The following is a 72089-nucleotide window of genomic DNA, read 5'->3' on the forward strand; positions in this document are numbered from 1 at the left end:
TTTGAAATTGGACTTTACTAAAGTCTAAAAATTCTATATATGGCTTCTAGACTTTTTCTATGTATGTCATGACTTTCTTCTCTCTCTTTTTTAAGAGAGCTTCTACATTCATCTTAGTAGGTTAGAGTCCTATGTAGAATACTAGACTTTGTTGAAGTAAAATCACCCCAAGCGAGATTTACGCATGGGGGGCTTTCATTCCTAACAAACATCTTCCTTCCAACTAGTTTGCATTTAGTCATTTTGTTAACTGGTTGCATAGTCTATGAGGTAGGTTTCTTCTCTCTTGCAATGGACCTAAAGCAGTAGCCAAGCTTTGATACCATTGAAACCAAAATATGGAATTCTCTTAGACATAAAATATAGGTTGAGGAATTGAAAGAAACTAAAAGCACTACAAGATGTGACACAACACCGATACAATCTCCCCCCCTCCCCCCCAGTTGAGTGGCTCATGCTTCATCATCTATAGTATTGGAGATCTTTTAATAAAGCACAAGGATCCAAAAATAACATGACCAAAATTATCCCTTCCCTCCACTAAAATAAGGGATGCTTTAACATATGCTCTTGGGGCTTAACTTATCCAAAAGTGATTTATATCCTTTCATAACCAAAATGTATTTCCCATGGCATAGAATATCAAGTACTACAAAAATTGGGCTATGGCCATATGATATGCACTCGTGCAATAGCCAAATTAGTATACATTAACTTAAGAAATATCTTGCATGTAAAATGAGTTGTAGATTAGGTGAGCATTGAGAAACCTTTTGTTACAATAGGAGCTATGCATAAAGGAGGATAGCTAAAATATTAACAGCACAAAGGAGGGTGCACAAATATTAATAGCTATGACTAGGTGAAAGGAGATCTATGTTCATAGCTATTAATATCTTCCCATGAAGAGGGAGCTATAAGTTGGGTGAGAAGAGGTAGGAGCCCATACATTAATTAAGACAACTAAAGGTAGAAGCCATATATGAAATAAGATAATTAACCTCTAGCATGACCATAATGGCCCAAATTATGAATTTCTTTGTAAATGTCAAAATAACGCTACACTTTTGGGGCTCTTAAGTAGAATCCTCCTATTTTCATGTTGGTCCATATATAGTTCCTTGAATTCATTCAATTTATACATTGGTTAATATAATAATACAAGTTTCCACAATATTCACCAAATATTTTCTATGATGTTTTTTGTTTATAAATGAGAAATGGACGACTTTGTGACCTATTGTACATGCAATATTTAATCCAATGATAAATTTCGTGATAATTTTGTATAGATGGTTTAAATTATTTAATTTGCATGTTGATTTATATAATAATGCATGATTCTTTACATACATATGATAGAATAATGCCTTTATAGTACACTTAGTAAATGTATTAATTGTTACAAATAAAGTCTAAAACACGAAGATAGTTTTTCTTCATATTTCTCTTGAGCTAACAAGAACAATTAAAAGATATAATAATGACTTGTATATGGTTTCTCTCTAACTTAAAATTTTCATAACATTTAGATTAGAACAAAGCTATGCGTAACAAGAAATGAGAATATATTAAAAGTTCACATGATAATGTAGGCAACCTTAATTTTGTAAAATGTCTAAAGCGTAGTATGCATCTCTCAATTGATAATAATTGAATGGAATCTATGCTCCTTTCCATCAAAGTTTCTTTGTTGCTTAGTTGGATATTTTCAAGACTTTTGCATTAATAGGTTCAATGTGATATACTCATCTCACCTTAAGATGTTGTTGAGAGCATGATCTTGCATTAAGCAAGCGCGTACCTTGAAATACCAACCTTGATGAGTGTGAGTCATGAAGCATGCATATACATTGACATAAAGAGCTAACAAATCGCTTAGGGTAAAGGGGTCGGTAAAAAGAGGCGGGTGCCTTTTAAAATGCCCCACCAAGTAGTCCTCATAGAAAAAGAGGATGTGTCAAGCTCTTCTTTAGTGCCTTACTATTGGCCCTTACTTGACTAAAGCATAGGCTCTCATAGTTTTCTATGTTCCACGAAATATTCGAAAAGTTTAAAAATGAAAATTAGCTCCGAATCCATGAAGGTGCATCAGCAGATGCACGCCAAACGATCCTGTTACTTTGTGCACATGAGGCTCACCTCGGGTATTGTGAAGGAAGCCTCAGGGAGTTTGAAATTGCAAGCAAAGCCGCACGCCAAGATCATCCGTTGCATCTCGAGGTGCTGCTCCTCTCTCTCACAGCTTTCTTTCATGGTTCTACATCATACAAAGCCGTGCGCTAGCAGAACGTTCTGATTCTTTCTTGGGCAGGACTGCTTTCCTCTGGTGCTTGGATCGGTTGCTTGACGACTTGCAGCATGTATTCCTTCTCTTGTGGCGCACACGAGAAAACCAGAGAGATCTTCAGTTTATAGGCTTACATGAGATCTCTGGCCTGTGTCTTCATCGGGTCTAAACGTACAAAAGATCGAGGAAATGCAGAAACAGGACAGAAGCCTTGGCGGAGGCACTGCATGTGTAATCCTCCTTATGGTTATCGTCTCCGTCCTCATTCTTCTCATCACTGTGTATTTTTCAGAGTTCCAGCCCAAGGACCTTGCGATTAACGTCGACAACGTGACAGCTGAAAGCGCGAACTCTGCCTGGAATAACACAGTAGGGCAGATGTTGCTTGGTCTCACTCTGCGTGTGAAGGTGTCAGTGCACAACCCAAACTTGGCCTCTTTCCAGTATTCATATGTGGAAACTTCAATTTGGTACAAAGGAAAAGAAATGGGCTTCGTTGCGCTCCCTGGGGGTGCTGTGGCATCGAAGTCCACTACGAAATTTACAGTTTATCTCAGCACGACTACGGACAACTTGTTATCAGATCCCACGCTCGAGTCTGGCGCTGCGATGCCACAGATCCTCCCTGTGACCACTAATATGGCGATCTCGGGCCAAGTCACAGTGCTGGGCAGCATCAGCCACCATACAGCTGCAGTAAACGCGTGCATCGTCAGCATTTCTACGATCTCACAAGCTGTAGTTGCCTATGGTTGCCAAACTACTTATGTCTGATTCAAGAGTGACGATCTCAAGTTCAAATCAAGGATGGAATTTCTTAATTAAATACAGAACCGTGAGTTATTTTTGGATCAAAGCATGTAATGATGCCAAATGCCTTGAAAAAGGTAGCCAAATTTCTTACAAAATTTGTCTCACATTTTGTGTCCTTACATGTCTACATGTTACTTATCTTTGGATTACCTTCAATGATGTCAAGTGGTAAATTTGTAAATGAATTGATTTTTTATGTAATACTTCACTTTGTCTCTAAGCTACAAAGTCGAACCTTGGGGTGTTTATATCTCGGGTATGTTCGAAAAAATGGATATGGGTTCAATTGAGCACATAAATCTATGTACATAAGGGAGTGTTGGTTCCCCAAATAAAAATTATTAACTTTAATTAGGGGAAAGGACTTTACAACTTGTTTGCCCTTTGAATGTATCTATTATGTAGGAGTTCGCTAGGTCTAGACCCTTTGAAGTTAAATGATACTAATATAAATCATCATGAGGGCCTAATGATTAAGAATGGTCATATTGGTTGTTTTTCCCCTAGTTTGTCTTGACTAGTTTGTTCAACCTAATTGAAGTTTGCTCATTGTGACTTGATAAACTATTTTGACAGTTTATGATAACATCAAGCAAGTATGTATCGGCATTGCAAAGGTAAGTAGATTAGAAAAACTTGGCAAGCAAGGTTTAATGTTGACCTGGAAAATACCAACATTGTAAGCACATAGAGGCGAGCAAGAAAACTAGAACACATTCGAGCCAAAGTAGATAGACAGACAGGACTCAAGTAGACAACCTACACAAAAGCTACTATAAGCATGACAATGCAACAATGGCAAAGAGGTGAGCAGCTTAGCATAGGAAACTACATGTGACATTCAACCTAAGTATTTGCAAGCAAGCTAATATGCAAATTACTACTAGCACACCTACACTAGTCGCTACTACTACAACCTCACAAGCAACTACAGTGGACTATATTGACCAAATAGGAATGCAAGCTCACAAGATAGACTCATGATCGTCGACCTATAGCACAAGGACCACAACTTGATGATCTACAAGGTGCAAATGCAATGCGACCCGCAACAACATAGAGAAGGTGAACACCAACATTTAGAAAATATGACCAATGACTGTACAACCACAAGCAACATGGCAATCAAGCAAGGCAACAATGCAACATGGTTGTAAAAATAACATGTGACTTCAATGTAGCAGCCAAGCACAACAAATAAAGGCAACTTTGAGCAGGCCTTGATGATGAAAAACATAGAGTACGGTGATGGCGATGTCCTTAGTAGCCACACATAAGGAAGAATATAAGAGACGTGTCATTGACATGTGGTAGATATGGCCATGGAGGAAGAGACATGGTACGACACGTGCGATGCTCACATGGTAAGCAAATAAGGCCACATCAACAGAGATGTGGTAGTGGTTGCATCATCAGCCACAAGACAGCTAGCATCATACCACCTCAATAGTCCACACAGCATAGTTCTACCTCAACAATCCACATGGCATAGTGTGACCTCAATAAACCACCTGGTATTGTGCCACCTCAGGACTAGCATGCGGCACATAACATACTTAGCACATTGCCATAGCAGTCCTATGGAATAGAGTGCCACCTTAGCACACTACCACATCTTCACACACCTCTTACTAAGCAAACTTTGCACACATCATGTGCACATGTACCATGTCACACTTGTGCTTCATAGGAAACACACTTTGCATGTGCACCTGATGACTACATCACCTCTTTTAGCCCCTCTTCTTAACCAAATTTTAGCATGCCATAGCTTTTGATCCAATTATAACTTTCAGGTGTTCCACAAAAGCTAAGCAATCAATTTCTTGAGCTCTATGCACTCATCACATCACACACAAGTTTTGACACTTTCATTGTATAGTTTAAATTGTTTCTTAATTTCATTGCTATGATGTATAGTCTATCATAGATCATTATGTGTGTGTGTGTGTGTGTGTGTGTGTGTGTGTTGGTGAAGTGTGTGTGTGTGTGTGTGGTGAGAGAGAGAGAGGTCCTGCAACCCTTGCTCCAGCCGTCCCATCAGCTCCTTAGACTCCTTGGATAAGCCCGTCTGCCTCAGCTACCTGCTGCTCCACATCAGCAACCAAAAACCAATTTTCTGGGGTCCTCAATCCTTATCGTATAGGCTCGCCATAGCTCTGGTACAGTTTCGTATAGATGTATGTACTTGTATGGCCTTTCTTGCCCTATTCTCAGGCTGTTGATGCCGGCTCATTCTATGCTCCTGGGTGGTTGTTGTACCGGATTTGCTCATGGGCTACCTCTACACGCTGGTTCTGAGGGTTTTCTCTTCCTCCTTTCTCTCCCTTTTTGGTTCCTGGGACTTGTGTCCTCTTTCCATCACCAGAACTTCTCCTTCTTCTCTGATTTCTAGTTCATTTTGGAGCTTTTTCTTGTTTTTTCTCTTTTCCTTCTCCAGAACTTGTATTTCCTTTTTAAATCACTAAATATCTTTTTCCTCTTCTTCTCCTTGAAAATACAAGTTTCTTCTCTTCTATCACTCTACAGGTACCTTCTTCTTGGGTTCCATCTTCTTCAGAAGATATGGCTGAATACTCTTATGAAAAAACTTTTCAAAAGGATCGACCGGTTCAATGGCAAAAGCAGGTTGAGGGTCAGCATGACCCCATGCATGATTTGGTTGAAGCACAACTGGTTTATGATGTCATGCACGAAGGATTTGTAGACACAAGGAAAGAGTGGAAAGACTCTATTCTATCGGTTGGTCTCATGGTTGAAGTGGATGAAATTGTGGATCCAGTTAGAGAATATGCCAAAAATGCAGTTATTTTATTTTTCCCAGGTCGGATGCCACCTGCTGCAGAGATAGGCAACTAGTTGACCTACACACTGGCTAGCTTGTTTTTTCGTAAGGTACACTATGCAGCTAGAGGCTTTTTTGAGGTCATTATGGTAGATGAGATTCACAAGCAAATGCTTTTGGAATATTCGCCACTCTTGTTTGGGCAGCAAATGGTGCACGTTTTGCCATGGTCCCCCACAAAAGATTATCAGGCTCTGATTCGACACAGATGTCCGGTCTGGGTAGAAGTTGTAGACTTCCTGCAATGCATGGCTTCACTCTTGCCAAAAATTGTAGCAACTTTAGGCAAAGTGGTTTGCCCACCGCGGCCTAATGGTAACTCTAATCGATTTTGCATTCTCTAGGATACTGATAATCCCACACCGAAATCTTATTCAGTCATGGTGAACAACGTTGACATGGGAAGTGCATTTTATAAATTGAAATGGGGACTATTTGCAGGGGCTTGCTTTGAATGTAAAAAATTTGGGCACATGGCTTCGCAGTGTCTAATGAATCAGCACAAAATGCCTCCTACTACTTTGCTTGCTCAGATGCCCAATAAGGATGTTCCTGCCTCTATTGGGAACAAAAATAAAGGTAACAGATAGTTTCTTGTGCATCAGAATAAAGGGAAAGCCCTAGTGGTTTCAAATGGGACTCCTTCTTCCCCTTTGCTTCTTGCTATTTAATCCTCAGCAAAAGGACCAAAAAGTCCAATTGATGGATGGCAAAGTCCAAGAAAAGTTATTTCTGTTCGACGACCTCCACCCCTCACACTTGGAATGGTGCATCTTCTAGTGGAAACTCTCCAGAGGTCAACTCAGGAATTGGAATCACATGGGCTGTAGTGACAGCTAGCAGAACCCTCTTCCCTAAAGAAGAGGTTGTTGTATTGCTATCCACTCCTCAGGCGAATGTTTCTTCCCAGGGAACAGGCCCTGACCGTGAGGTAGAATGTAGGGTTGACACCTTGAAGGTTGCTGCTATACATAACTATTTTTTTCCTATAAGTATTTATAAATATGCTTGCTCATATCAAATGCCTTACCTTAAATGTTCAAGTAATGTGTGACAATAGGAAATGGAAAAATAATGCTCTGCAATAGGGTGACAATACATCAGGAAATACTCATATGTTAACCTCCGAAAGGCATGCATGGTCTCAATTATTGATTCATCTTGATTTGGTTGATCTTTGGAAGGAATTGCAGCCTTTGTCACATGGATACACTTTTTAACATAATGCCCTTTCTTCTTATTAGGCACATCTAGACCGCTGGTATAGTGTAGCTCTGCAACAAAATGATGATTTTACATGCCAAATGTGGGTTGACTATGCCTATGTGCATTCTGATCATGCATCGTTATGGTTGAGGCTATCTTTTCATGATATGCCAGATGATAGACTACCTCAAATGTGACATCTGATTATGAACAATAGCTATTTGCAGCATGTTGCTTTCAAGGCAATGGTTACTGAAACCTATCATTCTCTATCTTCTCAGAGCTACTTTGATATTGATAATGCATGGGATTCTTTTGTTTCCAAAATGCAAGTTGTAATGAGAGGTTATGGCAAGTCTTACATGAAGACTCTGAGGGAAATTGTTGCTCAGGCTAAATTAACTTGCCAAGACCTCATTGAACTCAATCACTTTCATCCTTTGTCCTTGCATGAGCAAACAATACTATACCAAGCTAAACATTGTCTCCAAATCAATGATCATAGGAAACTTTCTAAGTGGGAGACCAAAGCAAGACAAAGACCTTTCATAGATAAAGGCTATTCTTCCAAACAATTTTTTAAAAGCTTGCATCAAAAGAGATTAAAAACAAACATTTGCAGGGTGCTTATGCGTGATGGTTCATGGACTACATCACAGTCACAACTTGCTTCTGTCTGTGTACATCATTTCTCTCAGCAATTTGGTTATGCAGATCCTCCCTCGCAGTAGGTTTTGTCTACAAGAAATTTACTTTTACAGCATGTTTCTCCTATTATCTCCACTACTCAAGCTTTGGAATTGGAGGAACTTTTTACTAAAAGGGAATTGTCAGATGCAATCAAATTCTATGGTAGATGGAAATCTCCAGGATGGGATGGTCTTACAGTTGAGTTTTTTTTAGAATATTGGCCTCTTTTAAAGCATACTTTGCTACATATGGTGAATTCTGCTTGGCAAAATCAGAAAATGCTAGACACATGGAAGAGAGGTCTTCTTAAACTCCTTCCAAAAAAGCAAATCTATGAATCTTTGGCTGATTGGAGATCTTGGAAATCTTGCCACGGCAAGATTGCAGCGGAACCCATCCCCATTTCTGAGTGACATGGATTGGCATGGGAATGGGCCAAGGCATATGCAATGGGAAGCAAACATCTCAAGATTGGTCGTGCAATATGAGGAACACTTTGCAGTGGACTCCCAATCCAATTGACAACTGAGGCAACATATATATCTTCAAAGGTGCCTCTATGAAGGGCTCATTACACTCATTTGTGGTGGCAGCTTGTGAATCATCATATTTTGCATTGCTAATCATCTTCTTTTGCATTACAACTTAAAAGTTGAGTCTATTTCAACTTGTTGATCGTAATCTTCTTGCTTAGCCTTTGGGCTAGAAATATGCCTAGAATATAGCTGGGGCAGGGGGTAGATACTTATGCCAATAGTTGCCTACCATGTGGCCAAGTGAGACCTGCAAGGTAGGAATGGAGCTGCCCCACCAATCAATTATATAGACCGGGGTTGTATCTAATTGGTCGACTAACTAGTTGGTTGGTTTTGAGGGCATTTAGCCATATTAAAAGGCAAGCATTATGGGCTCACTATTCAAACACATGGAAACCAAAGTGAAGCTACATATAGCCTACCTCAAGTAACTATATAAGGGCTTTGGAGGCAGCTAATTGCAGCAAAGAAAGGGCTTAGATTGTCTTCACCATTGGTTTTCTACATATGGTAGCAAGGAAGATGAGATCAAGAGCAAGCACTGCCTTACATGTGGATGTCTAGGAGGATCAACTTGAAGGTGTGTTTGTATGGCATGATGACGAGTCCCATCTCATCTCATAGGAAGCACATAGACTGAGTGTTTTGGAGGTGCCACGAAGGTAGGAGAACATCATATTTTGGTTAGTACAAGGGTCCACATTTTAGTGGGACATTGGAATTGTATTTTGTATTGTGTCCATGGAAATATATATTGTTAGTTCTACATCACTCTCATAAGCATCGTATTTTTACTTGCTTAAACATGTATGTTAAGTACACTTTAAGAAAATAAGTTTTTGATTCCACATATAGCACTACTATGTGATTTTCTAGGCTCTATCAGTCTTCCACTACATATACCCTCTATTGTGATTTCTAACAATCCTAAGTGTAGAGATTGAATATTAGTAACCCTTTTTTCCTATTCTCATACTTCCTCATACATGTCGCATGTGTTAATTCTATTGTCCATGCTTCACTGATCCAAGATGATTGATACCTATGTCCTAGACTTTGATTACCAATTGTGGTGGAGGTGCTACTTCATTGTGTATCTACAGTACTTCCTGTACTATTTCCATTTCCCCCTTATTTTTGATGTTGAAGAATTTCATCTCTAGAGAGGCAAGTCAAGCCTAAACGTCTCTAGAGAGACAACTCAAGCCTTAACCTATCTGATCTTTTACTGTAGGTAATAAACTTGTTCTTATGGGTCCAAACCCATAAGCTTGATTCAATGTCTTGGATAGTTTAGGCCATAGTAGGAGGGAGTTGGGGCAAAGGTAGTGATGGAAGCATACAAGGGTCTCTTTTTCAGTTAGGGTGGCAAGAGCAACGGCCATTTTCTTCCTTTGTTCCACAGTGGCTAAGACTACACAAATCCCTTCGCTGTACATTAACCCTTGAGTTAGTTTAAGGGGTCAGAGGGCTTGGTGAGAGTCGACGTAAGAAACAAAAAACGAAGATTCGCGGTGGCATGACCTAACCTTGTGAGACTGAGCTGAAGATCCTAGGTTGATGTGGCAAACTAGAGCAATGACATAGTGACTTGCTCACGACCTAACCTTGTGATTGAGCTGAAGATCCTGGGTTGATATGGCAAACTAGAGCAATGACATAGTGACTTGCTCATGACCTAAGTAACTACCTCTACTTGTGGTGATGAACTCTTGTGTCCACATAGCACACCAATTTGCTGATGTGTGTGTGTGTGCGCACGTGTGTGTAGAGATATAGATAGATAGATAGATAGATAGATAGATAGATAGTTAGAGAGAGAGAGAGAGAGAGAGAGAGAGAGAGAGAGAGAGAGAGAGAGAGAGAGAGAGAGAGAGAGAGAGAGACATACATACATACATATATACATACTTTTTTTTGGGTGAAATCATACATATACACACACACACACACACACATACATATATACATACATACATACACACACTTTTTTTAATATAGTGAAAGCTTTGATTGATTATATTGATTGATTATATTACAAGAATAGTCACCTTAAAAAAAGAGGCGCTACAAAATACATCAACTGAAGATCTCAGTATAAGCTGAATATACATCCTGATCTATTTGGCGAGTCTCTCTCTCTCTCTCTCTCACACACACACACATACATTTGAGAGAGAGAGGAGCAACACCTCGAGATGCAATTGAGGCTTGGCCATCTTTGTGTGTAGAGAATGAATGTTCGCAACCAAGTTGTATTTACATAGTCCATTGGGATACGAGCCCACCATGTCAAGTGCAAATGATCAAGAAGAAGCAAAAGTAGAGAAGTTCAATGTGAGCACTCTAACAATGAAAGGCCTTCAAAAGGCTCACCAGGAGTGTCAAGGCTTACCCATTGGGATGATATTTTTGGCAGATATTCTTTTCAGGGTTGCCAAATGTAATTTGGGAGATTTTTGCAGTGAAATCGAGAACTTGATGGAACTTCTAGACAAGAGAAACAATGGAGAAGCTAAGGAGAAAGCAGAAGGTGAGGAAGAAGCAGAAATTGAGGAAGCTAACGAAGAAGAAAAAGGAGAAGGTAACCACGTAATGCCAAGGGTATGTCAAATTAAAGTCAATGAATTAAAAAGTAATAGCTTCTTTTGTTTCCTCATGGAACACATCAAATTGAAGACCCTGGACACTTGCATGCCCAGGGTGTTGGTGAAAAAAGCTTTTGAAGGTGAAAATAGAAGGGCAAGTTAACTGGGAAAATATTTTCAATTTGCAAGTTCAAGACCAAGTCGATAAGTTGAAAGCAGGGAAGCAAAAAGCATGTTGAGATGTTGGGGTCTATTCTTATAGTCTTTCTTAGACTTTTTCATAATTGCTCTAGGCATCATAGCTCCAATTATAGGTTGCTGTTGTATGGAATTTTTTTCTTAACATTTAGCATAGCATGAAATTTTTGTCAGTTTTAATAGCTAAATATGTAAGATACAACCATCATCATATACATCCCGACCTTACAAGGTGTTTCATGCTTGCCATGTACTATCTTGTTCTACAAAGTGTATTTCAGCCTAGTGATTATACTCAAGAGACCTTGGAATTTTTGGAGGACCCCAAGTGCTTAGCAAGGCTGCTCAAGTATGATAGAGGTTCGAGTACTTTTTTTTGGATTCTATCCTAAGTATTTCTCAAACTTGGTAGATATCAGAGTGGGTTCTCATGGGATTCAAAGGAAGGTGAAACCAAAGGACTCATGAGTCATATGGTTTTAATTGGCTACTTATAGAGTCCCAAAAGTGCCTTTTGACCACCTTTTGGAAAAGTAACAAATTGGCTTGGAAAAATAGTTATGGCTTTGATTTGGTTTGATTCCCTGAGTCAATTGTTAATAATTATGAATGATTTTAGTGGAGTAGAGAATAATAAATGCTTAGCATTTTATCTTCAAATGATTGTGACTTATGGAGAATCAAACCCCAAGTAGAGCTAAGTGGCTAGCCCACTAGGAGGTCATCCTTCATGAAAGTGTTAGTAACAAAGATGAACAATGCATTGAAAAAAATCTAGGTGATGCTTGAAACATAACAAAAGGATATTACATTTCAAAGCTCCTAAAAAATAATCTAGCAATATTTCCTCATTTTCAAAATTTGAAAATTCTATCTCTAGAATTAAAAATTTCACTCTCATCAATGTCATCACTACCGTCTACATGCTCCACGCCATTATCTTCATCATTTTCATCTACTTCATCACAATTATTCTCATTTTCTTCTACTTCACATCCTTGTTGTTGAATGGCATCCAATCATGCTTTCTTACCTCACAACTATCCCAAGCCAATAATTGACTTCATGTAAATCTTTAGTCAAGCAATCTTGAATGGAAAATGGTAAAATATGCTCCCATGGAATTGGTAAGGAATAGCTAAGATGTAGAAATTTATGTTTCATATACTACATTTCATATACTACATGACAAACCAAAACTAGATTATGTTAGTCATGGCACTTTAAGCTAGATAATTGATCATTAGTAAACATGTTCCTAAAAGATGCTCCATATCTAGTAGGTGTCCTTATGGCTACCATTCTTTCCTTCACTAGTTGACACTCATTCTTAGATAAGATCCCCTATGTTCTTGAACAATTGCATGGGATCTAAAAGATCAACAATCTTTTAAAGATCTCCAATATGGCAAGGGTATAGAAAATGGACACATTATGTTTCATCCTATTTTCCCTTTGGATTTTCTATTCTCCTTTTTTCAAATTTGGCCCACTTTTTACATCAATATGCAAGATCTCTCCTAGATGTGCATTGCCTTATTTCTTGATTGCCATCAAAATGTTGCCTATCCCTTGAGTGAAAGGGATCGTCCATTGGTCAAAATTTCATATAATTCATAAAAACCACTTAGATCCTTACTAAGTCTAGTACCCAATTCTTCATTGCATGTTGGACATGCATGGTGATCCTTTGTTGAGAGACCTACAAAAGTATTTTTTTCAAACAACTAAACGGTATGCTTATCAATGGATCAATATATATTTGAAAAGAACCATGGTAATAATATAATATATACATGAGCATAATCCCAAACTAGGATAAATCATGAATCATCCAAGTTAGTATGCCATGTAGTGTGAAATTTTGACTAATGGAGGCTCTAGTCCAAGTTGTGCAATTGAAATGAAAGGGAGCCAATTGTGAGGGGGTTGATATCAAGCCATCTTGCTAATCTCCCTCTTATAAGAAGGTTGCTTGTTAACACTCACGAAAGCACAAAATTGATTCTTCTAAAGGAAGTAGCCTTACAAACATGCTTGCATCTTGATGCCCAGACATTATTTCTATCCAAGGGAGCCAATTGAATCCATTTGACCAAATATATTGTTATTAGGATGACTTAACCATGCCAGTTTATATGATGCTTGAAAAGTCCTTTGTCCCTGCTTGAGAAAAAATTGTATAATCTTTTTGCTTTGAATTATATTTAGTATCATTTTTCTTTGCAAAAAATAAAAACAAAAAATTAATCCGTCCCCTCACCTCCATCTCTTACCTCTTTGTAGTGGGTCTTAGCGAGGTGACTCACATGTCGTGGGGTAGTTGAAGATATGCTGACGGAGTCTCCACTCCCGGCTACTCCTTGTGGGAGCAATACAAGTGTCACTCAAGCGGCCTTCAGATTGTTGCAATGCGGTTTCACGCAAGGAAGAGGGGAGGGGAGGGGAGAGGGAGAAGGGAGCAGGAAGAAGGGAAGAAGGAGGAGGGGGTGAAGGGGGATAGAGTGACAACCACAAAGGCACTATGATGAAACAAAAGAACAGCCAAAAACACTCTCTTAGAAGACAAGAGGGAGATTGTATTCAACTTGGTGCAAACAAGAATGAAGACCAAAGTCAAACATTTGGTCTTTTATACGTGTCACCATTTGAAGGGAGGGCCAACCCTTTTCCTTTTTAGCACTCTCCCTCACATTACCGCATTACCACCAAGGGCTCTTGGGCCAACCCTTTTCCTTTTTAGCACTCTCCCTCAAAAATAGTGCTTGTGTTAACCATATTAGAGCACTTGGGAAAAACTTGGAATTAGGAGGTGGTCCTAACCGATTCCCAAATAGCGCTTGTGCTAGCCTCATGCCTCTTAGGCTCGGGTGATTTGGGGCTCAAACTCCCTGAGCGCCCTCACACCTTCACTTATTTGGGGTTCGAACCCCGTAAACTAGGCTCAAAACCTGGAATGGGGAGGCTTAACTTTTATAAGACACCCCGCAACAACCCTGCACGTTGCCTGGAAGCCTTTGTTTCAGAATATTTGGGGAACAAAATCCCTGTGTTGAGTTGTACTCCTTTCATGTCTATTATCATTGGCGTAGCTATTTCCTTGGATGTGGGGTTGAAAAGTACAAGGTGCATGCACTCCTCGTGGCCCAGAAGTAGCAATCCAGCTATGTTGATGTGAGATGAGCGAGGTACGAGCGGTACTTCCAAAAATGTGTGGCATGCATATCTCGTAAGTGCAAAGGTGATGCCCATAGAGATTGCGGATGGGAAGGTAGAGGTGGAGGTTTTGGAACTGAGTTGGACCGACGTCGGGGTTCAAGACAATCTAGTTGGTCAGATTGTGGATGCGATCGTCGATGGGGCGACTGTGGGCGGGAAGATCGCAGAGGAGTAGGAGGATGAGTCGGTTGAAATGGAGGGCGGCGACGACGACTAGATCTTGCACTAAGCCGTATGTGTTGTTGAATGACTGGAGGCGGAAACAAAAACCCTCCTATGTCATTTCTTTTGGAAAGTTGTACTTAGGAAAATTGTACAACACATTGGGGCCCTATTGCTGGAGAGCTTGAAAGGCAGCCCAAGCCCAACGTCGTTCCATGGGCATGTAGAGTGGGTGGACTCGACAATCAATGGGCGCACTGTGTTAGTAGTGCCAAAATTTCTCCAGGTTCAAAAATGGGAGCTGCCAATTTGGCTATAGACCGTCGGCATCTATTGCATCGGTCGTGGGGATGACGGCATCTAGGATGAGGCTATATCCTCCTCTCGTTCACTTGGGATATGCGCGATGCTAGTTGTCGAATGACTATGCTATGAACTGTGTGAGGGGACGCACCTCAAGAATTTCGTAGAGGTGGAGGTGGGAGCCCTCGAGTTGGCACTTCCAATGGTGCATTAATGCACTATATGGTAGCTCTTGAAAGGATTGCAAGTCCGGGCACCAATGAACATCTTCAAGGGGAGAAACTGGTGGTGATGGCAAAGCTTTGTCATCGGCAAGCGGCATGAGCTCTGGCTATGTGGGGCCTATAGGAGTCGCGACATCAGTGCTTTGTACAAAATGTGCTGCTTTGAGCAACGTGTTGAAGGCTTGATTAGGGAGGTCGACTGAAGCATTGTAGGAGATGGACTGAGAGGGTCCGTGTTGTGTGGTGGTGGTGTTGGAGGCATTAAACGAGTACTCGGGCACTATTTTCCGAGGGAGAGGAGGTTGGGCAGCTTGTTGGGTGGGTTGGGCAAGATCTAGGGGAGGCGATAATGGAAAATCTACAAGTGGTATTAAAGAGGGTGACTACATTTTTTCCCTTATCCTCGGTTATTTCCTCAAGATATGCTACATGAATTGTTTCGAAATTGCTCACCAAGGACTCAAGTGAATCTTGGAGAGCTTGTAGCACCCTATTACAGAGGATTATTATTCCAAGGGGTTGGTAGGTGGTGGGCTAGTAGGCCGCAAGGTGTCCTTGAGCTTGGACTGCTGTGAGGCTCGACCATAGGTCTGCATCCAATTTATGTCTTCATGCAAACTTTTAGGAATGCAAACCCATGGCGTGAGTTCCTCGGGCTTTGCGGGTTGCATCACTTCATCGTCCGCAGGATAATTAAGGGGACGCAATGATGATGCGGCACTAAGCTTGAAAATTAAGAAGAATAGGATATGCGAATAGGGTTTGGAGATTGGAGGGGCAGAGAAGAGATAGGGAAGTGGGCTAAAGGTTAAGAGAGAAATATGACATGGCTAAGATGGTTGGGTTGACAGTGGTCACGATTACGATGGAGAATAGTTTGGAGGGCATTAGGCAGAAGTGGAGTAGTGAGGTCTAGGTGGAAGATGAGGTTTTGTGCATGGAGTGCATCAAAGTGCATTTGTAGGGTTTGGGTGATGGTGCATGGTGCAAGTGTGTACGTGGCTAATTGTGCAGACACCTCCCTATACATCCTGAACTTCTTTTGCTCATGGTCTTCCAACCCTGACTGAGATTGGCTAGTGATGCACTGGCTTTCGATTTCTTCTTGGAGGGAAATCGTGAGATTCCTCTCTTGCACAAGGAGATCTTGTAAGGAGCAGATTTGTTGGTCGTGGGACTCCTATGAGTAGGTGTACCACTGCTCTACCTGAGCTTACTACTCCAGCATCGTGTGCAGGGCTAATTCTGCCTTGTCCACTTGGTTCATGAGCATTTGGGGACCAGGGATTCACTAGTGGCGAGGTCATCCTTGACCTTCGTAAGAGTGATCTCGAGCTCTTCCACCTTGGCCTAGTATTCTTCGGCTTGGTGTAGTGCAACATGGCCTGTTGCCTAAGCTGCGACCATTGTCAACTGGCTTTCATGCGCAGAGAGCTAGGTTTGGATGAGATTGGAGGAGAGTTGTGAGGCTTGCTCTTGCCTCCTCTGTAAGATCATGCGGATGACTTGGGCAGTTGTGCCATGGCTTCAAAGAGATTCATCTCCATCACGTCTATGCATGACAACTGCTCTGCCATCATGTGGCTATAGCCTCCCATTGCCCTATAGTGGGGAGTGTTGCAAAATTGTATGGCCTCTGCTAGGCCTACCCATGGTGTGGAAGAGGTGTCGGTGGCGAAGGATGTTGTCTCTTGAGGGCTGGTGCAGACTGAGATGAAGGGCACAGTGGGGGTTGTCGGCGTAGTTTCGGCTCCTGTACGGAGGCCAATTTCAATGGTGTCTTCACCCTAGAGGTCTCGCCCTGGAGGTCTCGCCCTAGAGATCTTCAATTATAATAGGCCCTCCTTGCACCTGTTTGCCCTTATCTTGAGGACCTACCCGCTATAGGCATAGTTGCTATTGCATGAATTCATACAACTAGCGGTCCTCATACTGGTCAAGCGGCTGACTTGTTTCTGGTTGCACTGGAGTGACCGGAATGGCACTTGGCATTGTCCTTGCTCTCTTAGGCCTTGTTTCTATGTCTTCTTCCTTGGTCTTGTTACAATAGAAACACCCCTAACCACATGATAATAGGCATTGACCACATGTTGATAGGCAATGATTTTGACCATGTGTCAACACAAGTCAGCCACATGACACGAGGAGTTGACCACACGGGTTCATCCAGGAGTGCTATGTGAGGCAACCATGCCTTGACACATGTCAACCACATGTCAACCAGGAGTATCATGCCCAAGGTGATCTCATCGAGAGCTGCGCACATGGAGAGTGAGCTTAGCACATGGAGTAGTCAGGAGTATTTACAGTTACACAGTGGTTCAGTGGTGCAGTGATCCAACTCACTTGCACATGGAGAATTTACACCATCCTGATCAAAAGAGGTTGGCAAGTCAGGAAGTCATCGTAGCCATCAAAGAGAGCTAGCAGTCCAACGGCTATCCTCAACAGCTAAGGAGATAAGAGAATGACCAATGGGAAGAAGGGGGGGCGATTCTCAGTGAAGAAGGGACCCTCCAAGGCGGGGATGAGGATGAAGGCAAAGGTGGAGATGGGAGGGGAAATTCAGCATTGAGCATTTGGCATTTGGCATTGGAGCGGGAGAAAGGAGAGTGTGAGGAGAGATAGAGGCTGGAGCTACGAGTTCGCCAAGGAGAGAGTATGGAGAGACTTGTGTGTACCTCTCTATCTACTATGGGGATACGCCTGTGTGTTCTTGTGACTTGTGACTTATGACCTGTAGATGCTGGTCCAGTGATATGTACTTTGGCCATCTTCGTCCCTTCCTCATTTTTCCTATCTCTTTCTAATATGGGGAATGTTCACTAGTGCATGACAAGGTTTTCTTCTTCTGCTTTTGTTCTAGAGTTCTTATCAAAACATGGTCAGAGGTTGCCTCAACTGTTGTGATGACTGCATCGGTGAAAGTGGTGGCGAGGGAAGATGGAACAACTGGAGTCCTTCGCAAAAATACACTTTTCAAGGAAGTCACTATTACAACACCCATCATCACTGGTACAATAGGGGGTGTACCTGGTGCAACCAGACCCACTGAAACTCTGGAGGTCCCTGAGAAGCCTGGATAAGTGTGACTGATGGAGATGCAAGTCCAGGCATGGGCACTGGTGAAGTGACTGATGGAGATACGAGACATGTCACTGATGGGGAACATGTAACAGAATGTACTGAAGAAGCTCCAAGGCAGAGACTACATCAGGTTGCACTTGCCGAGGTGCCCTCCTTGTCGAAAGAGGAAAGGAGACAGGAACTGGGGAAGTGACAGTGGAAGAGATGGCAGAGGCAGTGACATGAGGGGATAGGGATGACGAAGGGTTGGCCTTCCACTAGTGAAGTAAGAAGGTGAGGTGGGGCCCACATGTAAAGGTATATGTTCTCTGACGCTTGCGAAATATGTTACGGAAGGTAGAGTAGAAGAGTGAGGCAAAATCGTAGGGATTGACGAAGAGAATGGAGTCTAGGGCAGAATGGATCGCCTTGGTAATGAAGTGTCCCAAGGCAGAGTAGAAATGAGTGAACAAATACCTCACTAAAAGCACCTCTCTGCTATTCCCATCGAGAACCTTCTTGCACTCATGTCCTCGATGATGAGGTTTACACATCGATAAGAAGGACAGGAATGTGAGTGAGTCGGTGTGAGGTGGCAAAAAGGAAAGTGTGGGAAGATGGAGATATGTGAATACGAAACTAGGAGTGAACATATGACGAGAATTCAAGAATCCAAATGTGTTTGTTGCAAAGTCATAAGACTGAATAAATGTAGTACACATTTGGACGTCCATCGGGGGAAGTGTGACAGCATCAAACTCCATGAGAGACATGTAGGTTATCTCATCAGGTGACAAGATGCTAGACAACTTGAGTGTGGGATCAAGGAAAGGTTTGAAAACCACCCAAACGATTGAGGAAGATGTAGGGGGTGGAAGATCGCAAGCTGTACTTTGTGGGGCCAAATCACTACCATCGATACTGTGCCCACTAGATGCCTTGGATGTGTCTTGATAGTACCTAAAAGGGGATAGCTCCTCATCTGATATGATAGTGATCCTGTTGGAGGGAGGTGAATCTACAGCTGCTCGAGGGCATTTAGAAGTGCTCTATGGTGTAGACCCGGCACCTTGGTCATCTGCGCTCTATAGGTGCTGCTTGCGCGCTGTTGTTGGACTCTTTCTTTACTCCGTTCTTCTCATCTGCAATCTTCTTGGCACTCATTCTACTTGTGCCCTGCCTTGTTGCAATAGAAGCACTTGATCTTCTTCTTTCTCTTTTTATCATCAGAAGAAGATGGATTATCAGAGTCCTTACCCTTACCTTTCTTTGATCCAGTCGAGAAAGCCGAATCTTCTCCAGTCCTCATCTTTTGACGCATCTCCTCCTCTAGAAGCATCGTGCTGAAATCCTCAAAGTTGAGGGGCGGATTTCTGTTCTACGTATTCAGCGTCGTAACAAGACCATCGTACTTTGGTGGGAGAATCCGTATGCACCTTCATGCTAGATTCTCACTGGTGATGGTGATGCCAATCGTAGTCATCTGATCGTGCAGATTCTTCACACTGGTGATGAACTTCTCTGCTGCTTCAGACTCAGACAACTTCTCGTTCGCGAGTTGAGTCTCTAGATTTTGAATCTGCGTCTGATTCGTGGTCTCGTACTGATTTTTCAAGACCGTCCATGCCTCCTCCGCTGTGGTGACATGTTGAATTAATGCCATGACGTAATCACTAACACTGCAGACAATAGAACACATCGCATCTACATTTCTTCTTGTCCACAGGAGAATCTCATTTGCGATGGTACTATCTGTTGTCCTACATTGGCTGGATTCGGCCTCGCAACCGGCCTCACATCCACCCTAGTAGCAATGTCCCAAAGCTCGTATGCACTTAGGATGGTCTTCATCTTGAACTTCCAGAGTGGATAGTTAGAGCCGTCCAACTTTCCACTTTCGCCGAACGGTGGGATTCGTAGTCTTGCGGGCTGGGCCATCTCTCACAATCTGCTCACAAACAGAAACACACTACCAAATCTTCTTGCTAGAGTCCAAGCTCTAATACCATGTAAGAAAATAATACAATGTCTATGCTCAACAGATAACAGGATCTCGTACATAAGAGAGAAAACAAGATAGTATGGAGAATCAAAATTTTGATTACTGTAGAACTGATACAATAGATGGCGCTGCCTCCCAACCGTGCGCTCCTGTGAAAGAAGCTTCGATGGCATGCTGGAAACAGTAGAAGACGGAGGCTGGATGCTAAGGAATCAGATAAACTCTTCTATATCTGTGCTTGTTGAAGTACCATATGTAGGTGCATCTTTGATCAAGGTAACCCATGGTCATGTTGGCTGCCACGGTTTTGAAATTCTGTGACAAAGAAAAAGTCCGTCACCTTTCCTATGATTGTTGGCTCTTGTTTCAACAAGCATTTCATTGATTGGAATCTGTGGACATAATATTGAGCTGAAGTTATTGGATCTCTTCGAATCAAATTTGGTATTTGTGTAGAAGGAGTACCTTCCGTGGTATCTCTTGGCTCTTCACGAAGAGTATCCAAGCATTGCATAAAGGTTCCCATAGTCTTTCTACTGATGAGAATGTAATAAAAAAAGTTGGGGGACCTAGTTGTCTAACCATGGCAAAAAGGTTTTCTTGTAACTTCACCTTGTAGTCAGATGATGTTCGCATGCATGTGAAGTCACAATATCCTATATTGGAATGGAGAAGGCTTTCAACGTCAGTGTTCTAGAGTGTGTCTTTTGCTCTTAATGTTCGACCATGCAATTGCGCTTTGCGCATACGTACCCAAGTTGACGATAGTACTTGATACACCAATATTTTCATGGTTTTAAAAAATATGTTTTATATGGAGAATGCAAAACGGTGATCTTTGTTAGTCAGTTCCCATTGCAAAATGTCTTGGTATGAAGTTTGATTAGGTATATTATATAAGCATTCACATCCATAAAAGAGTTTAGGAAACGCTAGTTCTTCACAATGTTTGTCCTTGAAGATGCTTAAAGGTGAGAAGCCTTCTGAGGGTGTGATATTTATCGTCTTGTCTTCGAAGTCAATTACTTGTTGGCTACTGTAAATCCCATGTATCAATGTGTCTATTTCTAAGTTATCGTTATCATTGTCAATGTCGTTGTTTGTTGACGAGTTCTCTTGTATTTGATTTTCTTGCAAAGACTCTATATGTTGAGTCCATTTAGTCTAACATTTTGTTCTTTGTATAGAGAATTCAAAAGTAGCTCCTTCAATGCACGGATGGTTAAAGTAGGTCTTACTAATCCACTCATATAATAATGAGTGTACTCTAGCTTTCTTTTAATGCCAACCATGGCTGTTGCCCCATCTATAAGGAATCTTGGTAATACTTGCTGGGCTCTGTCAACATCAGCAAACACATTCACAATGCTTCCCTTGAGGCCATATTGCCCATCAGAATTTAGTTCGTGTATTTGAGCAAAAGGGATGTGAATAGAAATAAGGCGTACTTCAATATCATTAAGAAGACTAGTGTATTTTGTTCTCTTGGCAAGTGGCATGTTGATATGGGAAAATGTTGGTACAATCTTTCTCTTGATATATTTGAAACAAATTGAGCATAAGCTTTTTTCTTTGGGATTAAATTCTTCAATAATGATGTTATTTTGTATTAAAAAAGGAGTTAGTGTACGATCTATTGCATGTAGCTTGGACAAGAATGTTAATGTTTGACAACATTTGCAAGAATGTTGAGGTGTGTCCACAATCGCTTTCATGTATTTGCATATTGCAATAGGCTTACTTGCTTTTCTCTTCTTCGTTTCTTTGTCCTTCGTTGAGTCAAAACTTGTTCCTTACTTTGAAGAGCAATTGTCTTCTCTTCTATCAATTTCTTTGTTTTCTGTTGTACTTTCAAAACCCTTGGTTTGCTCTTTTGCGACAATTGGGACCTTCATTCTATATATCTTTCATGCAATAGATTGTATTTTGTGAGGCACATCTTTGTATGTTTCAATGAATATCATAGTAATCTCTTTAGCACTTAATTGAAGGTTGTTCAAAACAATTAAACCAAGTTGGCTTTCATGTTCTTTGGTCCAAGGCTCTTTTTCGTTGAATATGGCACAAAGGCGATATTCCATCGGTATTTTAGTTTCATCTAGTAAAAGTGTATGCAGCAAAAGTGTGCATGATAGCATTGGTAGGCATTTGTAGTAGTTTTACAAATGACTTTCAATGAAGTTCTAAGAAAGGAGCCTCTAAAGGGAGAATAGTGTCTACATGGGATCCTCGCAAGTGGATTGCAACGTCTTCACCAAACTGTTGAACTATCTTTCCCATCAAGCAAGGTGTTTGAGTGATTTCTTGTGTATGATTGCAGGTGTAGCAAAAAGGCCATTAATGATCTCGACTCACATGGGTGCCCACACAAACAACACATGAATACTCCACAAGTTGTAAGTTTAAATTTGTGAATTGTAGTATACCACTAACCTGCAAAAAAGTTTAGAAGTTAGTGGCAAGCAATAAAAAAATCAATAAACCTTCAAGAGTAAGTTTTTTACCATGTGGCCGTATCCAAGACTTGGGTAAGCTCTTCTTTCTTTGCACCCTCCGGGATGTTTGCTAAGATTGTGAAGTCAAATCTGAATGTATTTCTTACTACCATATAGGACACATTCTTTAGCGTGTACATAACAATGCCTTCTTCATTGTACTCCTCAACAAGGCATGCAAACACCATGCGGCCGTATCCAACTTGGGTAACAAACACTTGGGTAAGCTCTTCTTTCTTTGCACCATCTAGGATGTTTGCTAAGATTGTGAAGTCAAAGACACACAATGTATTTCTTACTGCCATAACACATTCTTTAGCATGTACATAACAATGCCTTCTTCATTGTACTCCTCAACAAGGTGTTCAAACAAACTCTTGCATTCGTTCACGAAAGTGAGTTGGAAAACATTGGAAATCAATACATTATTATGTGTGTTTTAAATTTGGCATGCATTTTGAAGTACAATTAGAAGATTGTGTGTAACGCAGCTCGGTCTTCATCTCTTGGCCAATCTGCAATGATTAATTGATCTGCTGCTCCACCATCCTTGTCAACTTTGATGATAACAAATGATATAGTGCCATTGCCATATTGAGATGCTTCAAGGACCTACAATTCTTTGTGACGAAAGGTACATATTTTGCAAGCTTGTGATCATTCAACAAAGTGATAGTTCCTTCAAATGGTTCATCTTTAAGAACACTAGTTGTGGCATCAAGATGAATCGAATAAGAAGAAGTACCTCCTTCACCAAGGCTCTTCTTTATCACTGAAGGCCCTTCAATCCTATAGAAGCCATCTACCTCCAACTTAACTTTGTATTTATCTACATAGGAATGAGGGACAACAAATGTGATAGTGCCACAATTGTGTCTATTTGTGAAGTCGGCTCGAAGAAGAACAACATACTCTCGGTCTTTAGCTTTGTACATTCCATATTTAGCCAAGAGTTTCCCCTCGAAAGCAAATCTATGACTAATGCAGTCAGTGAGTTGCCATACGTATAATACCGGTAATGAGGTACAATCCTTTAGATATTGTTTATTTACAACAACAATGGCTTGAGTATTTCCTTCATTCTTTTGCTCAAATAATTTTTCTGGATAGTTGTCTTGCAATGAGTTCACTTCATGTTCAAAAGCCTTTGTGGGGGTTACTGACAATTTGTGTGCTGCCAATAATGTTGTGACATATATAAGTAATTGAATATTGTTAATTGATTACAATGTGAATAATCATTATCAAATTATTATATAGTTTACACTGCTCGCAAGAGAATGACAAAGTATTATATCATATTACTTTAACTTTGCAAATGAATGCAAGCTACCTTTAACTTACAAATGGCTAATATTAGCTAGTGTTTTACTTACCTAATATGCAACACGTTTTTCAAGAAAAGAATTTTTCCTTAGGCATGCAAATGAATGAGAGTTACATGGTTATTAAAGCAACTTACTCAAAACAGAATAGGATTCATACTTCACCAAATTAAAATTTCAAAGAAACAAAGTGGAATTTTATAAAATGTAATGTACGTTCTAAAGAAATGCAACGTATGTTTTTTAGCAAAAGCCAAAGTATGGGTTATGCATATATCATATTTCAGTAAAATTTAAGTGCTTAGATTGTACCACAAAGCACTGTCTGTGATAAATTTTACGAAAATGGCCTATGTTTAACTAAACCAAGCACACCAAGTACCTTCAACAGAAAGGCAGAGGGAGACCTATGTATTGCTACTGTAAGAAGCAAAAAATGACGATTTCTACAAACTGTCACACCCAACAAACTTTTCGAATTCTCAGAGAACACGAAAATGCATGAAATTTTTAATCACTCTAAGTGCTATAGCAGGAGCAACAGGTCGTTTGGAACACTTAGTACCTGAAAATAAACAAGAAAATAATTAACGCGCAAGGAAGACGGACGACGAACACACACATGTAGAGAAATACGTACCTTCAGCGTATGCCGCTTTCAGAGCCGCGTGAAATGCCTTGTGCAATGACTTCTTGGTTGTTTTGTTGATCGCAGAGTGGTTCAGCAAGTGGGCTCTCTCAGACTTCCCAAATGATGATGCCAGGATGGGAGTTGAAGGACCTATCATGAAGGCAGCAGTGTTTTGGAGTTCTACCTTCCGTGAAGTTGCCCCATCTGCATGCACAGGTGGAGAAAGAGAGGGTTCAATGCCATGTAATCCAAATCTATGAGCAAGGGAATGAAACCTTCAATCTATGATCCCCCACGAACCAGAATGAGTGCCAGTTTCGTCTTGTCCTTCATTCAAGGGCCTCTTTCCATAGCGCTTCTCGAGCTCTGCACAAAGCGAACAGTCAGGAAGTCACGCACGCTCTTTATCTGTATGCACGTCATCTATCAAGGAAGTCAGAGAGACAGAGAAAGTCACATCTATACGTCTCGTGAAATCAGGAAACTCTCATGAAGTCATGAAGAACGAAAAGAACAAGCTCGAGCAGTCACGAAATCAACAACTAAGAAAGAAGAAGAAGTTAAAGATGAAGATAAAGATGGAGGAGAGAGTACCCTTTGCCAAAGGTGTTACTCTCTGTATCCATGGCCTTAGGTAGGTGCTGATTGTTGGTCATAGCTACAAGACGCACAACAGGAGGTGATCTTCGAATGACTTGCAAGAGGTGGACATCTCCACCTTTAAAGAAACAGATTGCATGCGTTCCAGCTAATACATGTAGCGTATCAAACAATTCAATAGCACAACCGGAGAAGTTTCGCCATATTCCATACGATGATGGAGGAGGAGGATATCAGTGAGGAGTGACAGCCGCCATCACTGCTGAAAACAGCGATGAGCAGGTATAATGAAATGCCATTAAACCTAATTCAACGGGCCAATGATGGTTTGCCACGTGTCCCTTCAAACACGAATAACAAATTTACATGTTAACCTTTACTATACCCTTCCAAGAGGCAGGCCAAAAAATCGTGATATGGAATAATTTGTTAAGCAAGCCTATATATATTGGGCTCACTCGTGAGTGTTAGAGTGTGTCCATCCATGGCAGCAGCTACCTGAACTCGCCCCCCCCCCCCCCCCCCCCCTCGACCTCTCCCTGCTTCAATTCTGCTCATGGAGATGGACAGCGACCCCATTGCTTCCCTCCTCAAGGACCTCGTTCTTCGCCTTCTTCCCAGCCACAGCGAACATTTACATCCTTCGGATCCCCATGGCGGCCTTCACTCCATCGCAGACCGCGCTTACAAGTATTCCATGCGCATTCTTGGCAGTCGGATCGTTCCCTCCATTGCTAACGACGAAGCAGCCATGGCTGAGGCTATCAAGCGGCAGCTTGTTCTTGAAGGTAGGTCGTCGGATGCTCTCACCTTTGCGGATTTGTACAGAAGATTCTCTTCGCAGACCGGTTCGGGCTGCATCGAAAATAAATGGGCTTTGCTTTACATTCTGCGCTCTATTTCTGAGGATCAAAGAAGGGAAAGGTCCGAAACGCGGGGCGTGGCGGGCTCCTTAACATTCACGCTCTCGGGGCCTGCATCCCATGGGGGTCTGTCTGCGATGCCCGACTCTTTCGAGAAATCCAGATCTTCGGATACTTCATCTGCTTCAGGGACTGTCAGTAATGGACAAATTGTCAGGGTGCAAAACCTGGATTCAAATCGTCTTCCCTCGGGAGGAGTTTTGCTTCTTTCCAAAGATACGGATAACGCAAAGGCAGCTGCGATCCGTGAGTTTGTAGAGCTGTGCCAAGAAGACTCGGAGATTACTGAGATGGCTCTTGTTCGGGATGTATTGTACGCTTGTCAGGGTATTGATGGTCGTTATGTCAAGTTCGACAGAGAGCTGGATGGCTTTGCTGTTGATGAAGCATTCAAGGTTCCACGAGCTACTAGATTGCTTGTTCGAAGACTTTGTGAGGTTGGATGGCTTTACAGGAGAGTGCAGCAACATATTGTAGACAGCCTCGAACAGAGTCCTATGGAGGCAGTAGGTACTGTTGGACAAGCGTTCTGTGCTGCCCTACAAGAGGAGCTCTCTGACTACTATCGACTGATGGCTGTTCTTGAGGCTCAAATTCACAATCCCATCCCTTTAATGTTCGAGGGGAAGGTACCGGGGAATTATCTTTCATTACGGCGTTTAATGGTTTGGCTTGCAGAGCCTCTTGTAAGGATGCGGCTAATGGTGGTTTTAGTCGATGATTGCAAGAGTCTTAGGGGAGGGGCCATGGCTGGTGCAATTCACATGCACGCACAACATGGCGATCCTCTGGTGCGTAATTTCATGTCTAGACTACTACGCCACGTGTGTGCTCCTCTGTTCGAGATGGTCAGGAGGTGGGTTCTTGAAGGTGAATTGGATGATTTGTATGAAGAATTTTTTGTCATAGGTCAGCCTGTAAAAGCTGAAGCTTTATGGCGTGAGGGCTACCAACTTCAGAGTGGTATGCTTCCGTCCTTCATTCCAGAGTCTTTGGCGCAACGTATACTTCGAACTGGTAAATCCATCAATTTCTTGAGAGTTTGCTGTGAGGATAATGGTTGGGCAGATGCAGCTGAAGAAGCAGTTGCTGCAGCTGGCATGTCGGGGGCTCAGGGTGGATTGGGCTATGGAGAAACAGAGGCTCTGGAGACGATGGTGATGGAAGCTGCAAGGAGGATTGATAGACACCTTATTAAAATAATGTATGAACGATACAAATTTCGGGATCATTGCTTGGCCATTAAGAGGTATCTCTTGTTGGGCCAAGGTGACTTCATTCAGTATCTTATGGATCTGGTGGGTCCGGACCTCTCTCAAGCAGCAAATACTGTGGGCTCCTTCAAGCTTGCAGGTCTCCTAGAGAGTGCCATCCGGGCTTCAAATGCCCAATATGATGAAAGTGATGTCCTAGACAGGTTAAGGGTAAAGATGATGCCTTACAATGATGGGGATAGAGGATGGGATGTGTTTTCCCTGGAGTATAATGTTCGTGATCCTCTAAATACTGTATTTACAGAAGCTGTTATGGTGAGCTACCTTAGGATTTTCAACTTCCTATGGAGGTTAAAACGAGTCGAACATGCTTTGAGTGCAACATGGCAGACTATGAAACCAAACTGCTTATTGGCCCGCCTTTTCACTCCTTCAGAGGGTGGGCAAAAATCTCAGGTGGTAGCAGTTTTGAGGAGGTGCCAAACTCTTCGAAATGAAATGAATCATTTTGTCACAAATTTACAATACTACATTATGTTCGAGGTCTTAGAGTATTCCTGGGCAAATTTTCTGGAAGAAATGGAGGATGCACAGGATCTGGATGATCTTATTGCTGCACATGAAAAATACTTAATTTCTATAATTGAGAAAGCCCTTCTTGGTGAGAGGTCAAAGCTTCTGTGTAAAACTTTGTTCAGTCTGTTTGATCTCATCCTGCGATTTCGAGGACTTGCAGATCGGCTATACGAAAATGCTCGCGAGGTGCATGCAAGGTGTGTCTTCTTTTTTAGGGCTGTAGAGATCACTTTGCTCTTGCAAGACGGGGGGGGTCTTCTCCAACGAAGGAATATGGCACACCTTTTGGAACTAAACTTATTTCAAAACCTTTTTTAAAACAGGAAATGAACTTTTTTTGAAACCTGGAATTTTTGCATTCGTTGAAATATAATGTTTGTAAGGGCTTTTTTTTTCCAGGGGTGACATTCCTGCAAGGAAGAAAGTAGGGAAAGAGTTCCAACCCACTGGTACACGTTCTATGACAGGAAGAAAAACGGCAAATACAGAATTCACTGTGGAATTTTTGAAGAGTATGGGTGAAGAAATGGATGGGATTGCTGCAGAATATTCATCTCTGCTTGAAGGATTTATCGCACAGCTTCCTGTGCAGCAGCATGTAGACTTGAAATTCCTGTCTTTTCGACTGGACTTCTCAGAGTTTTATACCCGTCAGCATATGAATGTGTCAACTATGCCTCTCAAGCTCAAGCGAACCCCTCTAAAAGCTCCAAAATTTACTTGATTTGATTTACAGGCTGGGAAATTCCCTATAATAGCAGTTTCAGCTTTGTGCCATAGAGCAGGAGAATGTTTTACAGGGCAGCCAGGTTGTTGATTCTATGGTTTCATTCATCCTTATCTTCATGGCTCTTTTTTTGGGAGATTGGATGCTATTTAGATTCTCAATCCACCGGATGCTTGTAGGTTAACAGAGAATTTGAGGACAAGAACAAATTATCCTAATTACAGGTCCAACTGATAATGTAGGTCAACTGGCAAAAGAGGCCTAGTCAGGGATAGCCCTAGGTGCCAAAAGGGAGGGGGAGGCCTCATTGTGTAGGTACGTTTTGATGGCCATTTTTCCTCCTTTCCCTTTGGATATCTATGCTCGTATAGTGGTCCTTTTTGGCCCGTTGTGGAGGTCCATGAGTCATGATAGGGATGCAATGATTGTGTGACCTGTCTGGTCCAGCCATTGTGACACTCCCTATCTAATCTACAACATCCTCCTGCTTCCTACCTCCATATGTACATATTTATATATATATATTCTCCCTTGCTTCCCCTACTCATCTGTTTCGCTATCAGGGCCTCATTGTGTAGGTACGTTTTGATGGATGTCTTTCCTCCTTTCCCTTATTTACGCTTGTATAGTGCTCCTTTTTTGTCCGGCGTTGTGGATGCAATGATTGTGTCACTGTTGTCTGGTTCATGCCGTGACACTCCTTATCTAATCTACAACATCCTCCTTCCTACCTCTCTCCCTCTCTCTCTCTCGCTACACACACACACACACACACACACATCCTCAACTTGCTCCCCCTACTCATCCCTTTTGCCATCATTCCTCCTTCCTCTCACTCCATTCCGCTATTCTATTCCCTTTCTCTACATCCATCCTGTCACAACAATTTAAACCTCTTTTTTTGGGCTGTGTACTCATTTCTCCTTCGATTTGCTTTCCTTCAGCCCAGCCATTTCATCCTTTGGGAATCTGCATAGCATTTGTACAAGTCATTGCAACCATTGTTTGATGATTTTTCATCACTCACATTTGTCATTGACCGTTGCTCTTGCCTCTACATCTTATCACTTGTCATTTTTTCGAACCTTCAGATTCCTTGTCAGCCTGAGATTCTTTGTCATGACGCCACAGATAATCCTTGTGCTTCCACGTCATCAGTTATGACTTTTGGATTTTTGATCTTGGAGTTTAGAGTCCTTCTTTTAGACTCTAGGCTTTGTCTGGGCTCTTGGAGTCCAATGAATTGACAAATGGATCTTAGACCTTCAGATCACCGATTCGAAATCTTGGATTCTAGACCATGGTTTTTAGAATTTGGATTCTCCATTAGCACACTTGGATCTAGGTTTTTAGATCTTGGAATATTCATCATCGCAGTTGTAACATGGATTCTCGCTTTTTGACTTTATACATCAGCACTTTTGGCTACCATGCAGCAATTTTGACTTTTTAATTTCAGACTCGACTTGGATTTAGGAGTCTCAATTTTGGTCTACAGACTTTTGCATCTCAACTGCGAAGCTCGGCACTCAAGCTCCTAGATTGGTGCTTAGAGTGAGATGTGGGAAAAGATGATGCCATTCATGCTTGCATGGGTAGATTACCACATCTAAGGGGACAAGATGACAATGGTTCTCTCTAACTTGAGGTCCAGGTTATCCATAAAGTGCCATGAATTGTATATTATCTTCTACATTGAGTAAAGGACAACATAGAGAGCGATTGTTTTACCTTTTAATAATATGTTGGAGCATTGCCAACATCCTCAAATTGAAGGGCCTTTATAGGGTAATTTGATGTCAAGGCTCTTGTGTAAGCTTAAGTAAAATTTGAAGCTAACTTCACACTTTGCAATAGTGTCAAGCGTGCATTCTTGTAGGACTCTCATGACGTCCTTGATATAAACGCGGAGTAATGTTTGAACATGTACTTCTAGCTCAAGTCCTAGCTTCTAGTACCATGTTAGAACACAGTGAAAAATTGAATCACCCATGAGATCACACTTGAAAACTCTAGATCCTATTTGACGTGCATGCTTTCATGTAAATGTCAACCATGCTGAAATTTGGAATAAATAGCAAGATATGTAACCAATACTTGAATAAGAACATTTGAGAGAGGACGAGAAACCTATTACAAAATGGTGCATCCGTAAACCATAGGATGTAGTCGGCAATGTGTGCCCACTAGTGTTGCATCTGAGGCATTGCCCTAATCTGTTGCTCTCTCATTTTATTGACTCTACAAGTACCTTTGTTCACCTTCTCTAGTGCCTAGGAACCACTTTTGAAGTTCGAGCATTAGGTTGATTCTTTTCCTTGCTACTACCCTAAGTCTTCCTCCTTTAGTGCATATATATGCACTTCTAAAGGTTGGATCGTAGTCTGCAAAAGACTTCTTGGAACGATTGTGTGTCCCCCAATGGGGGCCCTATATAGGCGCCAAGCTTCCTTGATCTAACTGTTTGGCATCCTGCAATACACCCAAGCGGTTGCCTAATCTGATCGACTAGTTGGTTTCTATGTCGACTAGATCTTGTCTTGGCTTATTTGGTACTGTAGCTAGCATTCTGTATAAGCATCTTTCCTTGACACCTTTTGCTACTAGCTGACATCTTTTGGATTTGTCTATAATAGTGCATTCATCACCGTCGAAGATGACTTTGTAGTTGTGTTCCGTCATTTGACCTACTGACAAAAGGTTCTTGCTGAGCTTCGGAACATAGAGCACATCTTTGACTAATCCTTTTGTACTAGTGAAATTGTTCATAGGGATAACACCTGTCCCTTGAGCTGGATTCGATGTATTGTTTATTGTGTAGATGACATTCTTCTGTCCTTCTAATGGCTTCATTTTTGTGAACCATTCCTGATGATTTGTCATATGAGATGATGCATCGCTGTCGATGTACCAAGGATCCTATTCCACTTGGTCGACTTGATAACTGAAATCATCTTTGGGATTGAAATCAGTGTCTAGGTGCATTTTATCAGTCTGATGCAATTCCTCGCTTGCAAGAAACATATTTCCATGTTCATTTGCAAAATGACTGTGACTAGAATGTCCACCACGATGATTTCCTCTGCCTCGGGAAACTCCTCGATTACTGCTGGATTGACCGCCTTGGTCGTACTGCTTCTTGCGAAAATCTCTTTCATAGTCTCCAAACTTGTGACAGTAGTTGCACTGAATGTTTGACACATTGGTGGATGCATTCCCTCGTCCTTGAAATCTTCCTCGGTTGGAATGATTTCCTCTTTGCTGATTCTGATTTTGCTGAGGATGATGCTGATGCTGATGTTGATGTTGATACTGACTTTGATTTTGTTGATGATGACCACTTTTCTGGTATGATCTACCTCTGTTTTTGCCTTTGCCTCTGCTTCTGTCTGAAGCTGTGAATGCCTGATCATTAGAATGACCTTTAGTCTCTCTCTCTCTCCCTAAAGAGCAAACTATCACAAGATGAAATGAAATCTCTCAAAGAATCTATCTCATAATGGAATGAGAACTCTTAAAGAATGGAAATGGAGGAAATGGACTGAAAACTCTTCCAATGAACGGAAATCTTTCATTAACGGAATGAAAGATAGAAACCTCTCAATCTCTCAATCTCTCTCGCACTCTCAAGGAATCACAATGCCTCAGCGGAAGGCAAGTGAGCTCTGATACCATGACAAAATATGAAGAGGGGAGAGGAGAAGAGTGGAGATGAGGAGAGAGGGCACAGCTAGAGAGCACTCCACAAATGACTAACTGTACACTAGATTTAGTTGGAAAAATAGAATATATACAAACCCTTTTAGGGTTAGGGTTAGGGGATCTAACCCTTTCCTTTATAGCACTCTATAAGGTTAGTGCTATGCACATATGATCACGTGATGGTGCTATGCACACATGATCACATGATGTTGAGCGTGAACTCTCAACAATCACCGATGAATTACTGGATGTGGGCCTTTTTGAGGTGATGACACTACCTGATGAATGCCTATTTGCGGTGGATTGATTCCCACTGTGGTATGCCAACATAGTACACCTCTTGTCTACAGGTGGCTTTCCTCTAGGACTCCAACAAAGTAATGCAAGCGGATCCTTCAAGCTACTCCTTTTGGGTTGATTGCAGGTCAATTACAAAAGCTCGAGAAGGACCAGATCTTGAGACAATGTGTGCTTCCCCATGAGATACAATCCACTCTTAAAGAGGCATATGCTAGCATAGCTGGAGGGCATATGGCCTCAGATGCTACTACTCAAAAGATCATGTGTGCGGGGTTCTGGTGGCCCAAGCTCTTCCGCGACTGCCATGCTCATGTGACCCGATGTGATTCATGTCAACGAGTAGGCCTCCAGCCTATAAGGCGCAAGTACCTTCCTCTCAAACCATTCACTCCGGTGCCCCCCTTTTATCGTTGGAGATTGGATTTAATTGGGCCCATCTCTCTTACCACACACCAAGGGAACAAGTATGCTCTACTTGCCACACTGACTATGGAACCAAATGGGTCGAAGCCAAGGCAGTCAAAAACTGTACAGCCCAGGTAGTAGCCACATTTCTGTCTGATCAAATCATCTCTCAGTTTGGCTGTCCTGTTGAGTTGATGAGTGATAGAGGATTCACTTCCTAAATAACACTATTGCTGCACTAGTTCACATGCTACAAATAGTTCACAAATTTTCATCTCCCTATTACCCATGTTTCAATGGTCTTGCTGAGAGCTCAAATTGCATAATGTGCGAGATCATGCATTGTCTTTGCATAAGTTCTTTAGCACATTGGGATGATATACTTCCAGCTGCTTTATTCGCCTACTGAACTGCTTACAAGGCGAGTACTAGGTACTCACCCTTCGAGCTAGTCTATGGACTGGAGGTCGTCATGCCTTATGAATTTCATCTTGACACCCACAGGGTTCGTCCAATCAAAATTGACAACTTTGAAGCCTACACAATGGAATGCTTGTGGGATTTGGAGGCACTAGCAGAGCATCGACGTGAAGCTGTCTTCGCTCAAGAAGTGTGGCAGAAATGACAGAAAGCTTGGCATCACCAGAACCTCAAAAAAAGGGATTTCAAAGTTGGTGATTTAGTACTCTTGTATTCCAGTAAGTTTCTCAAACACAAACCTAAGTTTGTAAGTGGTTGGATAGGCCCATTTTTCATTGCCAAGCTTATCCCAAGTGGCAGAGTCTACTTGGCCACTTTGGAAGGCGTCTAGACTCCTATGTGCACCGTCACGCATCAAGAGGTACCATGATCAATGAGGAAACTCCCTCCTAGTCCTTGTATATACACTCTTGCCTTCTCCTTCCCTGGTGACATCTTCTCCTTTTGAGTGCCACTTTCTCTCTCTACAAGGGTCCTCCCTGCACCTGGTGCCACTTTCTCTCTCTACATGGGTCCTCTCTACACCTGGTGCTACTTTCTCTCTCTACATGGGTCCTTCTCTTTCCACCCCAGTGTCACTTTCTCTCTCTAAGTGAGGCCTCCCCTTTTCACCCTATGCCACTTTCTCTCTCTAAGTGTGGCCTCCCTTTTTCACCCAGTGTCACTTTCTCTAAGTGAGGCCTCCCCTTTTTCACCCCATGCCACTTTCTCTCTCTAAGTGCGACCTCCCTTTTTCATCCCGTGCCACTTTCTCCCTCTAAGTGAGGCCTCCCTTTTTCACCCCGTGCCACTTTCTCTCTCTAAGTGCCACCGTCCGTTTTCACCCCATGCCACTTTCTCTCTCTAAGTGAGGCCTCCCTTTTTCACCCCGTGCCCCTTTCTCTGTCTAAGTGCGACCTCCCCTTTTCATCCCATGCCACTTTCTCTCTCTAAGTGAGGCCTCCCTCTAAGTGTTGCCTCCCTTTTTCACTCCGTGTCACTTTCTCTCTCTAAGTGAGGGCTCCTCCTTTCATCTTGTGTCACTTTCTCTCTCTAAGTGCGGCCTCCTCTTTTCATCCCATGTCACTTTTTCTCTCTAACTACGGCCTCCCCTTTTCATCTGGTGTCACTTTCTCCTTCCCTTTCCACCCTTTGTCGAACCCCTACCTCTCTCTTACAAAATCCTTCCCTTTCCACCCTCTATCCAACCCCCTATCTCTCTCTTACAAAATCCTTCCCTTTCCACCCTCTTTCCAACCCCCTACCTCTCTCTTACAAAACCCTTCCCTTTCCACCCTCTGTCCAACCCCCTACCTCTCTCTTACAAAATCCTTCTCTTTCCACCTTATGCCCAACCTCCCACCTCTCTCTTGCAAACCCTTTCTCTTTCCACCCTCTGTCCACCCCCTACCTCTCTCTCACAAACTCCTTCTCTTTCCACCCTCTGTCCAACCCCTACCTCTCTCTTACAAAATCCTTCCCTTTCTACCCTCTGTCCAACCCCCCACCTCTCTCTTACAAAATCCTTCTCTTTCCACCCTATGTCCAACCTCCCACCTCTCTCTTACAAAATCCTTCTCTTTCCACCCTATGTCCAACCTCCCACCTCTCTCTTACAAACCCCTTCTCTTTCCACCCTCTATCCACCCCCTACCTCTCTCTTACAACTCCTTCTCTTTCCACCCTCTATCCAACCCCTACCTATCTCTTACAAAATCCTTCCCTTTCCACCCTCTATCCAACCCCCCACCTCTCTCTTACAAAACCCTTCCCTTTCGACCCTCTGTCCAACCCCCTACCTCTCTCTTACAAACACCTTCTCTCTCCACCCTCTATCCAACCCCCCACCTCTCTCTTACAAAATCCTTCTCTTTTCCCCCTATGTCCAACCTCCCACCTCTCTCTTACAAACCCTTTCTCTTTCCACCCTCTGTCCACCCCCCATGTCTCTCTTACAAAACCCTTCCCTTTCCACCCTCTGTCCAACCCCCTACCTCTCTCTTACAAACACCTTCTCTCCCCACCCTATGTCAACTCCCCACCTCTCTCTTACAAAACCTTTCCCTTTCCACCCTATGTCCAACCCCTACCTCTCTCTTACAAAACCCTTCTCTTTCCACCCTATGTCCAACCTCCCACCTCTCTCTTACAAACCCCTTCTTTGTCCACCTCTGTCCACCCCTACCTATCTCTTTCAAACTCCTCTTTCTACCCTCTGTCCACCCCCTACCTCTCTCCACCCTGTGTCCACCTCTATCTCTCTCTTACAAAACCCTTCCCTTTCCACCCTATGTCCAACCTCCTACCTCTCTCTTACAAACACCTTCCCTTTCCACCCTCTGTACACCCCCACCTCTCTCTTACAAACTCCTTCCCTTTCCACCCTATGTCCAACCCCCACCTTTCTCTTACAAAACCCTTCTCTTTCCACCCTCTGTCCACCTCTACCTCTCTCTTACAAACTCATTCCCTCTCCACCTCTACCTCTCTCTTGCAAACACCTTCTCTCTCCACCCTAAGTCACTCTCCCACCTCTCTCCTACCAATACTTTCTCTCTCCACCATTTGTCACACTCCATCTCTCTCTCTTACCAAAACCTTCTCTTTCCATCTTCCATCATCCTTGCGATGCACTTCTAACTAATTTTGAGCACTTCACTAAATTTGGAGAATATGCTAAATTTAGCAAATATGCTATTTTTAGTGGATTCGGTTAAGTTTGGCAGTTTTGATTTTTGGCTCTCTCCCCTCCATCGGTTCTCTCCACCCCCTTAGACATTACACTCAAAAGTGCTATTTTTAGCACCCTGCTAATTTTAGCTTTCTTACTTTTTTGTCAACTTTTCTCTTGCTTTTTGACAATCCTCCCTCCTATGTATCACCCTTTCTTCTGTCACCTCTATCCACTCCAGCTTTGCACGCCTCTTGCTAGCGCCATCTCCTCTACCACATCTCTTGCTCCAGCTCCTCTTTCATATGCTTCTGCCATCCTTGGGCCTTCCATCATCTCCTCCTTGGGCCTTTACTTCCTCCTGCTCTCTATCTTCAGCTCCTCTCCCTGCACCCTCATAGCCTCTCTATGCCACCCCCTCTCACCACCCTCTACGTAGCTCGCCCTTCTACTAGTGAGCACCCCCCTCACTAGCCTCAACACTATTTGAAGCCATTACAAGACATTGTAGACTCTAGAGCACACACAGTTCAAATAATTGTGATTACTTCTTGAAAACCTCACGACCAACAAAAATTAGCACTAGCTAATGTATAGCAATATGAAAAGATAGGGTTGGATGGAGGATAGTGATGATGACGACGATGGCGACTTGCATCCCTCGCAAACTAGGTTCCCTCCACTCCCTCTTAGACCTGTGTATGGTGCCCTTCCTGCATCATTCTTGTCCCACTCAACTCACACTTTGCCAAATACGACACTCATTGAGAATCCCTCGTTCAACATGCAAGATGTGACGGTGGCTGCGCCCCTCATTCCCTCTTTTGGAAGAGATTACTTTGACCCTGACTTCATAGACCTTGCTGCATCCCCGCCGCTAGTAGACAACTCGCCTGTGCTTTCCCAAGCGAATGTCGAAGATGGATATAGAGATACATGGACCTCTCCTACTGGCTCCCAAGAAGGAACCCAAAGAGGAACCAGTGATCGAGGAAACTCCTATGCCATTGCCAGTCATGGAGGTAGCAGACTTGGAAGGGCCATAGGTTGTGGTTCTCTCAACATTGGAGCAACATCTCCTAGCTGCCCTGGACAAGCTTCAACACTCGACACCTCATACGTGGGGGCTCTTTAGCAAAGTAGAGGGGGCTTCTTCTCTCTCCCCTTTAGAGAAAGAAAAAACCTTCTGGTAGCTCTCGAACAAGCGGGCATACGAGAAAAGAGGAACGGGACCCAGACCGCAGCTGAGAAGTCAGAAAAAACCTTCTAGTTGCTCTCGAACAAGCGAGCATACAAGAAAAGAGGAACGGGACCCAAAAACCGCAGCTGAGAAGTCGACCCAACAGGAAGGCCGAAACGGAAGCAAGAAATCGATCATCTGATGCTTCACAAGGATTTCAAAAGTAGAGCTCAAGTGTTACAAGAGAGAGGATGCCTTCTGAACCAGGTAAAAATGTGTTTACCCAAATCGATGAAGATCTTCTTGACGAATCGATCGAATGGCTCGAGTCGCAGCTGGGGGACAAGGACCATGCAAAGTATCTGCATGGTCCTTGTCCCTCAGCTGCTTTCCTTGAAAATTGGTTTAGAAGCAGCTAGAGTAGGAGAGGCAATCTAGTAACCGATGTCCGTTTCCTCCATAGAGGCTATTTCATTTTCCTCTTTGAAAAAGTAGAACATGGTGCGAGAGTCTTGCTGCATGGTCTCTGGACTATGCGCAACCAACCTCTTTATCTCAACAAGTGGACTCCTTTCTTCCGTCCGAATAACCCACACTCAACGACTCTACCAGTATGGGTAGAGCTTCCAAATTTTCCTTTCTCACTGTACAACCAAGATACATCAATATGCAAAAGTCTAGGAGAGGTTGTTAGTGTAGAAAGGGAGCAGTTCATTAATCCTAGAGGTAATCCCCAGGTCTGTGTGCAACTTGATGTAGCGGAGGAGTTGCCTGATACAATAGTGATCCTTAACCAGAGAGGAGGAATACTAAGATAACAAAAGGATTTGTATAGGAACCTTCCCAACTCATGCTTTCTAAGTGGTCTATCCAACCACACAGTTAAGAGCTGCTCGTTAAAATGAGTTAAGGCCAAAAGCAATGCTGATCAACCCAAAGGTCCTAATGAAAAATGGACGCCCAAACAGCCTGATATTCTTAAGCAGGTGGAAACTGTATCCTGCCCAATGAGCCCGATTAAACCAAAATAGGCAGTCTCTCCAGTACCAGAAGCCAGTGCTACACGCGACATACCAATGAAAAATGCTTTCGAAGCATTGGCAGAACCGGTTCCTGAACTCCCAGCCCTCACATCATTCCCAAGCTGGAACAGGGTGATGATTGGGACAAGGATTTTGAAGATGAAGTAATAAAGAGTGACCATATGCTTACGGTGGATCTAGATGACTCTAAAGAAGATCTCCCTCTTCCTCCCCATCTAGATAAAGACATAGTAGTTAAGGGAAAACCTATTGTTATAGCACACACCAAGAGAAGATAATCTATAGCCAAAGGCCCTATAGCACATGCAAGTAGCCCAAACCCCAGGGCCAAAAAGGGGCAGAAAAAGAATGGTAAGTAAACCTATTTCTTTTCTGACCTTGAATGTTCAAGGTCTCACAGACCCCAGTAGCGCAGGTACGCTGGCCACTTGGTTGAGAGATAACTCTATCTCTTCAACTTTTTTGGCACTACAAGAAATTAAAACAATAGGTGAAGCTTTTGATGCTCAACTCAAGAGTGTTGACAAGAGGAGAATTTGGTTTTCCACAGCACATGAGGAAGGTAAAGGGGGGTGTGCAATCAAAATTCTATCACACTACTCTTAGAGTCTTATAGATGTGATTGTTGACACTGACAATCGATGGATTCTTTTGAAGTGCCTACTCAAGGGCATTTCCTTCTCGTTAGTATCAATTCATGCACCTACTAGCTGTCATGAGAGGTGCACAACTTGGTAGTCACTATCCAACCTCGAAGATGACTTTGTGCTCTTAGGAGACTTCAACATGGTTGAATCAAGTAATGATAGACGGTTGGGAAAAGGGAACACTTTAAGAGGATCTGAATTGCGTTCTTGGAGTGATCTCAAAGATTCGCTTCATTTGGTTGACACTATTGGAGTAGGTAATTTCACATGGTCCAACAGGCAGATTGGTGAAATAAGAAGAGAGGCTCGCTTAGATAGAGTGTATCTCTCCCAAGCCCTCCTCCAAGATACTTCTAATTTAAAAAGCACAGTTTTCTCCATTTTTGCTTTTTCTAATCACAAACCACTTCTCCTTCAGTGTCATTTTGGGTCAGGTGAAAGTGCCTCATCCTAGTTTAAGGCAGATCCCACCCTCTTCCACTGTTCAAGAGTTATGGATTGCTCCCAGACTCATGGATGAGTCCATGACTAATTTTTGGATCAGGAATGTCCTCAAAATGCAAGAAGTGCTTAAACAAGCTAGAAAGCTTAGAGATACAGTTCATCGTTGTGTTAGAGGATTCTCCATGTCCAGAAAAGGTTCGATGCTCTTGAAGCCCAGGCATGTAACTATAACATGCAAGCGCAAGTCAAAACTCCATCTCGCGAAGAGTGAACTAGCTAGGCTTGAAAGCTCAAGATACTAATCAGCCAAACTATACACTAGAAGGTGGTGGGATGGCAAGCTCAATAGGCCAGCCAAAGAGACATTCAAGATTATATGTAGGAAGAGAACGTTAGAGGAAATCCCACTCCTAGAAATCAGGGCAAATGTTTGGGCTCAATCGGACATCGAGAACAGAGAGTACATTGCTTATCACTTTAAGAATATCTTGTCACAAACGACGCATGCAGATGATAGAGTTGTGCAAGCAAGAGCTAGATGCCAGGCGTCAAGACAAAAGGTTGTCACTAGTCTTGATCATCAAAGCTTGGAAGCACCTCTAACCCTAGGTGAACTTAAGGAAGCAATGTTGACTATGAAAGACTGCAAAACTCCTAGAGAGGATAGCCTACTTGTAGAATTCTACAAGGTCTTTTGGGATTGGATAGGCCCCAGACTACTTGAGGTATGGCAGGAAAGTATCTCCACTTCCTCTCTCCCTGAACACTTAAATAGAGGGATAGTTAAACTTATCCCAAAAGACAGAAGAAAATATTTAATAAAGAATTGGAGACCTCTGATGATGCTTAATTGTTGCAGCTACAAAATCTTTGTCAAGGAATTAGCATTAAGAATACAAAACAAGATGGACATATGGATTTTACAAGAACAAAAGGGATTCATAAAAGGGAGACACTTTTAGAGGCTTTTGTCAATGTCTAGGAAGGATGTGAGCATGCTTCAGAATCTAAGCAAGACTTTTGCTTCATCAAAATAGACTTTGATAAAGTGTATGATAGGCTTGATTGGACCTTTCTTCTACAATCCTTGATAGACATGGGTATGGGACCAAATTTTGTTGCCTGCAATCAAGCTACTACTATCCAACACCATAGCCAAGGTCTGCATTAATGGGTGAGACCCCACTATTGTATGCTATTGCTATGCCGCTGACTCGTTGGGATGGCTACTGATAGAAAAGACTACTAAGGGATCTTTAAAAGGAATTGAGTTGCCCAATGGTAAATAGATGGTGATGCAGCAGTTTGCAGATGACACCAACCTAATGCCTAGGAACACTACTTGTGACGTGAGAGAAGTCATGGAATTCCTGAACACCTATTGTTTATCCTTTAGTTCTCTCATCAATCATAGTAAAATAGGATATTGCATGCGCAGCAGAAAACCTCAAGATGAGATGGAGCATCTAGGCTGTCAACTGATCCAAAAAGGCACTGTTTTCAGACTGTTAGGCATACCTATGGGTTTTGAGGTGTCAATGAAGGAGAGATGGGAATGGGTACTCAACAGGTTCACCTCAAAACTGTAAAAGTGGAGAGGATTTCAATCCAATTTGGCAGGAAGAAGGATGGTACTCAATCATTGCCTCTACCCCATAAGCATCTTCTACTTGTCCTACTGGCATCCTAGTCAAGCAGGTCTTGATAAACTCATTGCTAAATGTAGGTCCTTTCCGTGGGGAGGCTACAACTGAATATCCAAGGTAAGATGGGATTTTTACATCGTCCAAAGAGTGAAGGGGGGATGGGAGTGATTAACATAAAGCAGGTGGTGGTGAAATTAAAAGTTGGACCTGTCAAGGAAAAACAATGGAAGAACTACCTAGTTCTGTCTAATTTTTTTTGCCCGAAACCCTGCTCCACTAAAGGCAACGATCTATGGAAGTCCTTATGGAGAGCACTTGAATCTATCAAAATGCAACTGCGATTCTCCGGCAAAGGTTCTTTCATGAAGCTCGACTCTATTTGGGTGTCAATGATACACAAAAAAGCTCTACTCAGCAACACCAAATTTACCAGAGCCTGCATCTTGTTCAATAAGGGCATTCAATCTTGGGGTCAGTTGTGGCATAGCGATCAAATCATATGAAAGACCCTGCTTGAAATTTGGAGAGAATTTAGGCTGACAAATCAAGATGCTATGTTTGTCATCAACAGAATAGCACTTTGGGAAGGAGACACTCAATGGAATGGGTGCTCAGTGCTAAATTATGCATTAGAATGAGCTAGATCCTCTCCCCACATCTGCTCCCTATTCCTACTCCTTTTGACTCTATTGAAGAGCTGATTACAATTTGAAATTCCCGTTGGAACACCTTTGACTCTATGCTGTACTGGAAGCGGAGATTCCACTATATTTGGGCCAAGGCAATTCCGGAGAAGATGTTGACATTGCTTTGGTTGGTGTTGTTGAAAGCTGTCTGGACAAATGCAAGAGGCCTTAGGATTAGAAAAGGGGACGGCAAATGCTGGCGATGCCAGGATGCACGGGAAGACATATTCCACCTTTTTGTAGCATGCCCATGAGCTAGGAAAGTCTGGAAGAGAGTCCAAATACAACCAGGCGAGCCAGTCAACTAGAAAGCAATTTTGCTGGGAGATGCATCAAACACTCATGCTGGGCATTAGTGCGAGCACATGCATTATGGTTTGTGTGGATTTCCAAAAACAATTTTCAATTGAATGATAAGATTGCTGATGCAGAATATCTTTTTATTGAATGGTTAGCAGGCTTCGAAGATGTATGACAATGACCTTGCGCAGTTCTTTGTTGAAATAAAAAACCATGAGCTTGAGCATCGTCAGAACTTTAATCAAGAGTGCCACTTCAAGGGTTCCATTTACTATGAGACTGCAGACTCATAGCTTCGAGCTTTCTTCTTAGATGTTTTAAGATACGCAAAAATGTGGGCTTTTTTTTGTAAATCATCAATGTATATCATATGAACTGTTTATACTATAAACCTTTTTTTCTTTTAAAAAAATGTATAGCAATATCCAAACAAAGATGAGCATGATAGTGGATTTCCTAACCATGATACACCATTGTGTCCTTCCACATGCGTAGTAGATCCATTGTATAAAAGTGTAGTTGTACTTGTTTGCTAAAGGTAAAGCATTGCTTGTCATGCAATGATCCAATGCTTTGATGTGGGTATGTGTTTTGTATAGGAAACCCAAATGCATCAATTTTTCCTAGTGAGTAGGCCTAATACCTAACAAGTTCAATGAGTGTCTGAAATTTCCTACGTTCTCATTGGTCATGATTTGAGCACATTGTCCCTCCTCCAACCATTCCAACTTCATGTTTAAGAGGCTACTTAGAGTACCATAGTCTCTTAACCACCATGAATATGGATTTCTAGTTGATCTCAAAATCCTTGTGAGTGCTCCACTATAGTGTTGATCAAGTAACATGTGCATCAGGTAATCAAGAACCGATGAGTATGCCATTTGTTCTTTTGATATATGGCTTTGGCATTCTCAATATCTCTATGAAACTATTCCCTATTAGGAAGTTTACTAGGGACAATTATGAAGCAACTTCAACTTGGGATAATGTAATTTTCCTTGATGTAGCTAAAGCAATCATTGTGTGAATGGAAGCTAGCTTTCTTTTAATCCTTGTCTTTTGGAAGAAGCGTTCATTAATTTTCTTCTTCCAAGAGCTATAATAGACCAAGTCCTTTGGATTAGTCATAGTACTTGCAATTACAAACAATGAATATTTACTCATTAGATTTCAAAAAATTAACACATTGTGAAGCCTTTAGATAAGTGTACCAAACATGAAAAAATAGACTTGCTAGAATAATCACAACATATTGCAACTTGGCATAATGTAAATGATTTCAGGGTGTTGAAGCTAATGGGCATGCAATACTATTTAGCATATTTAAGCAAGCATAGGAAAATTTGCTACAAGTGAACATATAATCGAAGCCCTCTATTAACGATGCTCAACAAGTTAGCAAGTAAGAATACACATTATGAAAATAAAAAATGCTAAGCTTGGATAGTGTAATAAGAATATATTGAATCTCAAAATAGATGGAATGTAGTGTATACAGATATGCGTTTCTTTGAATCCACTCTAAGCGCACATTTAGAGATGTGTTTAACTAGCTTAATATTAGTTGCCTACTACTTTTGATGTAGCATACCTTGGAAATGAGGCAATGTCCTCTTTGAGTAACTAATCTTGCAAACATTTGATAGTATTCAACCTAAATAGATTCTAACAGATGCAATAGATTGAGGCCTTTTGGTGTTCTCATTACACATTGTAGGTGCTAATCAATGCTTAATAGCAAGCTTTACTCCTTGCTCAATAACCTTTCTTTTAATTTTCCTTTTACTTAGTGAAGTTAACATTGAATGAGCTACCATGCCTTTTTCTCTTTCCATATCCTATCACAAAGTAACTATTTCTTACTTAGGAATTCTACCTTATAGATAGACATTGCATGGTACTTGATATTTACTATGATCTTCTTGACACACATGCAAATAATTACCTAGCTCACTCTTTGCATAACATTTTTCTTTGAGCATCTCTAACAATTTGTCCAAGTCATGCCTAAGTCTTTGAATCATTGTATGATCCATGTGTGAGACAATTGTATGTAAATGAATGTGCAAGACCTCATTCTTGTACTTATTTTTGAATAAATCAATTTGTCTTTTCAATTGTATGCGAATGAAATCACAATATAGAGTAGGCTTTCTACTTATGCAAAAAGTTCATTGCTACACTTTGTTTTGAATGAAACTTTAAATTGTATGTGAATGATATGCAATATAATGTAGATATTACACTATTTGATAGAGTCTCACACTATATATAAAAAATTATTCGTACTGATATTTTGAAAGAATGTAATTTTTTTTTTCAACTGTGTAAGTGAATGTTTCACATAATTATTAGACTTGTGTTGACAAAGGATATGAAATTCTTTTATCCAGTTAATTGTAATGTACATGTTCTATACAACTTATGTTCAATCATCAATAGGTTGCAATCCTTCTTTGGAACTCAATTGTAGTTAGCTATATTGGCTGGCAATGTCATTTGATGGATGATGGCAAGTCAATTGTTGTCTCTGTGCCAACATGGACTTAGGTAGAACAGAATGTGTGTGTAGAGTAGCGGCAAAGCTCCGCTTGTACTTACATAAGGCTAGAAATAATCCCTCTTAGGAATCCAACTTGCATGTTCTACATGCAAGTTCTACATACAATTCCTACATGCAACTCCTATGTGCAAGTCCTAGATGCAACTCCTACATGCAAGTCCTACATGCATCTCCTACATGCGAGTTCTACTTGCAACTCCTACTTGCAACTCCTACATGCAAGTTCTACATGCAAGTCCTACATGCAACTCCTACATGCAAGTCCTACATGCGATTCCTACATGCATGTTCTACATGCGAATTGTACATGCAACTCCTACATGCAACATGCAACTCTTACATGCAACTTGCAACTCCTACATGCAACTTCTATATGCAAGTTCTACATGTAGAGAGAGAATGTCTTACAATTCCTACATGCAGAGAAAGAAGCTCTCCAACTTGTGTAAATACCCCATAATGGAATGAAGCCCACACTCTTTGGGGCATTGTGTTGAGTTCTACTTTGGTATTCCAAGCAATTGTCTCAAGTGTCCATGCTTCCTTGCACTCCTTGTCCAAAAGCATGTCCTAACCTTCCAACTCCTCCTCCCCTCTCCTCCAACCTTGCAACCCATCCTCTCCCTTTCCTCCTCCCTCCTCCACCCTCCTCCTCCTCCTTCTCCCTCCTCCTCCTCCCTCCTCCTCCTCCCTTCTCCTCCTCCTCCCTCCTCCTCTCTCTTCCTCCTCTCTCTTCTTTCCCCCCATGCTCTTACACCTTCTTCCTCTCCCACTCTTATGCTCCCCCTAAACCCTTAGTTCCTCAACCCTTAACCTCCATGATCCATGGGGGAGACAAGTTCTCCACAATGTATACTACCCTGAACCCTCGAGGGGTCCACTAGGGTTTATCATATGGTACCACGTGAGTGTAAGGGAGGGGGGTTATATAAGGGAAGGAAGGTACATTTTATAAGGTAAGGTCCCATAAATAGGGGGTAGATAAGGGAAATTTTCATATATTTATTGCACACAGGTGACGTCTCCTTATTACTACTAGTGAATCCCCTATGCCTGAACCTTGGAGCCTCCTTCTAACCTTGGAACCTCTTCTAAACTCTGGAACCTCCTCTAAATCATGGAACCTCTCTTTAAACCTTGGAATCTCCTCCTAAACCTCAGAATCTCCTTCTAAACCTTAAAACCTCCTTCTAAACTCTGGAACCTCCTTCTAACCTTTAAACTCCTCCTAAACCTTGCAACCCCCAATGAAGGCAAATGCCTTCATTACCTCAATCATGATGACACACGTTCCTTTTACACATGCATGCACTATGTTTGCTTACCACACTTAAGCCTATGTCTCTCACCGGAATATGACTCGAGGTCCTAAGCTACACGTATACTACAACAACAACCCCAATATATCTGTAGGTGACAAAAAGCCTTGGAACCCTGCATATTGAGAATACCCTGCTCTTCCTACAGAAGCCGTGGGAAAGAGCTAACATTTGGTGCCACTGCTGGGGAGACTAGCATCTTAAGTAATGGAGTAAACATACACAGGTATGTGTAAAAAACAAAGTACTTCGAACTTTCACAAACATATCACTCAAGAGCTAGGAGAGCTAAAATTTTTCCAACTCAAGTAAAAAATAAAAAAATAAATCCTAGCTAAAACTCTTCGTTATCGGTTTAGGAAAATGCATGTTTTCTAGAAAAACAGAACCTTAAGGAATAAATCAGACCATGTGATGGTTGTCAAAGTGTAGAGCTTGAAATTTTGAACATTTTTCCTTTTTATGGAAGCACATTCTGACACAACCACCAAAAGATATGGGCAATCAATGATTAAAGGTTCTAAATGCCATAATCCAAAAGAAAATTTGAAACCACCTCCCTAGTTAAACATGGACAAATTCAAAGGTGCACATGTGTTTGACTAAATCCATAGCTCCCCCTCCTTCCCTATAAAAGTGCACCCATCGTTCTCATATTTTTTCTTTCACATCTTGCCTCCATCCTCTTCCCCATTTCGAGCCCTACGCAAGACACTCCTCCCTCTCCATCGACCACCACCCTACTCCCACCCTCACATGGTGAGTTACTTTGACCCTATCTTGCAGTAGTGATAACCTAGCCATCCACCTACTGTCCATTGGTCCTCAACAATCCCAAGGTGACCATCTCTTCCTCCCTTTGGATTTCCATCAAAGTTTTTCGTTCGTCAAGTTTTTTTTCTTTTTTCTTTTTCCCCCTCCCCCTCCACCATTCCCCCCTCCACCACCATCCCCTCCACTCCCCCCCCCCCCTTTTTTCCCCTACCCCACCCCCCCTCCTCCATCTCCACCACCCCCGCCCCCCCTCGTCCATCTCCCTCTCCACCACCACCACCACCACCACCACCCCCTTCCCCCCCCCTCCTCCATCTCCACCACCCCCTCTCCTCCTCTCTCCCCTCCATTTCCACCACCCCCTTCCATCTCCACCACCACTCCCCCCCCCCCCTCCCTCCATTCTTCCCCCCCTCCCATCTCCACCACCCCTTCCCACCCTCCCTCCCTCCATTCTTCCCCCCCCCCCTTTCCCTCCCCCCCTCCCATCTCCAACCCCCCCACCCCCCTTCCTCCATCTCCACCTCCCCCCCTCCATCTCCACCACCCCCTCCACCCTCCAACACCCCCCCTCCAATCTCCACCCCCACACCCCCCCCATCTCCACCCCCCCTCTCTCTCTTCTCTTTCCTCCCCCCCTCCAATCTCCACCCCCACACCCCCCCTCCTCCATATGTTGGACATGTTGCACCTGTTGAGTGTAACTCCACCCAAAGTGGAGATAAAGTAATACTTGTCTCCTTATTATCAATGGGGTTAATGCTTGTTGCAGGTTCGATTTCATTAGGTACTACCACCTGTATAGTGTCAAATGGCATAATGGCGGTAGGTTGATCATTATCAAGGTGCACAATTTGAGTTCCCTTAGTAGTTGGAAGATCTATTGTGGTTAGTTTTTGCATCCAATCAGATGAGAAATACAAGTCTAGAAGTTGAGCATACCAGTTCTCGTCCCTTTCCTCACCTTCATTTGTTTGGTTATATGTGTGGACTAGCTTCACTGAGGCTAACTCCTAGGTAGTTTTAGACTTAGCATTAAATAGGTGACTTGCAATGGGGTGGGATTTCCAAGTGTTAAGGTCAACTCTTATGACTTGGTCTTCGTGCCTTAGATATATCGTGTTGGCACACGAATCATGGACTAATCCCACGTTGCCCAAGAAGGGTATTCCTAGGATGGCTTCATATCCAGGATCATTCTCTAAATCTATCAATATGAAGTTCATTTTGTATGTGAAGTCAAACAACTTAATCTTGGACTCCTTGAATACCCCTAGGGCTTGGCCGTATTACCATCAACTAGACTGATTAAAAGGGTTGTAGGTTTTAGGCATTGTTTTGTGAGTACAATCACACCAGCTCCGCCATCTAGGATAGAATAACACTTCCGTTGTTGGTAGGAAATGGGAAGTATGGCATTCGGATCCTCTCTCTCAAAGTACTTTCCCAATTTATTCATTGGGACCTTTGGCTATCATTCCTCATTGGTTAGGCCAAAGATCTTAGGGCTTGTAGGCTAATTTGTCACTATTTGGCCATTCATACAATCCATGAAGTCTCTCCAAAGAGTTGGATTACCTCTTAGTAGTGCTGTTATGGGCATATTAACTTTGGTGGATAGAAATGATGTGAGGCCCACTATGTCTCTAGGACCTGGGACTGGGACTTTGCCTACTGAGTGCGCTTTTGAAATCCATAGAAGGATACATTCTCATTCTCATGCAATCCCTGTAGGGCGGGATCCTCTTCAAACATCCTTTGCATTAGAGAGGGATCACCAATTGAAGGGATGGATGCCTCCTCCTCTTCAACTCTTTCGGCACTTGAAGAGCCTTCATGTTTCAGGGGGTTCAATTTGGATGAATCATATCAGCCCCCTTATTTGATTTGAGTATTTGCTCAAATTTGGCTTGGCATGCACATACCATGTCTTGCACCTCTAAAAGGCATTGCTTCTCCACTAGAGGATTAGGATATTTACCTTGCCCTTTTAGTTCGATCCCCCTAGCTTGAATGGGATTTCCTACCCATTATTTCTCTTTAATAGGGCTTTGACTAAGTGTTCTTCCCCTTAAGGAAGATCTGCCAGAGGTTGAGGATGTTGCCAAGGTGGCCATGTCCACATCTTACCCATCTTGGATAATCACCTTATCCTTTCCCTTACCCAGTATTGTGGCATTTCTAGTGTTTCCAATTAGGCTTATCTCTTTTGTTGCGAAGATCCAACCGCATCCTGTTTGGTCTATTTACAAAGTTCCTTTGATAGGGCCTTGGCTTGAAGCCTGGTAATGACATCAACTAGCACTGAGGAAATTTTGACTTGTTCCACACTTAATAGGTGCAACGATGCCTTCCTCAGTGAGGTCACTGGTGTAGCCAGCCTCCTCATTGGGCAATCCTTGTATAAGTGATCGACTCCACACACTCAGTGCACAATGGTGGAGGTGATTTTAAGTTCACCCCTAGGGTCAGGTCCTTTGGATTTTGAGTGATTGGAGCTGTCTAATAGACAGGCACATAGTGATCATCATGAAGCACATAATGGCTTATTGTGCCACCATATGCTGATGGATCATTGAAGTGCTCACTTCTAGTTGGGTATAACTCAAGACATGTCCAGTCACTTGGCACTTACTCCACTAGTATTTGGTTTACTTGCATAATTTGTGGTGGAGGGGGTTGTGGGCCCAAGACTAGTGGGGATAATGGAATATTTTGTGCCCTATATCGCCCTTGGTTGGCAAGGTGGGATCCTTGAATTGCTAGGGGTGCCCTATTAGGTGAGGCAGGAACATTGGTTGGGGAATCACCTTAGAGAATCAAAATTGAGAGGTGTCATGGCTACCCCATTTGACACAATGGTCATAGTAGAGTGTCAGTGGCCTTGCCCTTAGGCGTGGATACTCGTTGGTGGGGTGGTTGCCTATGCATACCCCACACCACACATTCTCTTCTAGGGAATAGGTGGGGGTTGGGGACCTGGGGTTGGGGACCTTTGACGGTTCGACCTTCCATTGTTGGCCCAGTTGACTAAGAAGATTAGAGGCCACACTCTCCCATGTCTAGGCCCTTAGGACCCTTATCCTCCTCCTCGGTGGGTTTTGTACTAGAGAACCTGACTACATGAGATACTTCAGGCGAGGTTGTTGACTTGTCCTTGAGGTCCTTATCCATCATATTGTCACTAATATGAATGGCTACCTTGTTGGCAAAGTTCAAAGGAAGTTGAGTTCATGACCATTAAATGATCATGCAGCTTCGAATCATCCAATCTGATGAGGAAGCATGGTAGAAGGAACTCATCGCTCATCCTCTCATGTGGCTCACAATGAGAATTGAGTTGTTTAATCCCAGTTATATAGTCTCTAAGAGACTCATGGTCTTTCTGCATCACCGCATAAAGTTGGTTGATTGGTCTCCATTTGGGACCACTAGGAGCAAACCCTACTATGAAGGCTTTTTGTAGTGATTCCCAAGTAATCTTCTCTTCTAGACCAAGAGCCTAAAACCATTGCCTTGCCTTGCCATCAAGGCTTAAGCCAAAAGTGTTGGTCTTGTCTAGATCTCCAATATCACCACCAAATGTCTCACAAATTTGTTCAAATCTCTCAACATGGGAGATTGGGTCTCCTTCTCCTGGAAACTTGGTGATTAGCTTAGAGATTGTGATAGGCTTCCTCCTTGAGGGGTTGGTATCCCTACCTAGAAACATTGGTGGTGGAGCGGCGGCCCCCCTTCCTAGCGCTTGCACTAGGATTCTCATAGCTTCATCCGTAAGGATTGTTTGTGATATAGGAGAAGGTTGGGTAGGGACGGTAGGGCTAGTCCCATACATCAATGGTCCTAATGAAGGGTTCCATGGATTTGATGGCACAAAGTTGGGATTCGAGGTCATTTGCATTGTGACTTGGGTAAGGCTAGGCCTAGCAACTTGGGATGGGGGATCTCTACGGCGTGTCATGTTCACCCTTGGTATAGGTCCATAAGGGGTGTTTGTTGAGTGGGGAATATATCCCATGTTCTATTGATAAGGAGGGAGCATTGGGGCTTTTGAGATGGGGGGTCTTATTTGTGGACCTTCCATGTTACAAATTTTTTTCCTTTGTTCCGGCATTTAGGATTCTTATGGGAGTCTTGGGGCCAAATCCATCCCCATATGACTATATATCCTCAAAGAATTGGTTTGATGGGGGTTGATTTCCAAAAAGCATAGTGGGACTTGGTTCCCTGAGTGTTGCTCCTGACATTGGTGGTGGTTTGCCTAGCATTTGAGGCTCCGTTTTTGCCCAAGTTTGCCCAGCGAATAGGTTGGCCATTTTTGTTGGGGGGTCACGCACTCCAAACCTTCCTAGCATGTTTATAAATGAGTCCCGTATTCGATATGCCGTGGAAGAGGTAGGTGATTGAGGACATACTGAACTACAATTTGGAGCTGTAGATGTTCTAAGGTTGGGATTTTCACCCATCTCTCCATCAAAGCTCATTGAATCTTTAGAGCTGGACAATTCATCTTGGGATGGTCCATGCACTAAGTGGCACTAGGTATTGAGGATCCTAACCGAATAGTTGTGAAAGTTGGCACGTAGCTAGAGAGAACATTGTTTGGGGCAATATCTTTGTGCTCTAGGTTAGCTCCTAGGATTCGTCTTGATCTCAAGTGCATGTGTTAATCTGCACAATTGAGGCCCCAATTCTAGGTTTTGTCTGCCTTGACACGGGGTTAAGGGGTGACAGCCCCTTGTGGCTTTATTTCAATGCAATATGCATGCAAATTTCTTCATTTTTGGCAAATTTGTGTTCCCATATCTATGGCATGGGGTCGGTGCTTTATGGCACATGGTTGATGCTTTATGGATATAGCACAGGGTTGGTGCTATAAGGCTATGGCACCAGGTTGGTGCATTATGGCACCAGGTTGACGCTATGGATATGGCACTGAGTTAGTGCTATAAGCCTATGGCATCAGGTGGTAAAGAACTCAGTCCATGCTATAAAAGTCAATGGATTGGTGCTTTCACTTTGACATGCATTTTATGAAGGCAACGAGTAGGTGTTGACAAGTGTTAGTATGGCACCGGGTCAGTGCTTTATCGCACCGGGTCGGCACTATAATAGTTCTCTATCAAGAAGAGTTCTGCTGACCTTGTTTAGGGGATTTTTGATGATTTCTAAGTTTTTGATCAAGCTTTGTAAGCATGGGGGGGTTTCTAGGGACCTAGACTACCTACTACAAAAAAAAAACAACTTAAAGCACTCAAACAGACAATTTCCAGAAGTTGGACTGTCAAGCTCCCAAAACCACTTTGAAAATTGGCTCCAATCTTCATTTTCAAGTGTTTTTTGCTAGATTTGACACTACAAATAGCTTATCAATCACTCTAGCTACCTACTTGTATCAACAAATATAGAAGACACTAATAAAACAACATCAAACAAGCTCAAATGCTAAGAATTAGCTCTATAGAGACATAAATTTATAGTTTTGCTTTTCTTGCTTAAAAATTCACTCTTTCTGGCTCCTTTTCCTCGCTGAAACCTCTCATAATCTCCACAAACAAAGCAATGTGTAATGGGTGGTTTATGGGAGGAAGCTAGCAAAATCATACTTGTTAATCCCCAATAGTAGCGGCGCCAAAGATGTGTAGTCTCAGCGGAGACACAAGTGTCATGGGGAAGTTGGAAGTGTGCCAATGGAGCTTCTCACTTCGGTGCTACTCCTTGTGGGAGCCTTGTGATGCAAAGCCTTCACTCATGTCACTCGAGTGCCTATGGATCATTGTTGCAATGGGGTTTCCACACTGAGAAGAAAGGGTGGGAGAGAGAGAGGGAGAGGGGAGAAAAGAAGGGAATGAAGAAGGAGAAGAAGGGGAATGGGGGAAAAATCCAAAGGCGATCCAAGAGAACATCAAACCTCAATCTCAACACATTAGTAAGAAGATAGCTCAAGGTGTGCAAACAACAATCAAGGCCAAAGTCAACAACTTGGTCTTTTATACATGTCATCTTTTGAAGGGAGGGCCAACCCTAATCTCTTTCTACCACTCTCTCTTCTCATTATTTTACCATCCTCTTGGGCCCATGTGGCTCCAAGGCATAATATGTGCTCATCCTCTCATCCTCTTGCTTACCATGTAGAGACACTATTAATCACAAGTAGAACCACTGTTAACCATAGTGGTTAACAAGAGTACAAATGTGCATGGACGATAAGAGCAAAGCCATTCTTCACAGAGTTCGAGTGCTAGGAGTCTAGATTGATTGGGATACAGTGGATGCTCAGCTACTCTAATCTGTAATCTCATTTTTAAAATGGTTTCATTCTTGAAAGTGTACTCTAATCTAAAAAGAGTGTAGTTTTTGTCTCAGTATGTGTGTTGAAAACTGACCAATACCTTATAGTGCATTCTTGTGCCAAGTTCGATGTACTCTTCATGCAAATATTACATTTTCACTTTTATTATTTAACATTGTGATGTAATTAGGATTTCATCCTCGTTTCTCTGGAGCCATGGTATTGTTAATGAAAGGCTACATCAGAAGCATAGACAATTATGTGTAAGTAATTGATAATCCATTTGTGGGTTAAAAAAATATGTTACCTTAGAGTCTAGAGAAAAGGATATTTGTAAGTAATGCAAGCTACTGCACCAATGTGTGAAATATCCTCATTCGCCACCAATAGAGCATAAGGTTGCAAATGATCATGATAAAGTAGCATCTTACGCGAGAGAGTCTGACGTCGAAAAAGGTGTCATGCCATGGTAGATTACCATGTTCATGGTCATCCAATAATGTCGGGAGGGGATAAGATAGTTGGATGATTTCTCTCTCTTGAGGTCTAGTAAGTTTACATGAAATATTAAAAGCTAGTTCTGCCAAATATCCACATTAATTTCTGCCAAGTTAGTTTTGCCAAATATCCACATGAATTTTTGCATGTACTATTGAAAGTAAAACCAAGAATTAATATTTGAAATTTCATAGATTTGCATGTACTATTGGAAGTAAAACCAAGAATTAATATTTGAAATTTCATAGATTTGCATGTACTATTGGAAGTAAAACCAAGAATTAATATTTGAAATTTCTTGGCCCCAATGATCCTGAAATGCTTCCTCAACATCGTGCTTGGGTTTCATATGCTACAACACAAAGTATGGGTCGTCTTCCTTGCTCTCCACAGAGGCAGCAATAACTACAAAGTTATCACCCTCTTCTAGACCGTCAGTGAGGTCATCGAACCCCTCCCCAAATAGTTAGAATGGAATGGGAGCAAGTACGAAAAATATTTTTGTTGATTTTATCATTGTTTGAATTTGTATCGGATTTTTCTAATTGTGCTTTTGCACTTGAATCTTCTTAGATATTTAGAACTACACCAAAACTTGAATTTGCTTGTAAAGCAAAATCTAAATGTATGTCATCATCATTTGCATCAACAAAATCATCATCAAAATGAGAAAAGGCATCAAAATACTTATGTTGTATCATCCACCAAATCTAGCATCCCAAAGACTATTTCTTTTGAAAAATCAGATGCATCATTACGACCCTTGCAATTAGAATCATGAATTTTTTGGAAGGAATAAAAGCTTTTAATGCAAAATAAGCTTGTACATATTTGTTTTAGAGGTGTACACATGTAAGTGTGCTATATAATATGTGCTCATTTTTAGCTACAATGAAAACTTTCTTGATCACAAATACCATATGAACTTTATGATATCCTTATATAACAATTCTATATAGGAGCTCACTTTTTGTTATGTAGTAGCCTCATGAAGGAGTCCTAATATTTGGTGACTCAAAGAGGTTCCAGCTTCTCGATGTCATGGTCTTCATCCTTATCAAAGGCAAGATAAGATTGAGGAGAAAGGCAATGAAACCTCCTATTGAGAATCCATTGGAAATGAATAATATTAATCCATCTCAGAAAACCTACCCATAAAGAGAAGTATTATTAAAAACATCAAACAGACACTCAAAAAAGCCATTTACCTTAATTGTGTCCAACTTGTGGGTAGTAATGAGGCATATGTGAGTCAAAGGACACTTTCTTAAACAACGATGCACCTCCCTATTCAACCCATCCATTTCCCTATCCCATCTCTTTCTCGCCTTTATCCTCTTCCTCCCCTTTCATGCTATTGGCCGCAAATATACTTTTTCCCAAAACATGTATATGTATGTATGTATGTATGTGCCTATCACATGAGTTCAATAGAAGGACATGTTTTATTTCATTTTTCCTCACATTTTCACTTATAGAAGGGTGTCCTAAAAAGGATTTTGGGAAAATAATTATAGATTGAATAGGAAAAGGGTGCATTTTATTGAAGGAAAACTCACAGATATGGGGTTTTACAAATAGACCTTAAATGCTCGTCAATGCAAGCTTCGGTGTAGTCATTTTTTATGAGGTTTAGGACATTTTCTATATATAGGTAGCTTGCGCATCCCGCAACTTATGCATTGCTCATTGGAATTTGACAAACTTGGTCACTAGGTAGTAGTACACATTCCAAACTTCAATATGAGACAAAATAAATAAATAAATAAAATTTATAATGAGATCATTAAATCATTACAAGTGCTTTGTTGCATGTGAGGCACACATCCTAAACACTATATGTTATCACAATTTATGTAAAAACTTCAAAATTTTGTTCTGCACATACATGCAACCAAGTGATCATTCTAAATTACACACTATGCAAGCTTCTCCACAACCAAAGGACACATCTAATTGAGAACTTCTGGTATAGGTGAAGCCTATTTGAGTTTTGCATATTCTTTTGAACTCCCCATAATCTAGGCCCTACCTTATACGCATGTTAAATTCAAATGATCTACCTTTTATCTAATAAATGCATCCCTTCTAAAAGTCGAGAGTTGGTGCACGTATTAGCTCTAGAATTACCATAGCTATTCGAGTAGCAAGGTACCATCAAAGAAACTATTACTGATTTAATGAGCATTCACAATTTCACAGTACAAGAGAGTTTATACTTACACATGCATGGCTTAATCTTTGAGACAAGCATTTGACTACTGGCAGGATCAACCAGGTAGCTATCCTCAAATACACAACCGGCACGAGCCGTGTGTTTCGGACTTTGCATTCGATGTGTCGTGCGGCCATGGGAAGCAACCCACCGCAGGAGGGCAGACTGTGCTCATTGACAAGAGTCAAGGCATGCCCCACCATCCAAAGGCATTCCACTTGCCCACAAAACACGTCATCCACACATGCTTGGGCACCACAAAATGTAGATCGACCGGCAAATGAGGGTCACGAATGACACCCCAGGCACCTATCGCACTTCGGGGCTGGGGAATGACCCAATGCTATTTATGATCATATCACTAGCTCTAGAACGCACTAATCTTGAGTGGCTCACAACCCCCATGACCAAGTCCTCATGGAGTTGGAACCGCTCAACAGTCTATCACATAAGGTTCACAACCCTCTATAGGTATACAAGCCACAACATCCATCCACGATCATGGGAAGCACCGACACAATCCTTGATCATGCCAAACAGTGGCACATCCATCCAAGACGCTACTCGTAAGCCCTCATCGCCTACTAGATCACCGACTGCACCGACCATGCCCCATCTCACAAGATGAGCATGCACGACAATGGTCAAAACGTTCGGCAGTGAGAAGGGTTCACCCACCCACCATGGAGCCTTTGGTAGGCACAAGAGTGGTGGGGGACCAAACATGCATGCAAAGGGGGGGGGATATGTGACATGCATGCAAAGGGAGGGTACGTAACATGCATGCAAAGGGGGGGGAGTGTTGGGGGGACCCATCGGGGGGGGATGCGGTTTGGGAGGGCAGGGTATGTGACATGCATGCAAAGGGGGGATGGGGGGGGCAGAGGGGGGGCTATGGGAGGGGGTGCACGGGGTGTTGGGGGAGGGTACACAACATGCACACCAAGGGGGGGTGTGGGGGGGGTACGTGACATGCATACAAAAGGGGGGGTACATGACAGGGGGTGGTCTTGGGAGGGGGGGTGCACGTGCCATGCATGCAAAGAAGGGGGGGGTCTGGGGAGTTCATGGTGTGTGGGAGGGGGTACAAGTGCGCCATGTGCACAAGGGGGGGACATGGGTGTTGGAGCATGGGGTAGGTGCGCGACATGCACACAAAGGAGGGGAAGGGGGCACATGGGGTGTTGGGGGGGTACGCAACATGAGCACAAAAGTAGGGGGACAAGGGGGCACGATGTTTTGGGAGGGGGGTGCGCGACATGCAAACAAAGGGGGGAAGGAGGGGCTGTGCAGGCCATGCATGCAAAGAAAGGGGGGGATGCACGACATGTGCACAAGCGGGGAAGGTGCATGCACATGCCATGCATGCAAAGGGTGGGGGAAAGGGGGGCACGCACGTGGTGTGTGCAAAGGGTGTTGCATGGGGTGTTGGAAGGGGGGGGGACAATGGGGTGCTGGGAGGGGTACCCCACATACATGCAAAAGTAGACAGGGTAGGCGCGATATGCACGCCATGGGGGGGCATGGGGTGTTGGGGGGTACACGACATGCACACTAAAGTATGGGGGGTGGGCATGACATGTGCACAACATGTGCGCAAGCGGGACGGGGAAGGGAGGTGTCGCGCATGCGCACAAGGGGGCGGGCAAGTGGGGAGGGCATGGGGAATGTGCGCAAGGGGGGGGCAAGCGTGCAAGGGGGGCAGACGGGAGGGGGCTCGAGGGGGGGGGGGCATGGGGTGTTGGGAGAGGGGAGGGGTGGTGGTGCACATGCTTGCAAAGGGGGGGGAGGGTCGCACGTGCATGCAAGGGGGGGTGGGGTGTGGGGCTTCGCGCATACGCATAGGGGGGCATGCATGCATGTAAACGGGGGGTGCATCACACATGCGTGCAAAAGGGGTTAAGGGAGGGTTGGGCATGGGGGGCGGCGAGGGGGGGTGTGTTGCTAATCCATGCAAGAGCAGAGGGTGCATCCCACACACAAGTGTGGAGGGGGGATGATGTTGATGGTGCTATCTACAGAAGAAGAGGGATGAAAGAGCCAGACAACCAATTTTGTAGATGAGGCAAGTGCAAATTCGAATGCCATAAGGACCGTATTCGATTGAGGGGTGTAGAACATGATATAGAGTAGGGAGTAATTGTTCCTTTTCCATTGGGAAGAAAGATTGATGGTGCAAACACATCAATTTCTTCTTTTCTTATCAATAGGAGCACAAAATGGTGTGTGAAGAATGGAGACTATGCTTTTAAAGAAGAAGTATTTGGAAAATTTTGACACATTCACTGGGCAGCTAGCAAAGTTACAAACAAAAGTACACCTAAAATGGATAGTTGCTTGAGCTAGTAGGAGTATTGAATATGCCATTAGGGCCACTTCTTTGTACCTATTACATGCTTTGCAATGAGGAGACATTCCCAATGTGTACCTTGTACAAACCTTCCCCTATGCCTACTTTCTACATGATTTGAGAGGAGGTATCCACAATGTCTACCTTGTACAAACCTTTTAAAATGAATGAATGCAAGTTGGTTGTCTCAAGAGAGATACAAATAAAAGATAGTATTGTTGCCAAATTGTGCAATGCTATTTTGCAAAAGTTCTTAGCAAGTTGCTTTTCATGAAGGGAAGTATAGAGGTGAAGGTTTGGACTTGCATGTTAGGGACATTCATGCTTAAAAATAAGTTTACTCTGGTTAATGATTAGAGGACTATTTGCACCAAGATACCACTACATCAAAGCATGGATAAATACGCACTATACAGCTACATATATCCATAGGTTAGTAGAATTCATTGCAATTACTAGAGCTATAGGAATGCAATCTACAAGATCTTCCTTTGGGGAGGTGATGAAGACAACAAAAAGGTTGCCAAGGTAAGATGGGAGGTTTGCTATTTGCCCAAATATGAAGGAGGGTTAGGGATTGTTAATCTAGAATGGTCTAATGCATGCTTCATTGGGTAAGTGGATCATCAAAGCCTTCCATCAAAAGAAGAGTGCTGGTCTATCCTCCGCAGAAGGCATTTTGTTTATGTTAGACCTTCTAGGTGGAAGATCTAGAAAATTATCCCGTATTGTTTACTTTGTTTGCCAGTGAACATTGCATATGGAAAGGTTGGTAAAAAGTAATAAATGTTAGTAATTGGAAGGGATTCTCTTGGAAAATAATAATATTACTTCCAAGGATTCCATTTGGGTCTTTGCAATTTGGAAAGCTAAAAGAGTGCAAAGTGGGGATTTGATGTGTGCTGTTAGACTAAACATCCTTTGGGAAGACCTTTGGAATAGAAGGGATCAATATTGGCTCACAAATAGGGAATTAATATCAAAAAATTAGAGTGAATAAGTTTGATCTTCTCTTTATCAAATCTAGGATGTAGATTTAGGAGAGGGAGTCCTTGAGTAAGATAGTGGGGAGGCAAACTGATGCTTTGCAAGAATTTCATTGGAAGGGTAAGAAACACTTACTTCTAGTTCCTATTTTCTTCAATTAGCTAAATATTTGTGTTTCTATATAAGAAATGGATAAGGAGGGATGGTATGAAGTTTTGGAGAGACAAATTCAAAAAGATTTTGGATAAGAAGTTGCCAAAAAATCAAGCATGTTTGCTATGGTGAATCATTGATAGGGTTATCTAGATAGGGAGTAGAGCTGCAACTATTGATAAAGGTAACTCAACATGCCAACATTGTCATAGTGCTCCAAAAGGTACTGCTCTCACTTGTTTCTGCATTACAAGTTCTCCAATGTGGTTTGGACCAAGTTTTGGTCGATTAGTGGTTTCTCACCCCTTACTTAATAAATGGTTCTTTTGGGAGAGAAAACTTTTAATTGGTAGGGGGATTGGACTATGGCAAGCTAATTATCGATCAGATCAATCATTGCACTTCATCAAAGTGTTGCAAATCTTGAATCAACTTGTATGATCACTAGCATTAAAGGGAACCAAAAACCTTTCAGTTTTGTAATGGATATTAAAGGAAATATATTTTCAATGAAGAAGGTTGTTTATACTATTATGAGGTATCTAAAGCTTAGGAATTTAGGCTTCAAAATGAAAGTGAGAGTACCTATGACCATTTCATATGATCCTATTAGTTTACTAGCGTAGAAAGTTGAATGAAATCTCTTTTTGGTGAAGAAGGTTGTCTATAGTATTATGGGTTATCTAAGATTAAAAATTTATTCCTCGAAGGAAATCGAGGGTGGCTATGGCCATTTGATATGTTCCAATTAGTTTACTAGTGTAGAATTCTTCTCAAGATGGTTGATCTACATAGTCTAAATCATCTTTTAGATTGATCTTATAATTTTCTCTAGACAACATTGAGTGATAACAATGGTATTTGGATTGACCTTAAAATTTCATGTCATCAACATTAAATGATTGTGTTTCAAGCTTGTGATAAAATGGCCCATTGTGTCTATTATGTTGAGGTATTGTAAATTTTAATGATTGATGTACACTTTCACATGGTCTCTCAATTTCATAGCTAAAAGTGCAAATTATCACAACCAAAACAATCTCTAAATTTATTTTATGGTATTACTAATGTTTCTATTCAAAAGGTATTTTGGGAAGTTTTAACAATCAAAAGTATTTTAGAGACCAGTTTTGCATTTTAGGCTAGCATATATAAAATTAATGTGTAGGATGAGCTAAAGTATAAAGCAAGGTAAGATTACCCAAAACAAAGGCAAGATAGCTATAGATGTAAGAAAACATATTGAATGCATACATGTACTTCTAATCATATAGTGTTCTATGTGTTTACATCAAGGACGTCATGAGAGTCCCACAAGAATGCATTCTTGATATCGTAGCAATTGAGGAGATTTGCATGGAGGCAGTTCATGTACCTGCGGATGAACCTTGGATCATTGACAGTGGTGCATTGTGCCACATGACCAGTCGAAAGGATTGGTATACCTCTCTACAGCCAGTAGGGAATGACATCCTGGTAGCAGTCGGCAATGATGCAAAATGCCCAGCAAAAGGAAAAGGTACGATTGCTCTCAAGTCAGATGGAGTTGTAAAACAGTTGTCCGATGTTCTTTATGTGCCAGATATCAAGAGGAACTTGTTGACCATTTCTGCGATCACAGATCGGGACCTCAAAGTTCAATTCGATAAGAATGGTACACAGATCCTGGATCTTCAAGGAAAGGTCATTGGTAAAGTTACACGGCACAACAACATTTATGAACTCTTAGCTTTCAGTGCTCGAGCAGATGTGAAGAACACTAAGCTATGGCATGAGAGGTTTGGTCATCTAAACCTTAGTTCTTTGAAGGAGATGCATAAAAGTGGAATGATTGCAGACCTACCAGAAATTTCAGATCTACCCGATGTATGTGAAGCTTGCATGATGGGCAAGCAGCATCGGCAGCCCTTTCCTAAAGAGGCTAGCAGGGCAAAGGTTCCTACTACTTCATGACGTTGATCGACGACTACAGTAGAAGGATATGGATATACTTCCTGAAGACAAAAGACGAGGCTTTCAGTAGGTTCAAGGAATGGCATGTAATGGTCGAGAAAGAATCGGGGAGGAAGGTGAAGAAGCTGAGATCATACAGAGGTGGAGAGTTCACATCGACTGAATTTGAAAATTACTGCAAAAGTCACGGGATCAAGAGGCAAAAACCCCCGCCACATACATCACAGTAAAATGGAGTAGCAGAATGCAAGATGTGTGTCATCTGCGAAATGGGCCAGAGTATGATGAAAGGGAAAGATTTGCCAAAGACTTTCTCGGCTGAAGCATGTAACACTGCAGTTTACATCCTCAATCGTAGCTACACGAAGGCTATGAATGGGATGACTCCACTGCAAGCCTTTTCTGGTAAGAACCTTCAGCTGCACATTTCAGAGTTTTTGGATGTGACTGTTTTGTGCATGTCCCTGATGCTACCAGGACCAAATGGGAACCGAAGAGCCGGAAGTGTATTTTCTTGGGCTATAGTGAAGAGGCGAAGGGTTACCGTCTCTATAACCCTGTTACCAAGAAGGTAATTGTAAGTCGCAATGTGGTCTTCTCAAAACAGCCGCATCAATTGGAGGAGGATGCTTCCTTCCCAGACAACCAGGACCAGGATATCCATCCAGTACCGCCACCAACAGCAAACCGAACTCCCCCAACGGTGGTGCTTGGGAGGATTCAAGACAAAGAAGATGAAGAAGAGCCTGCAGAACCACAACGGCAACAGCCATTCTTGAAGTGGGTAAAGCAGCTTTTGGACGGCAGAGAACCTCCAGCCATTGAGGAGGAACCATCCGAACACCACCAATCCAAGAGATTAGAGGAGCAAAGAAGGGCGTAGGAACACTTGGTCAACTATGCTTTGATGACAAAAGTGATCCGTGCTGATGAATCCAAGTGTCTTGAAGAGGCACAGGGCGATGATAGGTGGATGGAGGCTATGCAGTCGGAGTATGGCTCCATAATGAAGAACAACACTTGGGACCTTGTGGATCGACCACCAAAACGCAAGGTAATCGAAACCAAGTGGGTGTACAAGACCAAGTACAAGACCGATGGCACGTTGGATAAGTACAAGGCTCGGCTCATGGCAAAAGGATTTGCACAGGTACATGGTTTTGATTATCAAGATACTTTTGCTCCCACAGCTCCGACTAACCACAATTCGCAGTGTTTTGGCTTTAGTTGCCCAGGGAAGTTGGCCCATGTTTCAGATGGACGTGAAACCCGCCTTTCTGAATGGAGATCTCAAGGAGGAGGTATACGTGGAACAACCACCAGGTTTTGAGATCCCCGGTTCAGAAGGTAAAGTCTGCAAACTGAAGAAGGCACTTTATGGGCTGAAGCAGTCCCCATGAGCATGGTACCAGCGAATTGATGCCTACTTTCTGCAAAACGGGTTCAAAAGGAGCTCATCTGATGCAAATTTGTATATCTTCAGAGAAGGAGGCAGGTGTATGATTGTGGTCCTTTATGTGGACGACCTTGTCATAACAGGGAACCATGAAGAGAAGATCTTGCAGACGAAGCATTTGCTAGGGGGAGAGTTTGAAATGACAGACCTCGGACTGATGCATTTATGTTTGGGGATTGAAGTTTGGTAGGAGCCGAAACAGATCTTCATTTCACGGCTGAAGTATGCTGGAGAGATACTGAAGGCATTTGGCATGGCTGAGTGCAAGACAGTTGGTACCCCTATGGAGGTTGACGTGAAGCTCTCAAACAAGGATTCATCACCACTGGTGGACGAAGCGAAGTACAGAAGGCTTGTGGATAGCTTGATTTACCTGTGCAACACACGGTCGGACATTAGTTTTGTGACTGGTGTACTAAGCAAGTTTTCTAATAAGCCCTGGGAGAACCATTGGAGAGCAAGGATGTGGGTGCTGAAATACATCAAAGGCACACTTGATTATGGCATCACCTGTACCAAGGGCAACATCTTGACCAAATTCTGTGACTCGAATTGGGCAGGAGACATGGACAGCAGGAGATCAATGACAAGTTATTATTTCTCACTTGGATCTGGAGTTGTGTCATGGGTCAGCAAGAAGCAACCCACAGTTGCTCTTTCTTCTACCGAGGCCGAGTACAAATCTGCATGCTTTGCTTCTTGCGAGGCAGTGTGGTTGAGGAGGATTTTGGGGGACATGGGTGCAGTGTAGAACAAGCCTACGTAGTTATCATGTGACAATCAGAGTTGCATGGTGATTACAAAGAACCCGGTGTTCCACGATCGCACAAAACACATTGAGATTCAATGTCACTTTGTACGTAAGCTCATCATCGATGGAGAGGTCGACTTGGAGTACTGTCCGACTATAGAGAATGCTGCGGACATCTTCACAAAGGCTCTTAGAAGAGACTTGCTCGAGAGGCATCTTCATCGACTTGGCATTGGCCGAAAAACTAAGTTTACTTGCGGGTGGCAGGGGGGGTGTTAGATATCAATGCTCCACTCTCATGTAACTACGCGGGAACCAACTAACTCTACTTGTAAACCCCCCATATGAGGAGAAGGCATTTGAGTAGCTCGGTTATCCGGTAGGTCCTGGTTTGGACACCAGATGGGGGCCATGTGTGGCCTCATGGCTGGACGGCTTCAGATAGAGTTGGCACATCGCCAACTAGGCTACATGCAAGTGTGGGAAGGCATCCCTTGACTGACCGCACTGAGGCTAGAGGGAGCATTTCTCAGGGTAGCCCACTCTCGAGTTGCGGGGCCCGTTTGGAGCCTCAGATGATCTCAGATGGTGGGCCGAATGGGAACCGTAGGTAAGTTGCTTTGTTTTGTGCATCGGTTCTATCGTATTGTCGGTGGCCTATTTCGAGACCGACCCCCAGTCAACCGTTTTGGGTGGATTGGGTCGGTCACCCAATTGAGCCTAATCGACTATGACTGGTGGCTATATAAGAGCAAGCCTGTGAAGCCCATTTCATCACTGGCTACAACAACCCTGATTCCTTAGCATCTAGCCTCCATCTTCTACTATTTCCAGCATGCCATCGAAGCTTCTTTCACAGGAGGGCACGGTTGTGAGGCAGCGCCATCTATTGTATCAGTTCTATAGTAATCAAATTTTTGATTCTCCATACTATCTTGTTTTCTCTCTTGCGTACAAGATCCTGTCATCTGTTGAGCACAGACGTTGTATTATTTTCTTACACATCACACCTATACTATACGAACACAGAAAAAGATAAACACAATGATGAAGTCTTTTAATTACAAAGTTCAAAAGCACACCTCCTTAGCACAAAAGACATTAGAGATAGAACATGTGGCAAAACAATCAACATACCAATAGACCCCAAAAGTACTGGAGCACTACATGCAGAGTTACGCCTAAAGGTTGGTATGATACAATTACCTAAAAAGTCTTAAAGATGTAAACAAAAGAATTGTGCTTCATCAACAACCATTCCCTTGCACAATTCCCTATTCAACCAGCAACTGCTCCAACCATTCATCGTTCACAAGGCCTTTCAGTGGATACCTTGGCCTTTGATCCTACAGGAATAAAATCACACGGACTATATTGCACTATCACGCGTGAGAGATCCCTCTAACCTCTTTATTTTTCACCCTTTGGAGATGAAACACATCAAAGTTGACACTACAGTCGCTCAAGAAATTGCACGCTTACAAAAAACACGACAATGGAAATTTGACTATATAGACATTCAAAAACAATGTGCCTTACTAACTCTACAATCATTAAACACAAGAACATACCAAAAGCATAAAGATGATAAAATAAGCGATACAAACATTCTCACTTCTCAAATATTGTGCCTACAAGAAACACACTCCAAAACTTATCAAGACCCTAGCATTACAAGTTTCAAACATGTTACAGAAACAATGGGTGTTGGAATTACAACTTGCTACAAAGAACAATTCAAATCAAATTAAATGGAAAAAGGGAAGTAAATACAATTCGAATCAACTTAACATCAGGATTGAAATAGGCCACCTTATGCAGCCTAAATGAGCCTAAAGTGGAAGTAATGAGCCTAAAGTGGGTGACAAGTAATATGCAAAAATACATGTTCCATATGTAGCTCACAACCAATTCATGAAGTTGTCACTTAGTGTTGGAGGATTGTAACCTTTAACTCTTGAGGTTTTACAAGTAGTTATCAAACTAGTGCATTTGGCCTATGCTGCTCATCATTCACTCCCTAATGAACTATTTCATTGACTGTGATTTTTGTTGCCTCTACCACAAAAATAGCTAAGTACAAATGAGTTAGTTCATATAATGCAAGTCATTTTTTTCCTTGTTACGTTAATTGAGTCTCCGAACAACCTTGAAGCATGAATTGAATCCTTGAGAACTCTATGAAATGCTTCTTTTGCTTGCTAGTCTTGCTAAGCATATGCTTTCCTTTTGCACTTTTTACGCGTGTTACAAACATAAGCTTGCAAGGCTTATCGCTCTAAGGTATGTGTTGCACTCTCTTAGCTGGTTGGTATTGTATTAGTATTGCTTGCTCTTCTTTTGCTAACTTGCACTTTGAAGGTTCAAGTGTTATACAAATTCTTTCCCTTGTAAAGAGCCTAGAGATTCAATCCTTACATACGATGCTTATTGCTTGGAAGCATAACTAGTAATAGAGGTCAAGCCATGTTTGTTTATCCTTCCTTTATCCCTAAATCAAATACCAATTAAATTTCAAAATCGAAGTAGGAAGATACTGCACTAGTCATCATCAAGATACTACACTAGTCATCATTAAAAAATCAATGTAGAAAGATACTACTGCACTTGTCATCATCAGATTCATCCAAAGCTCCCAGGCCTTCCAAATTTTCTCCATCCGGTTCAATTATAACATTTTATGGAGGTTTATCATCCTCATCAAGACATAGCATCCCTGAACAAATAAAAGCTTGTTTTTGTTATTGTCCATACCCAATACTCCTCACCCACATGAAATGCATGCATCTAATGTTACACTAAAACCCACCATAAAGTCTAGCACATGAAATGCATGCATTCAATGTTGCACTACAACCTCTAGCACAAGATTTGATGGTGCTTTCATCACCTCAACCAAAGCTTCCATGAAGTGGGGAATCTTTTCATTTCCACTTGCCAATCATTCTTGTTACTATCAATAGCATTTTGACAAAACTTTGAAAATTATTTTTGCAAGAATCGTTTCTTTCTCACTATTGAGATCTATATACATCATGATATTTCCATGTGATTGGTGGATGAGGTTATTGAATGGGATTTGGATTAGGATATGACTCCTATTTAATAGGTTGTCACCCCCCCTATATGGTGTGGATCACTTAGTAGCCTTCCATGTTGATGAAGGCTAATTAATACGCCCCCCCAGTTAATGAAAAATGGCATTAGTGAAAGAGGGGGAAAAGTGGAGGGGGTAAAGGAGGGAGGAATGATTTTCCACGTATCCACCCTTCTCGACTTTTCTGCACTACCTCTCTTGGCTTATAAATCGATGTGCCTCTGCCTCTCACTCCCCTCCATGATCTGCACCTTCTCTCTCTATGTCAATTCTCTTCCACTATCTTCGTCCCTTACTATGGGAGCCATTAAAATAGACCCTCCCTTCCTGCATGGAGAATCCACTTACATCCACTTGCCTCTATTGCAATCTGCCTTCAGCCACACAATATGTGTCGCAACAATTAGCCCGCATCCCAGATGCAGCAATCTGCATCTGCCGCCACCCCCACCCTTCTCTCTCTCTCTCTCTCTCACACACACACACACACACACACACAGACACACACACACACACACACACACACACACACACACACACACACACACACACACACACACACACACACACACACACTCACACTCACACACACACACACACACACACAAGCCATACTTAATGGAATGAATTCTATCTATCTCTCCCTCTCACCAACCATGACATGCCAAGGACATGTCGTCGCTTAATAGAACAAATTTTAGATACAAGTTTTCCAAATTCTTTTTTTTTGTTGATGCAATGCCAAGAAGAAATGAATAGTCGAGTAGATCACAAAATCACGATCCTGTTGCAAAAAATCCAAGATGAATCCGGGATCTAAGTGATGAGACAGTGAATTTTTTAATTAAGTAGACCCATTAGTAGATTGATCAATACAACTAATAGTCAATAATAGCCTCCCATGTTGATCAAGGCCAATAATCAATATAACCACGTGATTGGTGGATTAAGATCTTGGATTAGGAGATGAGGACTCGTATTTAATGGGTGGTCACCCTCCTTGTATGGTGTGGATCAATTAGTAAGCCTTCCATGTTGATGAAGGTTAATAGCAAATTAGTGAGTTGCTCTTCCATGAACACTCTTCTTATTTATTGACATGGTACTAGAGCTTAGGTGATAGCTCTCATGTAGTACATGTATACATGCATACCTAGGCCATGGCCTTTCAGAATCTTGACTATGATTGTGCACACTTGCATGTACATTAGCTTTTGTGTGGAATACAATAACATGGTCACTATCCTCAAAGTAAGATCAGCCACCACCATAGTGAAGGACTCATCCATATACTTGGGTGGGATCCCATTCCATATTTGAATGGAATTACCAAATCTTGGCAATGCAAGTTCGTTAGGCAAGTCCAAGATAACAAGGTCCATACCCCATGCTCTTGGTTTTCCCATCTCCCATTCCTTCACCATGCTCATTAAATAAACTTTCTCTTTAAGGCTCTTCACCTTGCACATCCCCATGTACGATTCTCACATTTTCCATCGTATTTCTAGGGCAAGGTGTGAGCATGGCTTGTTCACCCAAATCATTTTTAAAGCCCATGGTAGTGTTGGTTAGATAATAATTACTTTTTTCTATTGGGCTTATGATAATTTTGAACCTACATAGTCTCTTTAAAAATGAAAAAGTATGCATGCAATATTTTATTGAATGTAACCCAATTCTACGTTGAATCTTTCTCCATATTGTCCATGCTTTATGAACTTTTTTCTCTCTATCAAAACTATTAAACCGTTCCTTATTGTGACCCACTAGGCCCTTTTCACTTTGATACCTTGGTGACTTTTGCCATGTCCTCTCTCGTATGCATGAAGTATACTCTTTTTTATTTTTAGGGAGTGGCCTAGCTCATGATTTAGCTTCCATGGAAGATTTTCCAGATCCCATTTGGAAAGGCCATGTGGTCTATCCAAATTCCCTACATGAGCCAAAGATTTAATGGCATGTCTAGTTTTCCCATGATAAATAATGTAGCACACTCCACCTTTTGAAAATTTCCTTTCTTTTACATCATCATCAATTTGTCTCCATAATTTCTAATCTCTTTGAGAGGAGTGTGAAAGAGAGGGGAGAGTGAAGGGAGGGAAGTGGCAATCACAAGGCAACACACAATGGAAAAGCAAGAAGTCTCCAATTGCATGTTGACATAACCTGGTACATAACCACACATTAGCTAGAACAAACTACAAATACGATAGACAAAGAAGTTTAGATGACCAATAATGATATGTTCAAATACATATAGCCAACCCTCTTTGCACTTTTTAGTAATCTCATTGTGATTCTCTCTTTCTTTTGGATTTGACTTCTCACATGAGTCAAAGTCTTTGCCCTTCTTAAGTTCGGCCTTTCCAAAACCATGAAAAGTTGAGATTGGGTCTCCAACATTGAATCTAATCAATTAGACTTGGGAATAATCTGTGATAGGGCCCTGAATCCACTCCCCAAATATTTGTAGAATTAGTCTGTCTTTGGATATGGCTCCTTGGTTATGGACGGTCAAAATAGCCACGGATGCCATCAAAATAGGGAATTAGGTCCCTGCCTTCTCCCACTGGGAAGTCCGGTTGGTTTCTCTCTCCAAATCATACATCCATGTTTCCTTTTCTATCCACAGGCAATAGAATTTATCTCAAAGGAGGGTATTTCATAAGTGTTGTGAATAACCTACCCGATTCTTTTCTCCTCTCTCTCTCTCTCTCTCTCTCTCTCTCTCTCTCTCTCTCCCCTTTGTGTGATTGCCTTTGTTTGAGAATAGTATCTCATAGGTGTCATGAATCACCTACCCTACTATAATAGAGTCATCTCTCTCTCTCTCTCTCTCTCTCTCTCTCTCTCTCTCTCTCTCTCTCTCTCTCTCTCTCTCTCTCTCTCTCGGGGCGCCAACTCAATATGTAATATGTTACTACCATCGTCCAAAATCCAAGGGAATTGGGGGACAAGGTCCATATATAATATGCATGGCTTTCTTTAAAAAATGTCAAATATGCAAGGGAAAAATATGAAAATTTCATGTCCCCCCTCCTACAAAAAATAAGGTATATACCTTGAAAAATATGCAAGACTTTAACATTTGTACATATTTTTCATAATATGTGAGGTCCAAGGGGGGGGGGGGGGTTCTTTTGGATGAGGGGGGTAAAACAAAAAATACACTAAAATATGAAAATCCATCTCCTTTCAAACTAATGTACCTTTTTCATGTGTTAGCCAAATTTCAAGATGTAAAGACATATTTGAAGCTCTTTCAGTGTAGAACACAACCACGTTTATTTGAATAAGTTCTACTCATTGCATATTGTTAAATTCATCTCATACTCAAGATTTTGATAGGTTTTCTTTCTAAAGGGAGTTGGTGCCCCAGGCTCCCTCCCTCCCTCCCTCCCTCCCTCCCTCCCTCTCTCTCTCTCTCTCTCTCTCTCTCTCTCTCTCTCCTCATGTAATTTGGGATGCGTGCATTTTGAATCTTCTCTAACCCAACTTTATATATGGTCCCTTGCAAGTCATTGCTAATAACTAGGCAAAACCAATTATCACCTAGCTTTGCATCACAATGCTTAGCCCTTTGGATATCTTGGCCTCCACCAATGTCCTCCTCACAATGGATTCTCCACCTTTCCTATTGAGACACACAGACAATGTAACATTAAAAAAATGGATTCATGAATAGATAACGTTAAAATGTTTATTGATAATACAAGATATAGCTTGATCTTTGATGTCTATGCCTTTAACACCTTGGTTTTCTTAAGCTACACTTCCAACTCTATATTGGATTACAAACATATTTACAACATTATTTCAAGAAGATACATAATAGCAAACCATTTGAGTATGAGTGAAGGTCAATCAAAACATCACCTTTACTACAAGGAATCTTGAGAGTGGATACCATGGCTCTTCCTTTTTAGGATCTCTCTCTCTCTCTCTCTCTCTCTCTCTCTCTCTCTCTCTCTCTCTCTCTCTTCTTCTTCTTCTTTTCTCATTCATAGCTTCAACATCGATGTGCAACAACTTTCTTTTGAGATACTCCATGCCACATTCATGGATCTTATGGACATAATATGAAATATCTTTTAGGGTTGCTTACACAACCCCAATGTTATTCAACTGACATATCAAGGCAAATTCTAGATATAACTTTTGGCAACAAAACTCTTGGAAATATAGAAAATAATGGTACATGTCACAAGTAATAGAAGTATTCGGGAGCATACCCATCAATTCAAGGCTCCAATTAGGGGACCACGTCATCTCTAGTAGGTGCAATGAAGGAAGCTATTGCCAATATGTGCATGTACTTGATAGAAAAAATATTCATGTCAATCTCTTTTCTCCAACCCAGTAGTCTATAATTGTTTCCATCCCAATAGATGAACATTTTTCAAGCTCCTTTTTCCAGCTCAGTTGTCTATAATATTAAGGAAGCTATCACCAATATATGTATTATGCATGTACTTGATAGAAAAAATATTCATACCAGTGCTCTCCTTTTTCCAATGGAGTAGTCTATAATTGTTTGGGATTGAGTGGGTAGGAAAGGGTAGTGTAAAGCTTGAATGTTTAAGAAAAGCAGACCTGAACAACCCTCGCTTGTGGTGGCCATTTTACTAGGCATGTGAAGTGTCAAATGCCAAATCGTTGGTTTGCAGGTCAAGACACATTTTGGGAATGGGGGAATGTGTTTACCTAGCATTTCTCTTCCATTGGACATTTAGGGTGAATTTTGGATGCTTTGGTTCTCCCTAGCTTCATAGAATGCCGTTCCATCTATTTTAGAAGGGGCCATGCCATTCCCCAGTAACTATGCTTACAGCAATCACAATGAGCAACGTAGCAATAACAAGCCATTGCAAAGCAATCGCATAACAATCACAAACTAGTTACATAGCAGATACAAAGAAGTCACCTAGTAGTGATCACTACCTAGCAGTCTCATAACAATCACAAAGCACTAAAAAAGCTCTCACATAGTAGTCACAAAGCACTCAAATAGAAGTCATAAAACACTATCAAGTAATCACCTAGTAGTCACAAAGCACTCAAATAGAAGTCATAAAACACTACCAAGTAATCAAGTCATAAAACACTACCAAGTAGTCACAAAGGAGTCACACCTTAGTGACAAAGTACTACCAAGCAATCACATAAAAAACATAGAGCACTCACATAACAGTCACAAAGAACTAATAAATCACTCACATAGAAGTCACAAAGCACTCACATAGCTTTGACAAAGCTCTACCATGCAGTCAGCACAAGTAGAATAAAGTACATATTAACTTGTGAAAAAATCGTACAATTAGATTTCATGATCCGATTCACAGAGTGCATGATCCAATAGATTAATAATTGCACTTCATGATCCAAGTCACAAAGTACACTATCTAAGAGCTTAATTAATATGATAATAATATTGAATGTGGTTACAACAAACTTTGTAGGCCTTGAATAATTACATAGATAACATCATTTTCTTACAAGGTGCTACCCCTGCCGGGGTCTCCTATAACTAATGTGGTGCCTAGAAGTAAGCATCTCCATTATTGG

The 72089-nt window shown here is 42.1% G+C and overlaps 2 protein-coding genes across 3 annotated transcripts; both read left to right on the forward strand.

Moving 5' to 3' along the window:
* The first annotated feature begins 2142 nt into the window (after nucleotides 1-2142).
* LOC147905192 (uncharacterized) lies at nucleotides 2143-3122 on the forward strand. 2 transcript variants are annotated; one of them, XM_087397715.1, is made up of 2 exons: nucleotides 2143-2223; nucleotides 2361-3122. In XM_087397715.1, the coding sequence occupies exon 2, from the start codon at nucleotides 2480-2482 to the stop codon at nucleotides 3062-3064; it is 585 nt and encodes a 194-aa protein (XP_087253841.1). In that variant the 5' UTR covers nucleotides 2143-2223; nucleotides 2361-2479; the 3' UTR covers nucleotides 3065-3122. The 2 variants fall into 2 exon arrangements, with proteins under 2 accessions (XP_087253841.1, XP_087253834.1); XM_087397708.1 differs by having other exon boundaries at nucleotides 2145-2223; nucleotides 2315-3122.
* A 22548-nt stretch (nucleotides 3123-25670) lies between these two features.
* SPC98 (spindle pole body component 98) lies at nucleotides 25671-29151 on the forward strand. The gene is made up of 2 exons (XM_087391006.1): nucleotides 25671-28103; nucleotides 28306-29151. The coding sequence occupies exons 1-2, from the start codon at nucleotides 25750-25752 to the stop codon at nucleotides 28628-28630; spliced, it is 2679 nt and encodes an 892-aa protein (XP_087247132.1). The 5' UTR covers nucleotides 25671-25749; the 3' UTR covers nucleotides 28631-29151.
* The last annotated feature ends 42938 nt before the right edge of the window (nucleotides 29152-72089 follow it).

Source organism: Dipteris shenzhenensis, chromosome 2 (assembly GCF_047967505.1).
Source record: "Dipteris shenzhenensis isolate YYH24624 ecotype China chromosome 2, Dip_SZ_1.0, whole genome shotgun sequence".
Classification (NCBI taxonomy): Eukaryota; Viridiplantae; Streptophyta; class Polypodiopsida; order Gleicheniales; family Dipteridaceae; genus Dipteris; species Dipteris shenzhenensis.

Excerpts from the sequence above, each read along its gene's own strand:
- LOC147905192 (XM_087397715.1), top strand. The coding sequence starts at position 2,480 with ATGCAGAAACAGGACAGAAGCCTTGGCGGAGGCACTGCATGTGTAATC.
- SPC98 (XM_087391006.1), top strand. The coding sequence starts at position 25,750 with ATGGAGATGGACAGCGACCCCATTGCTTCCCTCCTCAAGGACCTCGTT. Across the intron at positions 28,104-28,305 it reads GCTCGCGAGGTGCATGCAAG|GGGTGACATTCCTGCAAGGA; the intron begins GTGTGTCTTCTT and ends TTTTTTTTCCAG.